General features: G+C 37.5%; 2 long non-coding RNA genes across 2 annotated transcripts; one reads left to right on the top strand and one right to left on the bottom strand.

Moving 5' to 3' along the window:
* Nucleotides 1–16,778: 16,778 nt before the first annotated feature.
* On the top strand, nucleotides 16,779–17,497 carry LOC114256941 (uncharacterized). The gene is made up of 3 exons (XR_014365702.1): nucleotides 16,779–16,867; nucleotides 16,978–17,040; nucleotides 17,167–17,497. It is a non-coding gene; the product is annotated as an uncharacterized LOC114256941 (long non-coding RNA).
* Nucleotides 17,498–17,545: 48 nt separating this feature from the next.
* On the bottom strand, nucleotides 17,546–18,803 carry LOC145823415 (uncharacterized). The gene is made up of 2 exons (XR_014365701.1): nucleotides 18,479–18,803; nucleotides 17,546–18,139 (listed from the first exon to the last, which is right to left on the bottom strand). It is a non-coding gene; the product is annotated as an uncharacterized LOC145823415 (long non-coding RNA).
* Between the last annotated feature and the right edge of the window lie 45,956 nt (nucleotides 18,804–64,759).

Genomic DNA, 64,759 nt, shown 5'->3' with positions numbered 1-64,759 from the left:
GTTAGCCAGGTGTCATCTATTCTGCCAGTGTTCTCCAGCTAAATACTGAGTTGGGCAGTGTGATAGAAAAATCACTCACACAGTTTGGCGCCGTCTGTGGGAAAGAAAGTAGAATAGATGGCCAGTAACGGACAGAAGGAAAAGATTGGGGACGACACTCCTGCTGGGAGTGGGAGACTTATTGACCTTGATATCATAGGAGACGAATGCAACGCAGAAACTCGTGACCAGAATCACGGAGTGAAAGACGTCGGCCAGACTGGCGACGCACCAAAGAAACCAAATCGAAGTGGATACTACAACGAGGACGACCTCCAGGTTTGAAAGATAGGTGCCTACGGAGGGACGAAGAGGTAAAAGAGATGGCAAACAAACTAACAGACCTACAGTCGGTCGTCAATTTCATGATGCAAAATAACGTCATGCAGCCACCGTTAACGCTGCACGACTCATCGATTCCAGCGAGAATACCCAGAAGGAAGGGCAGAAAACAATCCCCGTAGCCCCTCAGCACAACGGGAGCGAGAGATACTCTCACCGACCTTCTAGGGAGGTCGGACGAAGAGAATCAAGAAGAGAAGAATCACGGAGGACACATCGTACAAAGGAGGCAAACCCCAAAGGACATCGGCATGTTCAGGGACAGGCGCTGTGCTTCGACACAACTCATGGAGAAGGGTCGAAAAGGGCTCACCACGAGGCCGAGATTAGTATACCGAAAACACTAAAGTCGAAAGATAGCCGTGCTCCTGGGCGAAGCAAAGAAAACTTAAGAGATTACCTCAAGAGGAAGCAACAGAATGCCAAAGCCGAGGTAACCTCCCCAGATAAGCCGAGGACACCATTCTCGGTGGAATTAGACAGATTTGAGGCACCAAAGCGATTCAGTATGCCGAGGTTTCAAATATACGATGGTAAGTCAGACCCCAACTTCCACGTTGGATTATATTTGAACTCAATGGCATTGTATAGTGGGAACGAGCCATTGCTCTACAAAGTGTTCCCCTCATCCTTCGGGGAGATTGCATCAGATTGGTTCCACAAATTACCGAAGGGAAGTGTGAAGACTTGGGAAGGCTTGGCCGAGATGTTTGTGGCCAGGTTCGTGACAAACAAGCTGCAACCATTAAGGGCGGACGCATTGATGGCTCTGAAGATCAGCAAGGATGAAGGCCTTAGGGCCTATGCAAAAAGATGCTATGAGGTGTTCAATCGAATACCCGAATGTAATCAAGAGGTGGCAGTCGTATCTTTCAAGAACGCCTTGAAAGACAACTGTCCACTACGAAAATCTTTGGCAAAGACATTGCCAAAAAGTATGGAAGAGCTCATGGCAAGAATCGAGAAGTATGCCAGAGCCGAAGAAGACACGTCGGGGGCTAAGGAGATAAAACAAAAGAAAGGAAACGGCTGGCCGAAGCGAGGCCGAGGTAACAATGGATCGAGCAAACAAGAAGCAGAACTGAGGGCCACACAGACAGTGACAACTGTGTTCCGAATCCTAATTTACAAAGTCCTGGATCAAATTCGAAACCAGCCCTATTTCAGAACGCCAGAGAAGACTCTAGGAGAGTTCATGGGAAGAAACATTGGAAGGCATTGTGCCTACCACAATGAAGATGGGCATACAACTCAGGGTTGTAGAGCCCTGAAAACACATTTGGAAGACCTGGTGAGACAAGGACATTTGAGAGACCCTGTCGATGAGACCAGGACAAGGGAAGAACAGGCAAGGTTGCCTCAGGCACCAGTAGCCCCACCTCCCCCAGCACAGCAGCCACAGGCAGGAGGACCTCGAGTAATCAGCGTAATCCACTCAAAGGTCAACAAAAACGAAATCCGATGAGAGACCCAGAAGATAAAACACCTACAACATGTCTACCAGGTCGGGGATAAAAGACATCGAGCAGAAGAGTGCTAGGGACCAATGATAACCTTTACTGAAGCCGACCTAGAGATGGTCCAACATCTGCATAATGATGCCTTGGTGGTATCCCTCCAGGTTAGGGAGTGCTAAGTGAAACGCATCCTGATTGACCAAGGCAGCTCTTGTGACATTATGTACGTCTAATGTTACAAGGAGCTCGGCCTTCACCCAGATGATATGGAACAACCCAACGGCCCAATGGTTGGGTTCAATGGAACGCCGACATGGCCACTGGGAACAGTAAGCTTGGAGGTGCAGGCTAGCACCAGGAAGATCAAGACAGAATTCACCGTAATCGGCACACCCTCCCCTTACAACATCATCTTAGGAAGGCCATGGTTGCATGCAATGGGGGTAGTTCCCTCAACATTGCATCAACTATTTCGATTCCTAATAGAGCATGGGATAGAGGAAGTCAGAGGTGATCAGCTGCAAGCGAAGAATTGCTCCATGGCAGCAATGAAATCTACCTGCAGCATATGAGAGCTAGAAAAGGCAAAAATTGAAGATGAGGACGTAGAAGTCCTAGAAGATGTCGGCAAGGAACCAGCCGAAAAAAGCGAAGAGGCACTGAAGAAAATCCTCGTCCAGGATGGGGATGAAGAACGCTTCTTTCTTCTCAGCTCGGGCTTAGCCGAAGAAGAGGAAAAAGAGTTGGAAGCTTTTTTTAGAGCAAATATTGAAGTGTTTGCTTCGATACCTTACGAAATGCCTGGCATTGACCCCGAGGTCACTTGCCACAAACTGCATGTTGACAGGTCGGCCAAACCTGTAATTCAACGAGCCAAAAGACTGACGTTGATGCACGTCGAAGCAGTAGAGGAAGAAGTAGACAGACTCCTAGAGGCTAGGGCCATTAGAGAAGTTCACTACTCGACATGGCTATCCAACACTGTAGTGATGAAGAAGAAGAACGGAAAATGGAGAGTCTGTGTAGACTTCACCAGCCTCAACAAAGCATGTCCCAAAGACAGCTTTCCTCTACCTAAGATTGACCAGCTAGTGGATACCACTTTAGGGCATGGAAGAATGAGCTTCCTAGATGCCTACAGGGGGTACCACCAGATAGCCATGTAGCCCCAGACGAAGAGAAGACCGTGTTCATCACCCCAAAAGGCTCGTACTGTTACAGAGTAATGCCTTTCAGGTTGAAAAACGCAGGAGCAACTTACCAAAGGTTGGTAACCAAAATGTTCAAACACCTAGTTGGCCGAACAGTAGAAGTCTACATCGACGACATGGTCGTCAAGACCAAGGAGCTTGAGGGTCATCTCGCCGATCTAAAAACAGTCTTTGAAATCCTCAAAACATATCGGCTCCGACTCAATGCATCGAAGTGTGCATTTGAAGTTGGATCTGGTAAGTTTTTAGGGTACCTGGTACCTAGAAGAGGCATCGAGGCCAGCCCAGATCAGATCAAGGCCATCCTAGAGTTGAAGAGCCCGACGTCGGCAAAACAGGTACAGATGCTAACTGGAAGGGCCGCAGCCCTGAACAGATTCATTAGCAGAAGCTCAGATAAGTGCAAACCTTTCTTCAACTTGGTGAAGAAAGCCACAGACTTCCTATGGACCGAAGAATGTGAGGCCGCATTTGCCGACCTGAAGAAGTACTTGACCACAGCTCCAGTTCTTTCAAATCCAGAACCTGGGAAGGAGCTGTTCCTGTACTTAGCCGTTTCAGAACATGCGATAAGTGCAGTACTAATCTGAGAAAAGAAAGGGGAGCAAAGGGCTGTTTACTATGTAAGCAAAACCCTAGCCGATGTAGAAACGAGGTATCTACCCTTAGAAAAATTGGCACTAGCTTTAGTAATGGCTTCAAAGAAGTTGAACCATTACTTCCAAGCCTACAAAATTGTGATGCTAACAGAACACCCCCTAAAGTCCTTACTACAACAAGGAGACCTGACAGGAAGAATAGCCAGGTGGGCAGTCACCCTAGGCCAGTATGACCTGGAGTACAAGCCAAGGACAGCAATCAAAGGCCAGGTTCTGGCCGACTTCGTGGCCGAGTTCACCCTAGATTCCATCAAACATCGGGCTCCGTTGAACCAAGATGAACAATGTCCAGACAAGCAAGGAGAAGCTCAGTCAAAGGCGAAAAAACAAGGAAAAGAGGAAAAACTCAGACCCTGCAACATTTACATCGACGACTCCTTTCGACTGTTCGTTGATGGGAGTTCAAACCGACAGGAAGCGGGGGTAGGAGTAGTGCTTATATCTCCAGATGGACAGATAGTGGAACAGTCCATTCGTTTGGAGTTCAAAGCCTTAAACAACGAAGCAGAATACGAAGCACTCATTGCAGGGCTGAAGCTAGCAGCAACAGTGCAAGCAAATGAGGTAATAGTTTTTTGTGATTCACAACTGATAGTTAACCAGACAACAGGCGAGTTTGCAGCCCGAGATGAATGAATGTCAACCTACGCAAAGGAGGTCATCAGGCTGTCAGCCTTGTTTCAGAACTGCCGACTACTTCAGGTCAGCTGAGATGATAACAGCCACGCCAATGCGTTGGCCAACCTAGCTAATGTAGTACAACCTGGAAAAGCAAGGACAATAATGATTGACTACATGTCGGGCCCGAGCATTGAACCAGTAACCACGGAGCATGAAGCGATGTGTGTAGACATGGGACCAAGCTAGATTGATGCAATTATTGCATTCCTAAACAAAAGAAAGCTGCCAAATGACCGCAAGGAGGCACACAAGATCAGATTAAAGTCAGCAAGATTCAGTCTAACAGCAGAGGGACACCTCTACAGAAGATCCTTCACTAGACCCCTTTTGAGGTGTGTACATCCTTCACAAGTGGAAGATTTTTTATATGAAATTCATGAAGGAATTTGTGGAAGCCACGTTGGGGCAGATCACTCACCCATAGGGCCATTACCCAAGGGTATTGGTGGCCTTACATGCAGAAAGATGCAGAAGCCTATTTAAAGAAGTGTGAACAATGCCAAAGGTTTGCACCTCTGATACACCAGCCAGCAGCAGATTTGAACCCTGTATCCAGTCCTTGGCCATTTGCCCAATGGGGCATGGATCTCGTCGGGCAACTGCCCCAAGCAACTGGAAAAAGGAAGTACTTGCTGGTAGCAACAGATTACTTCACTAAATGGATAGAAGCCGAACCTCTTGCCAAGATCCGAGATATGGACGTGAAGAACTTCATTTGGAAAAACATTATCACCAGGTTTGGGATTCCAAGAGCAATTGTCGCAGACAATGGAACTCAATTTGACAGTAAGCTAATCAAGAACTTTTGTGTAAAGTTCAAGATCAAGAACTACTTTTCAACCCCAAGCTTTCCACAAAGCAATGGACAAGCAGAAGCATCTAACAAAGTAATTCTGGATGGGATAAAGAAGAGGTTGCAGGCAGCGAAAGGAAAGTGGGTAGACGAATTGCCCAATGTACTCTGGGCATATCGGACTGTGCTGAGAAGATCAACAGGGGAATCCCCCTTTGCCATGGCTTATGGCACAGAAGCAATCATTCTGCTGGAGGTCGGCATCCCTGGGATCAGAACCTAGGGGGTAGAGAATAGGACTAATGATGTACTCCTAGCCTGAGATCTAGATCTTCTAGAAGAACGAAGGGAGAAAGCTACAATTCAGCTCGCAGCATACCAGCAACAGCTTGCCAGAGCTTATAACAAGAAGGTTAACCCAAGGGAATTTCAGATTGGTGACCTTGTCTTAAGAAAAGTCGTCGGCAACAAGAAGGATCCTAGAGAGGGCAAGCTTGGCCCAAATTGGGAAGGACCCTACAGAATCATCTCGGTGCTAGGCAATGGGGCATATCGGCTTGAAGATAATGAGGGCAAAGAGTTTCCAAGGCCTTGGAACACTTGCAATTTGAAATTTTTCTATCATTAGAATCCCTTTGTTCTTTTTTTCATTTGCCGACGTAAATAAATAAAGATTCAGCTTGGTTATCTTTTCAAGATACTTGACATTGTCTCTAGAATACATGCATAATGAGAACCCAAGTGGAACTCAGGTTCACATTAGGGGGCAGAGAGAAGAAGAATATGTTTAAAACTTGTTGAAATTTGTGGACAATTTACAAGTTAAAGTTAAACCGAAATCATTGTTTAACACTTGTTGAAATTTGTAGACAATTTACAAGTTGAAATTAAACTGAAATCATTGTTTAACACTTGTTGAAATTTGTGGACAATTTACAAGTTAAAGTTAAACCGAAGACATTGTTTAACACTTGTTGAAATTTGTGGACAATTTACAAGTTGAAGTTAAACCGAAATCATTGTTTAACACTTGTTGAAATTTGTAGACAATTTACAAGTTAAAGTTAAACAGAGATCATTGTCTAACACTTGTTGAAATTTGTAGCAATTTACAAGTTAAAGTTAAACCGAAAACATTGTTTAACACTTGTTGAAATTTGTGGACAATTTACAAGTTGAAGTTAAACCGAAATCATTGTTTAACACTTGTTGAAATTTGTGGACAATTTACAAGTTAAAGTTAAACCGAGATCATTGTTTAAACACTTGTTGAAATTTGTAGCAATTTACAACTTGAAGTTTAACCGGAATCATTGTTTAACACTTGTTGAAATTTGTGGACAATTTACAAGTTAAAGTTAAACCGAGATCATTGTTTAACACTTGTTGAAATTTGTAGCAATTTACAAGTTGAAGTTAAACCGAAATCATTGTTTAACACTTGTTGAAATATGTGGACAATTTACAAGTTGAAGTTAAACCGAAATCATCGTTTAACACTTGTTAAAATTTGTAGCAATTTACAAGCTGAAGTTAAACTCAGATTATTGTTTAAACACTTGTTAAAATTTGTAGCAATTTACAAGTTGAGTTAAATCGATATGATGTTCAACACTTGTTAAAAGTTTACAAGTTAAGTTAAACCGAGCAGTTTGTCTATCCGAGGTGTATCACCCCGAGAAGATTGTACAAAGAAGGAAAAGTATGTGAAAGACATGCAGAATATTCTAAGTATAGAATCACACAAAAGCAGTCAAGAAAAGACAAAGGTACAAGCACTCAGTAAAGGAAAGTTGCATTAGCATTCAACAAAAAGAGGGCACATCGGCCATACAAAGAACTTACATTATCTCAAAAACAAAATTCGAAATACAAGAAACAAAAAGACATGAAAACTAAGATTCCTCAGCATCGGCAGTAAGCTGGGTTGGGACCTCAGAAGACTGTTGAGAAGCCACCTCTGCCGCCTTCTCCGCTGCAAGCTCAGCATCAATCTCTTGCAAGGTTTCATCAATACTCTTGTCAGCGAAGGGGACGTCGGCTGAAACCCTCTCAGGAATAACATCTTCAGGAACCTCCTCACCCTCCTCATCCTGAGTCAAGTCCAGAACTTGCTCATTCTAAGAGGGGACTTGGCCCCAGTTGCTTCCTTGGGTCTTCTCGCCAGGGTCTCGTCGTCAGATTCAGATTCGTTATCATATTGAGTTAGAGTTGGAGTTGGGGCTGGAGGGAATGGAAGAGGAATAAGGTCGGCATTTCTGAAGGGTGAGTCCTTGGGGACATTAAGCTTCTTTAGAAGAGACATCCAACCAAGGGTGAAACCCTTGTTGCATGCCTGCTTCACTTGAATTTCATAAGCCTCCGTGACGTCGGCCATACCTTGATCATATGCCTTCTCGTTGGCGTCTTTGATTTCAGCCTCTTTAGTGGCCAAGGCTTCTTGAAGCTCTTTTTCGGCTTGGGCCATCTTCTCCTCGGCCTCTTTTCTTTGGGACTCAGAAACCTTTCTCATGGCTTCGGCAGATTCAGCCTTCTCTTCGGCGTTAGTTTGGGCTTTGATTGCAGCCTCGGCTTGGTCCTCCAACTTTTTCATCCTTGATTGTAAACTCTTGTTGGCTTTTTGAAGAGCAGAGAACTCCCTGTTCATCTCGGCCAACTTCTCTCAATTTTCGATAGATTGAACAGAGAAAGAATGGGCATGCTGGATGGCCTAAAATTGAACAAAACAGAAGTTATTAGAAAATTTCTAAGTATGAGAAAGAAAGAAAAAAATGCCAGATGAAAGACACTTACTTGAACAGAACGTTGAAGCATCAGAGCGTAATTTTCATACTCACTCAACCCGGCGTTTCGGTCAAGATCGCCGTGGAGAAGCAGAGCAGTACTGAGGGCCATGCTGACATTGATGTCCTCGGCGCTATCGTTGGCCATGACTGGCTTATCTTCCAAGGTAATTTCGGGGGCCCAGGGGGCAACAGGCTTTTTACACCCCAAGGTCGTTGCAGAAGATGACCTCGGCCTTTTGGATTTGGTAGAATCGGATGGAAGCGTTTCGGCAGACCTCTTCGCAGGAACAGAGGCAGTTTTCTCGCTCGAAGCCGGTTTGGAAGTTGGCAAGGTATCCTCAGAATCAATCTGAGGCACCTTTGCCTTTGGCTGAGCCTTTTTTATTCGTTTTGGCTTTGGAGGAGGCAGGATTTGTGTTGGTTGCGCATCAACATCAGAAGGGATGCTAGCCAAGAGATCTTTTGCAACTGGTTTTGGGTGACCCATCTCGGCAGTAAAAACTGTTCGGCGTCGACGGCGGCGTTGGGATATTGAAATCAAATATGGAGCCGAGGTTGACGGTTGCTCAGCTAGATCAGAGGTTGACCCTTGGTCTGTCCGAAATGTGGATACGGTTTGTGGAGTTGTGGCAGATGGTGGAGAAAGGCTTTTCTTCTTCCTTCTAGGGACGTCGGGCAGAGCTGACTTGTATGTTAGAATAAAATTGAGAAGCAGAGGCACCGTTCGTTTATGGACTGGCAGATTCAAGAGTTTCTTCAAATCCTTGCTGGGAATGAAGGATTGGCAAAAGTTCTTTGGTGGCTTAGGAATAGCTGCAAGAAAAACAAACATTAAGAAATAGATAAAGTATGAAAGACTTTAAAAAATAAGTAGGTATGAATGCAGGGTTCTTACCATTGCCCCTCTACAAAGACTGATCGAAGGAGAGGGAAAAGATGTAGGTCTTCATCTGGGGCGAACTCCCAGTTCCCCAAAGTAATGAAATAATCATCCCCAGCTCCCTTGTTGGAGTCAGGGAGGTCGGCAACGATTTTGTTTTCAGTAGACCTTAGCTTGAGGTAGTAAACGTAGCCAGTGTCTTTTTTGAGGCCACACATAGTGTAGCAATACTGGATGTCGGCTAATGTAATCCTAGCGTTTTCTTGTTTGGCTAAGGCTATGATACCATTGATGGTTTGATAGGAATTGATGAAAAGTTACATTGCGTTTAGCTTGTAATAATGAAGTATTTCACGGAAAGGGATGTTGAGTGGGAGCCGAAGTCCACACTCAATGAAACCTACCACAGGGAAAGGCATGGAGTAATCAGTAGGCATGATGGAGTCATCATTCCCAGCCAATCTCAGATGGACATCGGCTGGGATTTCAAACTCTTGTCTAAAGAACTCTAGTTTGGATGAGGTGTTTACCCTATGTTTCCACATGCCCATGATGTCGGCTTAAATGGAGATATCGGATTTCAGGAAGAAGTATTTTTGGAAGGTTTAAAGGACCTCGGCCAAAAACCCAAAAGTACACTTTGGTAAGAGTTTGTTTCAGTTTTTCCTAAATTGTAGGTTCTACAGACAAATCCCAAACCTAAGTCTATGGAAACAAAGTTAAAGGCATGAATCTGGAAAAGACACAAAAAATAGAAATAAGAATGAGTTTCAGAATCAAGAACAGAGATGATCCATCAAGAACATAAATAATACAAGAAGTATAGGGCCAAGAACAGTAGCAAAAGTACAGGGAAGTGGTGAAACAGTGCGTACGTTCAAGATATGGGCAAGGGTAAAATCGTGGAAAAAACACATTCAGATGTATGATTCACAAGTTAAAAGTTTAAACAAATGCAGTAATGGCGGCAAGTAATAAAAAGCATCAAAGAATTGAAAACGAAAGGAACAGTAAACTCACCAAAGAAAAAAAGTCGGCGTAAGGATTGCCGAAGTCAGACGATGGTTACAGAAGTAACAGAACAGAGGAAGTTTCACCAGAAGGAGGAAAGAAGGCAGTTACAGAGCTTGAGGTCTGGAACAATGGCGTATTCAAGTGCTATAGAGAGAAAAAAGCAAAGGAATCAATGTAAAAGTAAGAAAACGAAAGAGGAAAACAAGTTTTGTCAAAAACTTGAAACGACGGCGAAAAAGGACAATTAATGCGCCTGGAACAGCGTAATGCGACAGATGGCGCATGTAAGCGCGAAACGACTAATAAGCGCGTCCGGAGTACGATCCAATAAGGATAAAACGCGTGAATGAAACGGTTGAAAAGTGATGTTTGACAGCTCATACACATAAAGGAGTTCATTGGAATTCTTGATCTTTAAGAAGACATGTCGGCCTACGATGATGATCTCGGATTAAACTGATATACTAGCATGAGGTACTGATATAGGTTCCATCACCTCAAAATGCCGAGGTAATAGAACCTAGGGGGTAGTTGTGGGGATATATTTTCTAAGTACCAACACGTGGCCAAGGTGACGTCGACGTGTCAGCCGAGGTGCCATGTGTCCTGGTTATGACGCCGAGGTTATCTCAGCAAGGCCGATGTTATCTCCGAAGATATCGAAATCCGAGATAAGTGGATAAGGAACAAGAGTCCTAGAATGAGAGGGGACTTCAGTTTGGGTAAAGATAAGACTCTTAGAGAGTTTATCCTAATCCTACTGTGAGTCCAAGATTAGCAGTAATCCTAAGTCCATTAGAGCTAGGCGTCTATTGGGACTAGGATTGTGTTGGCTATAACAGGGAGGCACCCCCATGGGTCTAAGGTACGCAATTTATATTCTGTCTAGTGAGATTAGCACTATTGATTATCTTTGAGAGATATACTGACTTGATCGTCGGAGTGCCTCCGGGTGGACGAACCACCACCGGAATCTTCTCTTTCTGTTACAGGTTAGTCAAGTGTCATCTATTCTACCAGTGTTCTCCAGCTGAATACTGAGTTAGGCAGTGTGATCGGAAAATCATTCACACAATATATATTAACAAACAACAATTAAATCATCATTTTTTTCTTTTTTTCCATTTGCTTGTTAGGAGTAGTGTGTACAATATAATGTCAAACATTATTATCTTTTTACAGGTCCAAAACACCATTAAAATTCATAAACATTAAAACCCTTTTGAAAACTTCATAAATATTATGAATATATATATACATATATGTATATATATATATTATAAATAGGGTCAAAAATAGGGTTTGTTTTGACACAAAAGTCAGTCTATAATAGGGCCTTTTGAAAAGTGTTAAAAAAATTAAAGATTTGTGTCAAAAATAAGACATTTTTAATAATAAAAAAATAAGATTTGTTCAAAAAATAAAATAATAAAAAATTTGGGATAAAATTTACTTGGTACCGACGCTTTGATTCAAGATTTCAATTGAGTAATAGATGATAGTGGTGATGAATCATGGATGAGAGTGATTTCTTACCCTTTAGTAAAAATAACTAACTAATTTATCACCCTTAGTAAAAAAAACCTACTCCTTGAAACTTTGAAGTGGAAGAGCCCAGGAGTACGAGAGAGAGAAAGAGACAGAGAGAGAGAGAGAGAGAATCAGTGAATGAAGAGAAGGCAAAAAGTGTTTCCACCATGGGACGGTAAAAAGTGTTGTCATTATGTTATATTGAGTTGGCTGCTAGGATTAAGACACGTGGATGGATAAGATGGAAGTTTATATGTGGTGCGGTTTAAATTCACCAAAACCTGGACTGAAATCGAAAATTGAAAATTTATCAAATAATACTGACCGACCAAAAAAAAAGAAACAAACAGTCTGTTTGGTGCGATTGATCGGTTTAATTTCAGCGGTTACTCATTCACCACTAGTTATAAGTCTTTGAATTTTTCAACGAGATTCCTGCCCAACCAGTTTCTCAAACAAAAACCTGAGCATCAAGATTCATTATAGGCTTATAGCCTACGAGCCTGAACGAAAGCCCAACCCGCATGGATTATATATATATGGAGAATTACAGGGGATTCTATTTACATCTAGTAAATCATTAAATACTTTTAATTTCTCAGTATATTCTGTTCAATTATTTAGGTTATGTTTGATTGAGAGATTTGAAAAGGGATTTAGAAACGACAAGAAAATAATATGTGAAATTAGGTGAAATGTAAATATATTTTATTCATATTCATTTATTTTTTTCCTTTTCCTATTCCTTTTCTCTTTTTAAATTCTTTCATAAATTCTTAATTAAACACAGCGTTAGGTTTTATGTTACTCTCAGTACATCCAATAATTTTTTTAATTTTTTTTTCAAGATACACTCAAATAAGTACAAAGTCACCATGCTTGGTTAAGGAGAGAGTTTTATGATACAATCAAATAATAAATAAATCAATAATCTTATATTACACCATTTTAAAAAATTCTTTCAAAATTTCATTACACCTATTCTTTTATTCAACGTGGACAATATTAAAGTAAGCTTATGAATGTCGGGTTTGGAAAGGTCGAAGAAAGATTGTAGTATATTTGTTTTGAAAAGGATTGGGATTGGCTTGGTTGTCACATTGACGGGTCTAGAAATGCTGGACACAAATTAAAGAGGGTGAATAGGATGAACTCGAGGAAACTTGAGCAATTAAAATTTTATATCCAACTATTATTCTGGTCCATTTGCAAAAATAAATCAATATGAAAATAATAAGAGTATTTAGGATACACGGTATAAATACACTTTTTATTTTTTTATCTTTTTTGGATTATATTACTTTTCTATTTTTTGTATATTTTTTCGTAAAAAGTCAAAACGTATACTTATTTAGATCAATTTAAACAACTCCTAGAAAAATCAAATGGATTGCTTCAAAAATTGTTTTGATTATTATTCTCATTTATTGATTTATTTTATTCAAATTTTCTTGGGTAAATTACATTTACCTCCCCTGAGGTTTCTGACAAATACAGGGACCTCCCCTGTGGTTTGAATAATTACAGTAACACCCCCTACTTTACCTGACATTGTCAAGTTTCCCCCATTCCGTCTATTTTGCCCAAACGACGTTAGTATCCAATAGATAATGACCATGTGACCCTTGCTTTTTCTTGCAAAAAGACCAAAAAGCCCTTTGTTCACAAAATCCCTAATCAATACATTCACAATACAAATCGAATTGTTCAGAGAAAGAAAAGAGAGAGGGAGGCGATCGTCGTGAACCGATCGTCGATTGTGAAGAAGACGAAAAAGCTTGAGGTTTTGAACCGATCGTCGTTGCCAGTACACAATGTAAAAGAGTTTCATCGGTGAGAAGTTGCTGTTACGGCTTCCAGGTAAGACTTCGAACTCTGTAAGCTTCAAATAGTGTTTTAAAATGTGTGTTGATGATTTTCGAATATTTTTTTCCATCTTTTTTCTTATAAATTTGTTTGTATTCTGTGTTTGATTTGATGAAATGTATGTGAAAATGGTTTACTTCGAAAATATATATTTAGAGTTTATATTTTATTTGCAAAATTTCTTACTGGAAAAAAGGAATTTGTTGAATATTACTATAATAATAGTGTAATGTAGGGATTTAATATAAATTTCTGATTTTTTTTATTTTATTTATGAGATGTATGTTTAGGGCTTTTATTTGATTTGCAATGTTTAGGGCTTTTATTTGATTTGCAATGTTGAGGGCTTTTATTTTATTTGCAAAATTTCTGATTCGAATACAGGGAATTTGTTGAAAATTTATGAATTTATGATTTTCTGGGTGTTATTCAGGAGATGTATGTTTAGAATGAATTTCTGATTTGTTGGGTTTTACTTATGATTGTTTAATATTAGTATAATTATAGTGTAATTTACGGATTTCTTCATGTTTGCATATTTTCTTCAGTTAATTGTTGAGTACTGAGTTAATTTTTACGTCATTTTTCTTCTTTTTCTTGTCAATTTGTCATTGTATGGGCTTGCTTATTTTATTTTATAATTGGTACATCATTATGATTACAGTATGGCTGCATTTCCTTATTTTGATTTAATCATCAACTACAAAGGAAAAGTGGGAAGAGTGTTTGATGTGGACCCAAATATGTATTGCTACATTGATGCCTTGAAGGATGTAACTGCAACAGTCCTGTCTCACATTTCTTGTAGTGAAGCAATAGCAATCACATTGCATTGTGATATGCCTGGTACTGACAGAAGGAGATTAGTAGAAAATGATCTTGATGTGCTAGACATGTTTTATGTGCAAGGAAGGAGTAAAACAATTAACTTGTATGTAAACATAGAATATTCTATTGGAATGAGTGATGGTGGACATAAAAGTAATGTTGGAAATGAAAATCATGGAGTAGATGCTGTAGATGTAGAGCAAGACTACCATACTGTAGATGTAGATGAAGAGTACCATCAGGACAATGTTTATGGGTTTAGTGATGAGGATAGGGATTGGAATGCAACTGCTGAGGATGAAAACCAATCAGATGCCAATGAGATTTTGAGTGATGATGATAATGAGTGCTCAAGTGATGATGCTGAACTTAGTGATTACCAATCTGGTGATGATGAAGTGCCATATTCTAGTACTGATGATGATTATGATGATGAAGCAGACTGTCTAGATGATGAAGAGATGAGGTTTCCAGGCATGAAGTATGATGGTACCTACAATGGGAAAGAGCCATATATGAATCAAGATGGAGAAGTTGTGTTGGAAGAAGGGATGATTTTTCCAGAAGTGAATACTTTTAGGGCTACATTAAGGGACTATACAGTGCAAATTGGTTTCAAGATAGTAAGAGACAAAAATGAGAAGTCTAGAGTAACAGCCCATTGTGCTGCTGAGGGCTGCCCTTGGAGAATTCATGCATCTCCACTTCCAGATGGGATCACCTACAAGATTAAAACCTTAGTACCTACTCACACATGTAGCAGGATGAACACAAACACTGAAGCTACATCAGCTTGGATTGCTAAAAAAATGGTTGAAAGTTTTAAGGACAATCCACACATGGGCTTAGATACCATGCAAATGAAACTGAATAAAATGTTTGGGATTGAGGCTTCAAGAATGCAACTGTATAGAGCCAAAAGGAGGTGCAAGGAGGAGCTGGAGGGTGATCATGGGAGCCAATATGTGTTGTTGCCAACATATGCTAGTCAAATCAACAAAACAAACCCTGGCAGCTTGGTTGTCATAAATTATGACATACCTTCTACCCCAGTCTCAGAAGATGGAGAACAACCAGACCGTACCATTCCTCAATATCCATTGTTCCAAAGAATTTTCATATCATTTGATGCAATGAAAGCAGGGTTCATTAATGGATGTAGGCCATTCATAGGGGTAGATGGGTGTCACTTGAAGGGTCCCTATGGTGGTGTTTTAATTTCAGCAGTTGCCTTGGATGGAAATAATGGCTTGTTTCCATTGGCATTGGCAATAGTAGAGGGTGAATGCAAGGACAGTTGGTCTTTTTTCTTGCACAACTTGAGAACAATCATAGAAGATGCACTACCTTCTAGACCATGGACCATCATGTCTGATCAACAAAAGGTACTTTACTGACATATTCAACAACTACTTTACTTACATAATTACAAATGATTCTCTAATTTTAAACTTGTAATGCTTAGTAATGTTTCATTGTTTTTATATGCAGGGCCTTGATAAGATTGTGAGTGACATTATACCGGAGGCAACTCATAGAAGATGTTGCATGCACCTATATAACAATTTCAGAGCCAAATTTCCGGGTTTAATTTTGAGGAAGCAATTTTGGAGAGCAGCAAGGGCTTACAATCAGATGGAGTATGATAAGGCTATGCAAGCCATTAAGGACCTGAACAATGATGCTTGCATTTGGTTGCAGAAGGTTCCAGTTGAAGGAAGGTCTAGGCATGCATTTGATGGTAGGATTAGAAGTGATCACATCACAAATAACATGACAGAGTCCTTCAACAATTGGTTAGGAAATTTGAGAACTCAGCCAATTTTAACTATGTTAGAGGGCATAAGGTGCAAGTTGATGGGTAAGTTTCAGATGAGGTACCAAAAGGCAATGCAATGGAAATCTAATGTCACATTGAATGTGAAGAAACAGCTTGAGGTCACACAGAAATGGTCAAGGACTTGCACAGTGGAGTATGCAGGAGGCAATGAGTATGAGGTGAAGGATAATGAGGGGGTTAATCACATTGTCCATATTGGGGCAATGACTTGTGTATGTAGACAGTGGGAAATATCTGGTCTTCCATGCAAGCATGCTGTGGCTGCAATTTCTCACAGTAGGTTAAACATAGAAGATTTTGTCCACCCCTACTATTCTAAGGCAACTTACTTGAGAGCCAATGGTGGAATGATACATCCCATCTTACACCATAGCATGTGGACACTTATACCTGGGGACCCTTTACAACCCCCACCACTGAAAAGATTGCCAGGAAGGCCAAGGACTTCAAGAAAGAGGGCTGCTCATGAGCCACCAGCTGGAACAAGTCAGACCAAAAGGTCTAGTACCTTGAGATGCAAATGGTGCATGCAATTTGAACACAACAAGAGAACTTGCCAAAGAGGTCCAGTCAGGGGTGAAGCATCTACTGCTGGTAGGAGCAGTGGCACATCCAGTGGTAGAGGCAGTGGCAAAACTGATGGCACATCCAGTGGTAGAGGCAGTGCCAAAACTGCTGGTAGGGGCAGTGGCAGATCTGTGAGTAGGGGCAGAGGTAGAGACAATTCAAGTGGGAGAGGTAGTTCAGCTAAGAGGGGCAATGCAAGTGGTAGAGGCAACTCAAGTGGGAGGGACAGTTCAGCTGGGAGGGACAGTTCAGCTGGGAGGGGAAATACAACTACAAGAGGAAGTTCAGCTGGGAAGGGAAATTCAAGTGGAAGAGGCAAGGGCAAGGCCAACCATGCACAAGTGAGAGGCAAGGGCAAGGCCAACCATGCACAAGTGAGTTTTTTGTATTTGTTTTGCCTTTTCATTTGTGATTTTTATTTGTTTTCTATCAATTTATGATATTGATATGCATATTTATTACCTTACTTTGGTTTTCAATTTAGGATATTCCAAGAGGGACCCCCCCAATGCCTGCTGAATGTGTGACACAGGTCACACAACATCATGTTAGTTATGAACTTACTTATGAAGTTACAATGAAATTAGCTAAGTTGTTGATATTTGTTTGTTTGTGACACAGGTCAGACAACATCAATTTATTTGTTTGTTTGTTTGTTTGACTTTTTTTGCAGATGACTTAGCTAAGTTGTTGATATTTTGGGTACAAGGATTAACATAGGTTGAAGGTATAAAATATATGTTGCTTGACTGTATAGTTAGTGAGGATCATGTTCCACTTTTTTGTATTTTTGTAGTGGACATGCAATGCTAAGAATAGCAATATGATGATGTGGCCATTTTTGTTTTTTTGTAGTGGCCATGAAGTATTTTATAACTGATGATGTAACTGAACATATCTAATAGGAATGATGTAAGTAAACTACTTGAACATATTTTACAACAATCATGATGTAATTAAACAGGTGCATATTTATGGAATGGTTTTACTTGTTGTTTAGATTATGTTTACAGGTCATTATGTTATTCAAATGAGATGTGCATATTTACATAATGCTGAAATAACTTCATCATATTTATATATGGTCCATTACAAAACATATTGCATTACAAACATAAGGTCTATTACCAAATATTACAAAACCTTACATAAGGGCCATTACAAAAGGGCCATTACAGGGCCATTACAAAACAGTATTACAGGGCCATTACAAAACAGTAGGTGAATCATTACCATTACATTTTTAGAGCAACCATTAGGGAAATCAAACACATCACAAAATTCATGATCATTATCATCTTTATAAACCCCATGTTTGCTTCAAGTACTTGCATCCTTGTTTGCATAGCCCCCATTTGGTTCATTAAATTCGTTGCAGGACTTTCTTCTTCATAGGATAAAGTGTGTCTGTTAACAGTTGTTTGAGTGTCTTCCATCATCATTTCTCCTCCAATAGATGAGTTTACTGGTTTGCACCACTCCCAGAATCCGCATTTCCCATTTGGGCATAAGTAATACAATTTGCCTCTGTTTTTTTCAGATTCAGTGACTTTAATTGTTGCTTTGCTCCCACAGTAACAGATCTTGCTTCTATATTTCATCACCCCTCCTCCATTACTTGATGATGATATATCCATCCAGTGAACCTACATTCATGAAATGTGAGAGTTTTAATGCATTTTCAGGACATATATTGATGGGACATACCTGTGTTTGTGTTTCATTTCTCAATAATGGATCATAGTTATAATGCATTTTCAGGACATATATTCATGGGACATACTTGTGTTTGTGCTTCATTTCTCAATAATGGATCATAGTTATAATGCATTTTCAGATGCAATTTTTTTTTTTTTTAAATAGTTAATGTGGCTGGGAACATATGTGTTGTGCTTGTGCTTCATTTCTCAATAATGGGCATAGTTATAATGCATTTTCATATGCAATTTTTTTTTTTTAAATAGTTATTGTGACTGGGAACATACCTGTGTTTGTGCTTGGCCCTTTCTTCTTTTTGTTGTTCTTTAGTTTTGGTTGCCTCTCTAAATTTTTCTCTTCCACTTGGATTTACTGAAGTGAAGCTGGAGAGACCATTTGCTATATATAGATGGGTTGAGGGTATTATGGGCATTTTATTGTTTACATTTGATGACATAGGCAGGGTCTGTTAGGGGTTTAAACGGCTGTCAACTTTTGGGGGAAACTTGACAATGTCAGGTAAAGTAGGGGGTGTTACTGTAATTATTCAAACCACAGGGGAGGTCCCTGTATTTGTCAGAAACCTCAGGGGAGGTAAATGTAATTTACCCAATTTTCTTCTATTTAGAAGTAACAATACAATAAGAAACGATAATGTTAATGATAATAGTGAGTTTTGGTAGGGTGGTTTGGAATTTTATAATGATAAAAATAAGAGAAAACAGTTGGGAAAAAATATAAAGAATATGTATATGTGATTAAGGTGTACCATTAAAAAAAAGTATTTTATTTTATGATTTGGGGTTGTTTGGGATGATATAAATAAGTATACCTTTTGACTTTTTATGAAATATGGGTTGGGTTTGGGTTGGGTTTGAAGTGATGTGTTAGAGAAATGATGTGACTTAAATAAGATGATGTGACTTAAATAAGATAATGACTTTTTGATTTTTTTCCAACATGTCAAACCAAGCCTATGTGTTGTCCTTATTAGTAAATTTATATTAGAGTATAATAGAAATTAAAATTTTAAAATTTTAATTAGACCTATTTAATGATTTTTGGCTGTAAATAAAATCTCCCAAAATTACAGTATAGTGGACCCAAAAAAAAATGATGAAATGCAAGTGAAAAGTCCGGTTGGTTTAGGCCTTGTTTGTCCTAACTTAAAAAAATTCAAAAGTTAAAAAGTCAAAAAGTCACTATCCTATTTAAGTCACATCATGTTATTTAAGTTATATTACATCTCTATCAGATCACTTCAAACACAACCCATACACATCTCATATTTCATAAAAAGTCAAAAAATACACTTATTTAGAACATCTCAAATAACCCCTTAGTTTTAGAATTATGATTTGAGTGTAGAATTGCATTTTGAATTTTGAATTATGATTTGAAAAGATAAATTTTATTTGGTTATGAGTTTTGAAAATAATTTTGGATTATTTATTAATTTTTTTATTTATTATTGATGTATGTATAAAATGAAAGAAAATGTAAAATGAGAGATGAAAGAGAAAAAATAATTGATTAATTGATTAATAATAAATAAATAAATAAAAAGAAGAGAAAAATTTTGAAAATAATTTTAAGTTATATTTTAAAAATATATTTAGTTAATATGTTATATTCACATCATAATCTAAAAACAAAATTAAGTTTTAAGAAATAAACTAAACACTAACTATATGTTATACTCCTCTATATATTTGGTCAAGTTTAGCAACTCAAAAATAATCTATCGTTTTAACTTTTTATTTTTTTTCATCACATCACTTTCTTACTTTTCTGTATATTTTTTTATAAAAAAATAAAAAATATACTTATTTAAATCACTTTAAATAACCTGTAAAAGAAAAATTCTATCTCGTTACAATGTAACTTCCCCTTATATATATCCCAAATTGAATTGACCTCGGAGTTTTCCCGATTTGAAGGCAATGTCAAATCTCTCATGCAATGTCTAATAAGTAATGATCACAAAGATTATGGGAATCCTCAAAACCATTGGTCTTGTTTGACGTTTGTAATATTTAAAAGTTGTTGTTTCTCAAAACCCATTGGTCTTGTTTGACGTTGGTAATATTTAAAAGTTGTTCTTTCTGTCATGCAATGTCTAATAAGTATTGATCACAAAGATTATGGGAATCCTCAAAACCCATTTGTCTTGTTTGACGTTTGTAATATTTAAAAATTGTTCTTTCATGCCATGTCTAATGAGGAGCGACGGAGTTTAAAAATTAAATTATAAATAATATTTATTAATTATAATTTTTTTTATAATCAAAGATAATAAATTTTTTAAAATTAATATTAAGTATGAAAAATTAAGTAAATTGTTACAAAAATATTTTATATAAAATTTTATAATTAATTTTGAATAAAATCAAAAAAAAAATATTACGTATAACTAGTGTATCCTGAATAATGTAAAAAAGTCAAATATTTAAGTCATAAAATAAATTATGTAATAGTAAGATAAATCAAATTTTTATAAAATTTGAGTAAAAATTTTATATAATAATGATATTACGTCATTATTGACATATGATATCGCTAACTAATAATAAAGCAGCATATGAAGGGTGAACTTCACATGTTAATATAACTAACACTCTAATAATTTTTACATATATACAGTGAGATTAATTATATTTGTATATCAATAATTATGGATATTACCTTTATATTGAGATTTTTTCACAAAATTTTCATACATAAAAATATAATTTGTTGTAATCGCTTTTATTTTCAATAAAAAAATAACTATTATTTTCATAAATTTAAAAATACTTTTAATATTTTATTCTAAATATTATTTTTATTTAAAATTTTATTTATGTACATACATAAAAAAAAAAATGAAAAATTCGGGGGCACGTGATCCCTAGTTTCCATGTTGATCCACCACTACTAATAAGTAAGAATAATACTTAGACCTCGTTTGGAAATATGCCAATTTAGTAATTTTTTGGTTATTTGACTAAAATATGAGTTAAAAAAAATTAGTATGTTTGGGATAACTTTTTGACATTTTACGAAAATATGTGCAAAAAGTAGAGAGAAAAAAGAGAATCTTTGACTTTTTTGGTATGGGTTATTGACTTTTTGACTAACTTAATAACTTTTTGACTTTTTGACTAAAAAATTCAGTTGTCAAACGAGATCTTAATAGATGATGTAATATTATTTTAGATATTTTTGAAATTTATAATATGTATGATCAGTAAAAATATTATAACGTAATATTGCCGAATAACTAATGATCACAGCCTTGATGGGAGTCCTCAAAACCCGTTTGTCCTGTTTGACGTTGACGTATTTAAAAGTTGTTGTTTGGGGTTGAGATTTTTTTTTTTTTTTTTTTAAAAAAAAGGTAAATTATGTTGGAAAATTTAAATTTGAATTTAAATTTACTCTAATGGTTGTGTCTCTTGAGATGGAATGGTGTGTCCTTTTGAAGAGTCACATAGAAGTCTATATATTCCATTTCTGTCACTTAAATTTGGATAGTAAATTGTCATTCTTCTTCACTTTGCATTTATTCTTCATATTTCTTAAGTCTAATTTTCCTATAAAGAAAGTACATGCACAGTGAAGTTCACTAGGCTTGCAATAGTTGTGCTGCTAGTGTAAGACATTGATCGTTGTATCTTGGGAGATAGACGTCCATTGAATCCTAAGCACCGGTGTGAGGACGAATCTGTCTTAAGGAAAGAGTATCACACACTCGACTCGATCAGATTTTATCCTTTTATGTACTGTAAGTTTTATCACATTATTATGTTGATATATTTCAGTTTTTGGTTTTGCCCAAAAAACATTTATATATTTTTAAATTATATTTTCCTTATAGTTTTGTACTATTTTTTCCTAACAATCTTAAAACAGATTCTTCCATGTTTATAGTTTTTGGGAAAATATAATTTTGTGTATTAGGAACTGTTGTTAAACAGATCTAAGTTCTTTGAATGCTGAAAAAAAAAAATAATAATAATAATAAATAAAAATAAAAATTTAGACTGGAATTTTTGTTTAACAACCAATCACAATTTTCAAATTATAATAATTATTTTATGGTTTCAAGAGTTGTGACTTTTGTGGCGTACTTTTGTTTTGTTATATGTAGTTTGTAATGTTCTCTAAGACAAATCTCAAGTTGATTCTTATAACCAGATCTGTTCTGATAGATTTGTTTGATTGGTTTTTGATTGTCAGTTTATACATATCTTGAGTTTATTCAATGAAAGAAACTTTTGGGGAGGTTATAAATTTCTTTGCCTTGTGAAAATTATTAGATTCTTTCTGGTCTCTTTCCCGATGTAGATTTTCATATGCTCAGGCTGTGTGAAGAAAACAAAACTAATAATGTCCATCTTCCATGTGTTCGTATTAATTAATGGCATCACTATTTTATGATGAAAATTTCATGTGACATAATGCATCATTGATCATTAGTAGAACATAATGACCAAGACCATACTTTGCAAGTCACAAAGGGAAAGTTTAAAATTAATTTTTCTATTGAAAAACTAGATCGTTTGCATGAGGTAACTCTGGTTGTTTGTTTAATATTCAATAATTTTTGTGTAATTCATGGGTAGATCATTACACAAAGTTTAAAGAGAAAAAGGTGTCTTATTGTATAATGTCAAAAACACTTTGAATAATTGAAAACAAAATTTTAAACAGGCCGTAAAATTTTCTTACTTAAAAGACACGTTTTCAACATTGTTTAGTCATGTCAGTTTTTGTTTGCATCCTTTGCATGACAAGTCTGATTTTTCTGTATTGGTGCTTGGGCCAATCATATCTTCTTTGAGTTTATTTATTTATTTTTCTCATAGGTTCATTGATTATTTAAATTTATAGTCTGTTTCTGTTAATCAATATTGTAAAAGTTGATCATGCCGTTATGTGTGTTCCATATAACTGAATGCATTGTAGATGTATAAATTGCTTTATATATTGTTGGCATGCTATCAACGTATATCAAATGATATATAATGGAATATATAGACTTCTATGTGACTCTTCAAAAAGGTTGTGACCTTTCAAAAGGATATATCATTCCATCTCAAGAGACAACCATTGGAGTAAATTTAAATTCAAATTTTCCGACAATCCCCTACATGAATGAAATTTACGGAAAGGACATGCAACAACATACAGAAAAAGAGAGAGTACATTAAGGAAATACTCTGCATCGGGATAGATAGCTTTTGGCTTTGAACCTTCCCTAGTGAAAACCTATCGGACTTACTAGCTAATCAGTGGACGTGATGCCTTGAACTGTTCAGCCGTTTGTGTAAGCGAAGATAATAGAATTCACACAGAATATCTCCAGACACAGTTTAGTTCTCACGGTTGTGCCCGTTTTGGCCTTGGTCAAGTCCTGGTGTTTCATGAGTGTTTTAGAAAATTTAGCCTTATCAATTCTCATAGAAGCGGCCCTTCATACTCATATAGGTGATCCTTATTTTGAGTCTCTTAAATACTCCTCTTTAAAGATGTCCCTCCAGGTTTTTCAAGATATAAGTGATCATTAAAAGCATACCTTACCCTAAATCCCCTACATACAACACATATTGCAGATATCACTCTTATCATAGGAATGGATAGGAGATAGACTCCTTTAGTGATTTCTGGCGAGCCACATATAATTTAGTTGTCCCTTTAAACTTAATTCTTGGGATCTCCAGTCATCTAAGTAGCGTTACCATTATGATGACTCTGGTATAATAGGTTTTACTCACATTCCCCTCGATGAACTTTCCCTCATTTGCTCTTTGGTTAAACTTTTTGTTTAGCGGCCGCTATTTTTCGTTTGACCTTCTCAATTATATATCATTAGTGGATCCATTATATTATCCTTAAAAAATATTCATAACTGAAAGCAAATGTCCTACGATATTAAGTTTTTGATTACATCGAGACTTACCGTTACTCTATGTCACTTCCATTTTCAAATTTAAATAATAAACATAGAGTTGTTCCTTTAATGAAACCATTTTTGCTTCTACTTCAACTTTATCCTATAGAAAGAATTGAGATTCTTTGTGGACCTACAATCGAAACCGTTACTTTGGTAAAATCCCCCAAGCACCCCCACATTTTAAGCCTTCCAAGGAAACTTAATTTCTCTTACTGGTGTATAATAAATACACCCCTACAATTCTGAGATAAATCAAAATATATCATTAATTGGCATGCTTGAACTAAATAACAAGATGTAAATTATTTTGTGAATATAAGTACAATACTAATTTGTCTAAAATACAATTAGACTTCATAGCTTGCTTTTACAGTACAAAAGAAGAAATGACTAATACCGGTTAGCCATGATTAATTTCTTTTTGTTTACTGCAACCCTTAATTCCAATCTCAACATGGAATATAAATATCATTGTATAAATACATTTACATCATATTTGTCTTATCCAGTATTGGTGACTACGTTGACAATTATCAAAGTGTCTTTTACCCATGAAATATTTTAATTCATATAATATTTCATTATGGATTAGTCACCACACCAATTTTTGTCATTATTCCAAAGAATAGTTAGAATTCCTCTTATGTCAAAACACATAAGTTCACATTTTTATCAACACTTTGATAAATAATTGACATCCATTTATAATACACCAGATACCAAATTGAAATTAATGACATCATAAATTGTCAACTTTACAACATATGTAGATATGGACAAGATTAACAAATCAATCATAATCATAATTTTTCAATTAATCTCTCTCCCCCACATTTGTGATAATACATAAATTAGCACAAACAATATGATTTATTTCTAGACAAGTGTTACTGTCACAAATAATAACTCATTCAAAAATATATGGGACAAAAATGGAATTATCTCTTCTAATTCAAAAGATAAACTTCCACATTAAGAACATGATTCATGGTTAAACCAAGTCTTCCAACCAAGTGAAATAAAGATTGAAGACATCCTAACTCACAAAATTCAAAGTTACTTTGAAAATAACTTTCAATTTGATTATTAAAAAATAATAATCAACACAAAAAATTACTCAATCTATTTTCAATTTCAATATAGAAAGTAAAATACCACTTGTATAATTGCAATTTATATATGAGACAACATTATAAGTCTTCATAGACTTTTAATTCAAATAGAACATCACTATATAAAAAAAAAAACTCGATGTCCATATATATAGGTTCAAAATAAACTATAAAAAGCAAACAGTCTGTCCACAGTTTAATCTTCTCTAAAATGAATGATTAAAATGTCCAATGACATATTCGAAGTTACTGTTTGTGCCCATAAGTCAAATATAAATGAAAGATTGTAACCAATCAACCAATGTCACGTCACCACCATATTACAAAAGAAGACTAAACCTACTGGTTGTAAGAAATGTCTGCATTTATTTCGAGTCTCTTAAATACTTATTTTGAAAGATATCTCTTTAAGTTTTTCAATTTAAATGGAACAACACCATTATTTAAAATAGTATGTTTAAATTTTTCAGTATTAATGATTGCTTATATAATATTTCAAAAGAAATCCATTGGTAGTAGCACCATGAAACACCAGGACTTGCTCAAGGCCAAAACGGGCACAACTGTGAGAACTAAACTGTGTCTGGAGATATTCTGTGTGAATTCTATTGCTTTGGCTTACACAAACGGCTGAACAGTTCAAGGCATCACGTCCACTGATTAACTAGTAAGTCCGATAGGCTTTCACTAGGGAAGGTTCAAAGCCAAAAGCTACCTATCCCAATGCAGAGTATTTCCTTAATGTACTCTCTCTTTATCTGCATGTTGTTGCATGTCCTTTCCGTAAATTTCATTCATGTGGGAGATTGTTGGAAAATTTGAATTTAAATTTACTCTAATGGTTGTGCCTCTTGAGATGGAATGGTGTGTCCTTTTGAAGGGTCACAACCTTTTTGAAGAGTCACATAGAAGTCTATATATTCCATTTCCTTCCCTTCAATTTGAATAGTGAATTGTCATTCTTCTTCACTTTACATTTATTTTTCATATTTTCTGAGTCTAATTTTCCTATAAAGAGAGTACATGCACAACAAAGTTCACTGGGCTTGCAATAGTAGTGATGCTAGTGTAAGACATTGATCGTGGTATCCTGTGAGATAGATGTCCATTGAATCCTAAGCACCGGTGGGAGGACGAATCTGTCTGAAGGAAAGAGTGTCACACACTCGACTCGATCAGGTTTTATCCTTTTATGTATTGTAAGTTTTATTATGTTATTATGTTGATATATTTCACTTTTTGGTTTTGTCCAAAAGACATTTATATATTTTTAAATTATATTTTCCTTATAGTTTGGTACTATTTTTTCTTAACAAATTACACCTATACTCTTTAAGTTTAAATTTAATATATATTATTTTTTGACATTTAAAAAATTATATTACTTTTTTATTATTATAATTATTTAGATAAAATTAATGTTGGTATTTAAAAAATATTGAATTCATATTTTTTCTTTTTTCTTGTTTTGTTTTATTTCTTTTGTTTTTTTTTTCTTCTTTCATTTGCATTATTTTTTTTCAATATAATTTACTCTGTTTTTCTACCAGGAGTTGTTGCATTTTATATAAGTAAGAGGTTTTGTAAAATAAGACTATTAATCACAGGAATATAAATGTAATTTCTATAACGTCAGGAGTGAGATATAATTAAACCAAACCTGAGGGGTGTCAGGGTAATTTATCCTTTTTAATTTTAATTTTTTAGTTTTTTTGAGTGATAAAAAATTAATATATTTAAGAAGTAATTTAAAAAATTAAGTAAAAAAATTGATGTACTATTTCAAAATTTTAATTGATGAAAAAATATTTTTTAATTTTTTAAACTAAAATTTGACTTTTTCTTTCTTTTTTTTTTTTTAAAAAAAAAAAGTTGCCAAACCGTTCTTATATACCCAACAACTGTGAGAAAATCAAGACCAACTATGGCCTCATTTGGGAATATGTTTTTTTTAATAATTTTTTTATATTTTGGCTAAAATATGATGTAAAAAATTAATATGTTTGAGATTATTTTTTGATTTTTTTACGAAAAGATGTGCAAAAAGTAAAAATAAAAGATAATCTTTGACTTTTTGATATATGTTGTTAGCTTTTTGATTTTTTTATTGACTTTTTGACTTTTAGACTAAAAAGCGAACGAGGCCTATATCTATAACTAGTATTATAGGGTGTTTGGGAAGATGATTAGGTTAAAATAATTTATTAAAAGATAAAATAGGTTAAAATGATCACACAAAAAAAAAAAAACAATTCATAATTGTTTTAATTTTTCTTTCCTAACCAAAAAAAAACCAACCAACTTCTCAAACATAACTTTTTTAGTAGAGTTAAAATAACTAAAAAATCAATTAAAATAGTCAACTTCCCAGACAAAGCCTATATAAACAAACTAATTGTGGTGAAATGGATTTATAAATACTCTAGTCCAAACAGACCTTCTTGATCCTCACTTTTCTATGAGTTTAATGGTGTCTCTTCTAATCTTTTCTTTTTCTCACAAGATATTGTTCTCTCCTCTTTTTGATTATGACTCTTCATTTATAATGTTTCCCATGGGCCCTCCAGGGGCCCACTTCTTCTTTTTGGGCCTCTACCGTGTCCTTGGGCTTCCATACAGCCCATGGGATATGCAGCTCTGACGGCCCTCTAACTTGGTTTTACTCGACTACAGCCCTTCCCTGATGGATCTGTCATGGGCCGACTTGTATTCGGCTGTCATTTCCATTGACTGGTTCACGCATGAGCCGACGGGTCATTTACTGGCCGATTTATGCACAACCTTTTCTACAATCGGCCAACTTACGAGTTTCCCTCAATCTCATTTATTCGGCCACCACAATTGCCCCCCGAATATTTCATTAATACATTTTTAGTCGGCGTGGTTGGTTAACATGTATCCTTTTCGGCTTATAGATTAATAGATCTCGAAAGTCAAAAATATGGCGCACACATGCCTTTTAGTACTGATACTTCATAACAGACGCGATATGAAGTCATCATTGCTTCCCACCCCTTCGTATTTGACACTTGTAGCTTGACTTTTCGCGCTCCGTTCGGAAGACGAATAAACCATACAGTATCAAACTCTCGCGGTTTTGAATCTGATCCCACAAGTGCAATGTGAAATACATAAACACCAAAGAGTCCAAATCCAGCAAATCTTTTGAAAAAATCGATTTTGGATCAAATTGCCAAAAATAGACTGCTTTGCCAGATATAGAGCCACCGCCTAAACATTTTTGGGAAACTTAGGAAACCCATGACTCGTGCCAAAGGCCACGTGTCTGTCATAACCAAGATTGTTTTGGCTTGGGAACTTAGATACGAGAAAGGAAGGTCATGAATTGAGCACCCCTGCTCGCCCGATCAAAGATCGGCCTCTACTAATCATGATGTGATTTTTATTTTCATTATATGCTCCTGTTCTGGTTATTGGGCTAACGCACTATGTGATGCACACACAAGTATAGACTAATTTGCAAAAATTGAAACAATTGATTTTATGTTTGTTTTTTAAAAGAGTTTGTGAATGTGTACCACTTGAAAAAGTGATCGCATATGTACATTACTCAAATTATTCCAATTCAAGCAATTAGCCTTCATCCACAAGCATTCAAGTAGTTATATCACTTAAGCAATTAGTCTCATGGCAAGCATGCTAGACATGGAAACAATCACACGCATACGATATGCTAAAGCACTAAAATGCTCACCTCGTACTCCAAGGCAAGCCAAAAGAAACAAAAGAGTTAGAATAATGCATGAGCCTAACTAATGTAATATGGCTAATGCAATGCATGCAATTATGCAGTTACTAGACTCGGCTAATAAAATGGTATATGAATCAATTTGATAGCATGTGGTTAAAGCACATATTCAAAGAACCTAGTTGGCCACCATACCTTCCTTAGGGTTTAGTCCTAAAGAGGTCATGGGTTTAATTCCCCTTAAGGGGTCGAATTAAGGGAGTGCAAGCACTTAGGTGCTTTGCCAATGGTAGGGAGATTTTCTCTCATAAGTGCTAATCTAACAACTAACAACTAACATTTGTCAATAAAAAAAAAAGAGCACATATTCAAAGAGGTATTTAACTAATCAATGCAAGTTAGAATGATGCGCCGAGTCTCAATGTATGCAATACAAGTGGATGCAAACATGAAGTATGCTAATGAAACATTATGTTTTTAAACTAACCATTATAAGCAGGTAAATAAAAGGGAGAAAGACGTGGAATTGGAAGACATACACATTATTACAACATTTGCACCCTCACGCAGGAGGATCCGAATAAACTAACTAGCTAAGCTAATTACTAATTACAAATCAAATGAAATAATCAACTAAACTAGCTAATTAAATATTACAACAAATTAACTAACTAATTGAACTAACTAACTAATTAATTAATTATAAATCAAAACGAACTAATTAATTACACGAATACAACATGAAAAAAGCTATTCTAATTACTCTGTCTCGGGAAATGAGGAATGCTCATGCATGCAGGGATTTCCATCCAAAAAAGGCCACTGTTCTGCTGCCAGATGCCTCTGTTGCATAGTAGAACACTTGCACTATTTTTCACCTCAAAACCAACTCTGTTTTGCTAGAAAAGTATACTGTTTGATTTTGCAAAGGTGTTGGGCAGGCTAAAAGTGGTGGCCTGCCGACCACAAATGTTGGTCTGCCGTCCACAAAAAGTGGTCTGCCGTCCACAAAAGTGGTCTGCCGGCCATTGATTTCTGGTTTTTCCTGCTGCAATAGAGAGCAAACAGAGCAAGCATAGGGGATTCTCAAGGGTTTGTTTGCACAACTTACCCCTCCTTATCATCAAACAGCTCAAATGAGTAGTAAATTTGATTCACAAACCATTAATAGATGCAATTTCATTGCATGATGGCTTATGAACCAAAGTGTGCAAGTACAATAAATACAACAAATAAAGACTCTCAAACCTCCTCCCTATCATGGATTATCAAAAGAAGTGGTTGACAATGACTCTTGAACTGTTTTCATCACTAATGAGTATGAAACGATCCAAGACTCAAGGGTTCAATTAACGTCTGATTGAACCCAAACCAAGTTATTATCTTGCATCATTTTAGTCCAAGTTTTATTATTCCATTTTAATTACCAACCATTCTTTAATTCATTAAATCTAAAGATGAAGATTAAGTCCTCTAATGGAAAGAAGTGTCGAACCAAGAGTTATTTTAGATATGAAAGAAGTGTCATTCCATTGGTAATGAACCCCCAAAAGGATTAGACCATTAAGCATAAGACCTCAATCTCATGCTTTAAACAAGCAACTAGTTTGAACCAACTTTCAAAGCAAAGCAAAAGCCAAGAAATGTGGAAGGTTGCAGAGATGATTAGAGCTGATCATAAGTAAGAAAAGTAAGAAATAAATGCTATCAATTCAAATAGGATGGTGGCTAAGGCCTAAAACACCAAACCTGTGAGGACAACTAAACTACAAGCATGCAAAACAAAGCATAAATGCGATGAATACCCAAAATAGTCCTAAAATAGTCTTAAAACATGCAAAAGAAGTGTTGGAATTAAGACAAAAATGGCTAAAATAGTAAGCTACAATATGGAGCTATGTAAGCTAGTAAACAAGACACAAGTAGGGGAGGCTAACCCCTCCAATTTTGGACTTCAAAACATGTTTTTAGCCACTAAAATAACTCTAAAATTTAGTGTTTAAAAGCTATAAAATATATATATATATATATTGTAAAGGTGGGAAACACAAGGGTAAAGGCTAGAAAAACAAGGTGGAAAGAAATGTGAAACACCCCTTCACCCTTTAAGGCCTTAAACCACAAGTTTCAGCCTAAAAATACAGAGTTTATACAGCCCAAAAATAGTGGGAAAAGAAGTAAGAAAAGAAGCAACTAAAGCAATAAAACAAGCAAAGCCTTTTACCTCTTGAAAAGAAGAACACTTTTAAGCAATAATTCAACACATACACATCCTCAAGAGCTCAAGTTAGGCTCAAAAGTACCTCATCGCAAAGATGGTAAGATTTGGTTAAGAGTGTATGGGCAAAAACTCAAGAAATTTCAAGAGAAAGAGAGAATTGTAGAGAGAGAAAATTAATTTTGATCCAATTTTTCTAACCTTCAAAAATGGAAGAGGAGGTTCCATATTTATAGAAAAATAGGCCACTCCCTCAGAAACATCCATCCATACACATGAGAGCAGATGCAAACATCAGTGCAAACAGCTAGCACAGCTGGCAGAAAATATCTGCAAAACACACTTATGGCCGGCAGGCCACACACTAGGCTGGCAAGGCACAAGGGTGGCTGGCAGCGAAAAGAGATGGCCGTTAGCCCACAAAAATGGGCTTGCGGGTCCCAAGTTTTTCAGGTTTGAAAGGCTGGGGTTTTGGTGCAAAAACAAGGCACAAAGTTTGCAAGGTTTTAAGGCTCAGAGCTGTGGCATTCCGCTGAGGATTTTCGGGCACTTGACAAGCATATACATTCATCATTGGGTGTGCAAGTGATGGTGCCCAAGTCGTAAGGGCATACAAAAATAGGGTGTTTACAATACTCATTTAATATGATTTGAAAATTGTCCCTCCGTATGTTTTGAATCTTGGCTCTTTGGCATTCTTCATACCGTCCTTCCTTCCTCAAGACTCTTGCGCTTTCAACTCCGCCTGCCATTGCTCTTTCGCGCTGACCTGTAAGTCCCTTCTCTCTTCCTTTTTTGCTCGTATTCCAGTCCCTTTGTGCTTTTATTAGTATATCTTTTATTCCGTGTTGAATGGCGACTCATTTGAAAGCTCTCCTCTCTGAGAAGTGAGTCACCGCCTTTCGTCGTCATTTTTCAATCCCAGACGACGTTCGTCTATTCCTTGTTACAAACAATGTGGTTGACATTGAGAGGTCTGATGCAAACACCATCATCTTTCCTCTCCTGTCAATTGCTGAGAGCGGAATTCGTTTCCCTCTACAGCCCTTCCTCAGGACTGTTCTGTGTTACTGGGGTCTAATTCCCTCTCAACCCAATGTGAACTTTTACCATATAATCATGGGTCTAGTAGAACTAAACCACCTACTTGGGCTCAACCTAGGAATTCCATCTATTCGGTATTGCTATTTTATGGCGAAATCAACTAGTCATCAGGGCCGTTACTTTCTCAGAGCCAAGGACATATATCAACACTTGGTAACTATGCTTGTCAGCTCTGGCAAAAGAGTTGACGATGTCATGGTCACTATCCGAGGAAATTGGAAATTCGACAAGGGAGAAGATCGCCTAAACCTAGTGCCAAAATGAAAAGGCGAGCCAGGTGGCTGAATAAAATTCCTCTGGTTAAATGATTTATTTGGCGCTAAAACTCTATGTTGACCAGTTTTGTTATGCAGGTAACGATTTAAAAAGATGCCTCACGTCGGCAGATGAAGCTGTTCTTGATTAAGTGAAAATGGTCCTTAACTACAAAGCGCGTGAAAATCTTTAAGGACAGGGACGCGCCACTCACATTCTGTTAAAATACGACCCAATCTACTCAACATTTTCGGCTGCAGACCATATCCTTGTACCGAGGGGAGAACAGCAACTTACTGCCATCATATTCCCTAACTTCAAAAGCTTAAGGGATATTATTCTTGAGGGTTCAGATGCCGAGGAGGTTGGATCGGAGGATCGTTTAGAAGAGGAGGTTTCAGACGCCGAAAAAGCTGGACTAGAGGGCCGTTTGGAAGAACAAGAACTAAACAGGGAAATTGAGTTGGCCTTTGAGCAATTAAACACAGATCAGCGTGACAACCAACTCTCTACTTCCGACCAAGTAGCTATTATTTCCCCAGAGAACAACATATTCACCGAATTAGGAGATTTGCCTAGGGCCGAGTCTGAGGAGATGGCAAAGAATCCCTTGCCTAGTTTGCCAGAAGAAGAAATACTGAAAAGATGGCGGCAAGGAGGAAAGCCAACGGTAATGTAGGGAACCAAGAAACTCCCCCTCCAGTGGTTATTCCAGAAACAGCTGGTGAACTCATTATGGCCGATTTGATTCCTGATCGGCAACAAACGGAGAACTTAGGCTCCGAATAAACTAATCATAGGGGTGAAAAATGCCCCGCCAAGACTATTGTCGAGTCATCAGAAGAACCGATTGATAAACGACAAATAATAGAGGCGATCTCACCAGATCCGGTCGAGCTATTCATTATCCAGCCAAGGATGAAGAGTACGTCGGTTCTGATCAGTGGGTTGGCCATCAAAGATCCCACCATGGCCTTAAGTGTAACATTAGCGCTTTTTTTGCCGGCAAACAAAGTCGCGTTCCGTGCTAAGCCAGACATGGTCTCAATTGCTTTGGCGGCTTAATCGGCTATATTGGTAAGTAGCATATTGAGATGGATCCATCTTTTCTTTTCATGCCGAGCAATATGCCTTTGCTTTACTATGCTTTTTAGGCAACGATAAGGATAACCGAAATCGGCCTTCATTATTACGACGTCATGGAAGAACTTGGCACGATGGAAGGCCAACTTGAGGATGAAAGATGCAAAGCCACAGACGCTATGGCCGACTTGATGGTAGCGACGATGAAGGCAGAAGCCGAAGCCAAGAGAGTAGAAAAGCAGCAGGAGAGGGCTGCTGCCGAAAAGGAAAAAGCCAAGCACGCCGATCTGCTTTGGTGGGCCGTCGAAGAAAAGGCAACTTCACAAACAGCGAGTTGAAGCTGGCCAAAGAAGAGAAAGCCAAATTGAGAGCCGACCTTGAGGAGTCGGAGAAAGCGCAAAAGCTCGTTGAGACAGATATAGCAAAAGCATTTGATGCCAGAGAGCTTGTGGCCAAAGAGCTATACGCAGATGAAGCGTTGAAGTTCGAAAATCGAAGCTTCAAGCATGGCTGGCTCAAAGCTCTAGCGGCTGTCAAAGTGACTCTTGATCAGTCAATTCCATACGACCAATTGGAAGTTGAACCCCTGGAGTCGGACCCAGAGATGTTTGAGGATATTTAGTTTTGTTTATGTTTGTTGTTTTGATGTTGTTTGCTACTTTTCTTATATTTGTAGTCGTTTTGGTAAGTTTTTTTATTTTTTTTATTTTATTTTTTTTAAGTCTATTTTCATTGATAAAATGATGCATGTTCGTGTACAATTTATGAATGAAAAATGCATGTTCATGTTCGTGTACAGTTTATGAATGAATAATGCTTGTTCATGTCTGTTTGTGGGAGGGGAAAAAAAACTAATTTCACAAAGCATTACATAATCAAAATGCTGAATACATTTTACCGCCGAATAAAAGCAAAACTTTAATGGTCAATTGGGGCAGTGGAGCAATTTGGGCAAATATATATAAGCCGAATAGATTCACATATCTGACCTTGCCCCAATTGAATGTGTAGTTCCACCGCCGAATAAACGCAAAAGTACCACGCAGCATTAGATAATGAAAATGCCTGTTTGTGGACAATAAGCACAAGGCAGAAATAACGTTAATGGTCAAGTGGGGCAGTGGAACAATTCAGCCAAATATAAGTCGAATAGATTCACATATTTGCCCTTGCCCCAATTGAACATGTATTTCCTTCGCCGAATAAAAGTAAAACTTCAATGGTCAAGTGAGGCAGTGGGGCAATTTGGCTAAATATATATAAGTTGAATAGATTCACATATCTGCCCTTGCCCCAATTGAACATGTAGTTCCACTGCCAAATAAACACAAAACTTCAATGGTCAATTGAGGCAGTGGAGCAATTCGGCCAAATATATATAAGCCGAATAGATTCACATATCTGCCTTTGTCCCAATTGAAAATGTAGTTCCATCACCTAGTAGAGGCAAGGACAGTGGCGGCCACAGACGCATCGTAAGTGCTGCACTTTGTAATTAATGAAGGGGCATCGTTAAATAGACATTGTGCAACCCATAAAAGGGGTTATCCAACAACAAAGTGAGTAGCGAACATAGTGGAATAGGCGAGAGCATTGCATAACGAACAATGTAATCGTATGCCTAGCAGGTTATTTTTCAACAGTAAAGGTGAATGAAAAAATTTGGAGGAACTTGACACGGAAATGAATCGCGAAGTTGGTAACGAAGCTACCTAAGCGAGTACTATGGTGTCAGAGGAGCAAGAGAGACAACTTTCACCCCGACGTCGAAGTAGGTCCCCAAGGATGAGTGAGATAGGGAAATCGCCCAGAGGCGGGGCGTAACAAAGAGGTAGCACCAGGGCTACGAGTGTATAGACGCCTATGCGAAATAAGCTAAGTAGACCACCACGCCCTCTAAGTTTAGCTATCTTCATTGGGAACAAACCCATGACTGAAGCAGATTCGATTATTCATGATCCGAACATGGCGGTGGATTTTACTCGACAAATATTTTCACCAGAAGTGCAATAATCTATGATCGGGCGAGGCGACTACGAATTTTTTGAGATGGTGTCCATGGGGCAATCAAAGGACTCTATTGTGCATACGAGACCTGCATGCGCTTTCGCATAGCTCAGAAAAAGATTGTACAAAAAGATAGGCGGATTCGAGATTTGGAACGTCGTGCAGAGAAGGCCGAGAATGAAGTGCGCAAAGCTAGCAAAGCCAAGGCTGCCGAGAAGCAACCCGTTGGATCGGTACAGATAAAGTGAACCAGCGGTTGATAGATCATGCTATAGTCCATCGGGACACGGCAGTCGTTTTTGCCAAAGAAGCGATACGATCCCGAGCTTATGAGAAGGGCTTTTTTGACAGACGTAAGATCGGCATCGAGAAGACCAAGGAGAAGTTGGCCGATGATGTTTTCCGATATGAGAACCGTGGTTTCAAACATGGCTAGATTAAGGCTCTTCAGGCTCGAGTATCGACTCGGCGTCACCCCTGTACCCAAACTATAAATTTCCATTCGAGGCCTATGATGCCGAAAAATGAATGATGAAGAAGATATGGACCAGGGGGAGGCCGCGGTTACTTCAGAGAGAGTTTGAGTAGAGAGGAATTGCATGGATTTGTAACAAATATCTCCGTTTATAATAAACACATTGTAATTTATTTTACTTCCTGTGGTATTTGTTTTCTAGTGCAGTATGTAATCAAAACTGTTGGCGATAATTGCAATACCACTTGATGTCATTTATATCTGTACTTTTTGAATTTTAACAATCATTATCGTTGTGTAAAAACAAACTCAAATGGCACTCCGCCGAATGCGATCTTTAGCAATGGCTGACTGCGTCATGGGGGCTCTAAAGTCGGAGGCTCGTTCGGTTGATCTTGCCGAATACGAGGGGCTCTCCGAATTTGGAGTCTTTTAGCTATGGCCAATTGTGCGCAAGCACAAAGGGCGCTCTAAATTCGGAGGCTTGTTCGGTCGATCGTGCCGAACATTAGGGGCGCTCTGACTTTGGAGTCTTTTAGCAATGGCCAATTGTGCGAAAGAACAAAAGGCACTCTGAATTCGGAGGCTTGTTCACTCGATCATGTCGAGCATGAGGGGCACTCTGAATTCGAAGTCTTGTATGGCCAATTGTGCGCAAGCACAAAGGACGTTTCGAATTCGGAGACTTGTTTGGTCGATCGTGCCGAGAATGAGGGGCACTTCTGTCATGACTCGAACTCGCCCCCCATGGATTAAGGTCATAACCAGCCAGTAATCAAGGGATTACCTGCGGCCTCAAACTAAATAAAACATATCTTGTCAGAGTTGAGGGGCCAAAACGGAAGCAAACTTACAAATTGTCCATAGAGCTGTGCTTACATGGTATAGCAAAATCGTTCCAAAAGTATTTCATAATAACTCACACATACTCATAGAGTTAATTTATATCCAGGAACTTTCAATTATGCAGTCAGCCAAACAAAACTTATATACAAAGGTGATTCAACGTTTTCGCCAACATAGCAAAAATATAACAAAAGAACAAAAGGGCGAAAACAAGTCTCATGCGTGAGACGTATGGGTTGACTTCCTCAAAACTTTGACTGTCTCTCACATACTTCACTGAGGCTTGGTTTGGATATCTTTTGGCTCACCTACAGACACATGAATGAGAGTGAGCGAAAGCCTAGTGAATAATATCAAATAAGGAAGATGCATGAATGGAATTGAAATAAATACATCAGACGGCCTTGGGCCCAATTCATGTTTCTATTTAGTGTATCAAGTGACTATAGATCCAGACGTATCAAACGGCCTTGGGCCCAATTCATTCATATTCGACAACCTTTGCCCTAACCATTGATGTCCAACGGCCTTTGGCCCAATCATTCATAGCAAACGGCCTTTGGCCCAATCATTCATATCCGATGGCCTTTGGCCCAATCATTCATAGCAAACGACTTTTGGCCCAATCAATCACGTCCGACGGCCTTTGGCCGAATCATTCATGTCCGACGACCTTTGGCCCAATCATTCATGTGGCGTAACAATTATTTGTCCATAATTTAATTAACAAACTTACGTAGCTCAAAGAGGGATAAGTAATTGGACAAATAGCACATTTCAAAATAGCCTTACTAAGATATTACTCACAGTGATCCGCTGGATGATTTGCCCTTGTGCTTGACCCTACACATTTCATAAACATAATGGATCACAAGCAATTCAATCCGTTCTAAATTCATATATTCTTCTTAGGCCTCTTTCATATCTTCTTAATCCATTCACAATGCTCAATGCATGCCTAAGAGTGTTGAGAAATGAAAGAGAACCGAAAATGAAACACAAAACAATCTTTTCAAAATTTCTGAAACAGGTATCCCCGCTCGAGCGGACCCCTTTTGTCTGCAAAAGTTCTGGTTGCCTCATTTTTGTGCTCGAGCGTGACTTCGAACGCTCGAGCTAAGAATCGAAACATGTGACTGACGCTCGAGCGTGATTCTCTCCGCTCGAGCGGACATCAATGTCTGCAAAAGTTCTAGGAACTAACATTTTACGCTCGAGCGGCGCTTTCCCCGCTCGAGCGGACATGCCAAATTCTGGAATTTCCAGAACTGTTCTTGAAGCTCAAACTTAACATTCAAAAGCCCAAAACTCAAGTTTTTGGTTCAAAAACGTGGGAACACATTATATATCATGAGGATATGAGTAATATGAGGCCATTCGTTCAAAATCATGTTTTAATTCTCAAATTAATCAACATTTCTCTTGTATGGTCAAAACCCATGTATTCAAACTTCATACAAGCTTCATATCTCTATCAATCAAGCATGCATGTTAATTTTTGACTCCAATTCCATTTCAAATGTGAAAAATCTAGAAATCCGCTAGATATTGATTTGTTATTATGTATCAATTTTAAGCAGTAAACAACAATCTCAATCAAACAATCAAGACAAATTGACACAACGATTTTACGTGGAAAAACCACAATTGGACACCTCCAGTTGTGATAAAAAAACCACGGGCAACAGCCACAAAACAATCCACTAAGAAGATATATAGGAATTACACAAGTATACTCTCAATTACCTAGCGAATCCACGCCCGAATTGAACCAACCTCTATGTGTCTCTTCCAACCCCGTCTTCACCTCGGAATTGTCTTGACGATGAGCAGTGAATCTACCAAAGCTTCAGGCTCGTATTCTTCAGAATCCACTGAAGAACAACTCTCTCTTTTGTATAAAATTAAACAAACAATCCTTTGATGTAAACTTCTAAAACCATGAGTTGAATACTCAATTAAAACATCAAAGAAAACTAGCAAAATATCCCCAAATATAAACCCTAAAACCGAAGAAGAAGATCTGGAGAAGTAATCCTAAAATCTGACAGAAACCCGTACTTATAGAAATCTGGGACTGCGAAGCTCGCTCAAGCGAAGACTCTCTCGCTCAAGCAAGGAACCAAAAACGCGTGTTTTCCATAAGTGGCTTCGCTCGAGCCAAACAACCTGCGCTCGAGCGTGAAGTCATCTCTTTTAGGTTTTTATACGGACGCAGCCTTCGCTCGAGCGAGAACTCCTTCGCTCGAGCGAGCAAGGGCGGACATGCAACTTTGAATGCAATTTTGCATTTTGCTCGATCCCCGTCATAATCAGTGAAGTGGTAATCTTGAAAGTATTAACATCACAAACTTCTCTGTAAGGCACAATTCGGGTTGGATTCGCATCTAATAAACTCATAACTTCACTGAAATAAAAGTGCGAAAACAAATACAACTGAAAGGAGTTTTGTCAAACGGGGTTGCCAAGAATAAAAACCTAACAAAATGGCACCAATAATGCTTATAATCATGAAATTCAACAAAACCATGCTTGCATGTATGCTTCAATGCTCAATTTCTCATAATTAACATGTTACATGCTAGCTTATACAAATTCATGGCAATATGCATATAGACTTCAATGTCATCATAATCAACTCAATTCATGTTCTTGATTACCACTTAATTTTGAGTTCCCAAAATTACAAACTTAAACTCATGAATTCATAACCAATTACTTACCTAGAAGCTCAAATCTTCTAAATTATGGTTAATTCTTGAGTTAATCTTCAAGATTTCAAAGCTTCTTGATCAAAGCTTCAATTGCCTTCACTCTCTCTCTCTAACCGACCCTCTCTCTCTCTCTCTAGAGTGATCCCAGCCAAAGGAGAGGGAATGAGCCACTACAACAAAAAGTGTCTTTGGAGACAAAAACTAATGACGAAAATAAATTTTGTTACGAAAGACGTACCTTTTAGTAAAGAAAATAATTTTCGTCTCCAAATGTACCATTTTTAGAGACAAAAATAAAATTTCGTCACCAATCTACATATATAATAAAAAAATTAGGTGACGAAATTATTTTTCGTCATTATTTATATTTTTTTTGTCACTAAAGATTTTTCCGCTAATTTTTTGGATGGTGCCAAAATTTTCAGACTTTTGGTGAGGAAAAAATTGGTCACCAATAATAAAATTATTAATGACGAATATATTTTCGTCGCTAATAATTTTTAATATTTTAATATTATTTAGTGAGAAAACTATTTTCGTGGCTAATAATTTTATGTTTTAGTGAGGAAACAATTTTGTCACAAAATAAATGGTTTAGTTGCTAAAGGTTATGTGTCTATAATTAGAGCTTATGTCTATAATTGGTTTGGTTACATATTTCAGAAAAGATAGCGAGAGAGAGAGACAGAAGACGAAGAGCTGAGGAGTCACTGTCCTCGTTGCCCCGTCCCCTGTTCATCCGCCGCTGCCCCACCCTTGCTCGTTCGCCGCTATCGTCGAGGAGTGGTTGAGTTTGGATTCAAGAAGCTGGTATTCATTCAACAGGTTCATCCTCCAAACTTAAAATATTAGGGTTTTTAATTCAAAAATTAGGATTTTCTATGCTTTGATTTGAGGCTTTTTACTTAATTTATTTCAAATTTAGTATTGGGTTAAAAATTAGGGTTTTGATTTGGGGATTTTTACATGATATTGAGAGCTCTCTCACCTGTCTCTTGCTGTTGAAGCTAGGGTTTTGATTGAAGGATTTCAATTGAACCAAAAAAAAAATAATAAATAAATACTAATTTGATTTGGGAATTTCAATTGAAAAAAGTGCTTTGATTTTAGGGTGGAGTTAATACTGCTATTGATGGATTCTTGGCCCTGTTTGGTACAGCTTAAAAACTGTTTATTTCAGCTTTCAGCTTAATTTAAGCTATTTTGATGTGCTTGGTTTAGCTTATAGCTTATAGCTTATAGCTTTTTGGAAGTCAGAAATCAGCTTATTCTTTGAGTGAGGCAGGAGATGCTTAATTTATAAGTCAGAAATCAGCTTATGTTCATATTTATAAGCTATAAGCTGTTTAAGCATGAGTTATAAGCACTTTTCCACAGCTCTGCCAAACAGGGCCCTTATCCAATTAGATTTTATTAATGTCATTTATATAACCATGAATTGTTTAGTTGATAGTGACAGTAGCAGATGTGATCTTGATGAGGTGGGTGATGATATTTTTGAACTCTACTTAATGAACTTATCCTGATCTTCTCTGTTTCTTTTTAATTTTTTCAAATGTTCATCCCTCTCTTTTTAATAAATTATTCAAGGATCTTTTTTTTTTTTTTTTTTTTGCTGGTGTTTATGTCTTTTCCTTGTCATTAGCAGTTGGTATCTTTACTAATTTGGCACTTAATATGTACCTATGTTTATTTTTCCATATTTGCATGCAAAGGCTACTATATTTGTTCTTATTTGTGCTTCTATATTGGAATGGATTGTACATAATTTATTATATTTGTGGACACAATCCTCTAAATTAATTTTATTTCTGTCCCATTCACATGCCCTTTTTGTAAGATGGAATTGGTTATTAGAGACACAAGATTTTGATGTTGACTTGTTTCCCAACCTTTCTTTTCCACCTATGCCACAGATGTGAGCAATTCTACCCAATAACTAATAAGCAATGAATGACCAATTATTGTTTTGTGGTTCACACCATTAACCCTCAACACTTGGAATGTACCGTTCAAAAGTAGGAATAATGTGGTGATTTGGAATTTTAGTTAATGAAGTGTTAATGGGGAATGGATGAAAAAAGTTTTTTCATTTTTTTTTTCTATAGTTCATAACACACCTGGCTGGACAATGAGTAGTTTTTCCTACTGATTGAACTTTCCTGAGTGTTACAATTATTAAGATGTCTCTGTTAATTAAGTGAGAATTTTAAGTAGCTAAATCATGTGACTTAAGTTATTTACACTTGTAATGACACTTTGTGCAAGACAACCACTGGTTTCGGAATGATCTTTATAATCTGAGGAGCCATCTTCTTAGAAGTATCTGTTGACACTGCATATTCCATTTGGTGATTGATGTTGCAAGATTACTTCGCATTTAGAAGTTCAATAAGTTTTGATTATTTAGAGTGTTACTCTAGTTTCTTTTTCCATATTATTCAGTGATTCTCATTAGTTTGCTGATGTTATTTGCTGTGTTCTTGGAATCATGATTGGTACTGCTATAATGAAGATGCAGAGAAAAGAATTGAAGTTTAAAAAGAAGCAAGTAAAACATGTAGAAGAAGTTGCTAAAATATATTTCGTCACTAAAATATATTTGGTGGTTATTTGATAGGTACGATGTTTAAACTATTTGAACACACTTAACTTGAATTACATGTTTGTTGGTTATTTGATAGGTACGATGGCATTTACTTATCAATAATAGTCTATAGCATACAGGTTTCTAGTGTTTGTCATTGGACTATATTTTGGTTGAGTTTACTCAGAAGCAATTTAACTGAAGTACATAGGTATTTGACTGATGGCTGTTCAGGTTATTAATCTGATGGGTGAGTAATCCAATTAGAGCTTATGTGTCTATAATTCATCACGGACTTGCTTGTATATATGTATTTTATTAAATGTATTAGGAGATAGTTGTTTGGTTGAAGATTATAAATAATGCTATTCATAAGTAGCTGTTGTCAGTCAATTTGTGCAGCCTAAGACTATATAGTTTCAAATTTAAATACTTGAGTTACGTGTTGAGTACTTGTTCACCGTATTTTCTGTTTTCTTTGCAAGTGATTTGTTTTCGATATCTGATGCTTTTTTCCCCCTCTTCTTGAACCAGAGCATACACAAGTTTTCCCCCTCTGCTTTGTTGTTGCATTGCTACGAGAGCTTGCAGGAGTAACTATACCACCTGAAAGAATCTATGGTCTGGGAACTAGGAGAGAACATTCTTAAGTATATATATATTGTGTGTTATTACAAATGAAAATTACTTTGGCTGGTCTTTTAAGCACCCCTCTCAAATTTTGGATAATCAACTTATTTAAACTATTCTTATTTATATTACCATACAATCAAACACTATCTGTTTTTTCTTTTTGATTTTTTATGCGTATTTGTTTTTCTATATGTTTTTGATGAGAGCAAACGGTGAGTCGGAGCTTTCTTTGAACATCGCCACACTCTAGACAACCAGTCAATCGCTCCAATTGTCTTTCTGAAAATCCGAGCATTTCGAGGTACCGATTCCATTCCGATTTCTCTTCACTATTTCTTTGATTTCAATACTCATATATACATAGTATATTCATATATATCCGTAAAATTGATTCAATCATTCTTCTCTTTTTAATAATGAATTAGAAATGCTTGCTAATCAGGTCCATAAAACTCTGATGATATGTTCAATTATTTACTATTCATACTTAATCTCCATTTCAATAGCCAAGTTATCATTGCAAGACGGGAAAAAAAGTTAAGTTGGTATTAATGTCAGATAGAAACATTGAAAATGTGTTATTTTTTTGTTCCATAAAGTCTTGTAAGAAAAAACCCTCAACAAAATAGAGGTAAATTTAATTCGTTGAAATCTGTTCCAATGCCTTCCTCCTCAATTACTCGAAATGATATTAGTGAATTCTACCAATGTAGTTTGAATTTAATTCGTTGAAATAGAGGTAAATTTAATATCTAATTAAACAGATGTATTTTATTCAACTTGAATAACATGTGTCAATAACCTATAATTAATGAGACGGCTCGAGGAACACCTCAAACACGTCAGGAGGGACCAATGTGAGTTGTGGAAACTTACGAAACTAGCACGGGACTCCCGGTTTGAAAGCTAAGTCGAAAAATGCACTTTTTCACACTTAAGCTTGAAAATAGGCCACCGGAGGCCAAAATTGTGCAACAGTCATGAGACGACCCGAGGAACACCTCAAACACGTCGGGAGGGACCAATGTGAGTTGTGAAAACTTACGGAACTAGCACGGGACTCCCGGTTTGAAAACTAAGTCCAAAATTGCACTTTTTCACACTTAAGCATCAAAATAGGCCACTAGAGGTCAAAATCGTGCAACAGCCACGAGACGGCTCGAGGAACATGTCAAACACGTCGGGAGGGACCAATGTGAGTTGTAGAAACTAACAGAACTAGCACGGGACTCCCAATTTGAAAACTAAGTCCAAAAATACACTTTTTCACACTTAAGCTTGAAAATAGGCCACCGGAGGCTAAAATCGTGCAACAGTCAAGACACGGCCTGGGAAACACATCAAACACCTCGGGAGGGACCAATGTGAGTTGTGGAAACTTACGGAACTAGCACGGGACTCCCGGTTTGGAAACTAAGTCGAAAAATGCACTTTTTCACAGTTAAGCTTGAAAATAGGTCATCGGAGGCCAAAATCGTGCAACAGCCACGAGACGGCCCAGAGAACACCTCAAACACCTCGGGAGGGACCAATGTGAGTTTTGAAAACTTACGGAACTAGCACGGGCCTCCCGGTTTGAAAACTAAGTCGAAAAATACACTTTTTCACACTTAAGCTTGAAAATAGGCCACCGGAGGCCAAAATCGTGCAACAGTCACAAGACGGCCCGGGCAACACCTCAAACACGTAGGGAGGGACCAATGCGAGTTTTGAAAACTTACGAAACTAGTACGAGACTCCCGGTTTGAAAACTAAGTCCAAAATTACACTTTTTCACATTTAAGCATCAAAATAGGCCACCGGAGGCCAAAATCGTGTAACAGCCACGAGACGGCTCGGGGAATATGTCAAACACATCAGGAGGGACCAATGTGAGTTTTGAAAACTTACGGAACTAGCACGAGACTCCCAGTTTGAAAACTAAGTCCAAAAATGCACTTTTTCACACTTAAGCTTTAAAATAGGCCACCGGAGGCTAAAATCGTGTAACATCCATGAGACGGCCCGGGAACACATCAAACACCTTGGAAGGAACCAATGTGAGTTGTGAAAACTTACGGAACTAGCACGGGACTCCTGGTTTGAAAACTAAGTCAAAAAATGTACTTTTTCACACTTAAGCTTGAAAATAGGTCATCTGAGGCCAAAATCGTGCAATAGCCACGAGACGGCTTGGAGAACACCTCAAACACCTCAAGAGGGACCAATGTGAGTTGTGAAAACTTACGGAACTAGCACGGGACTCCCGGTTTGAAAACTATGTCCAAAAATGTACTTTTTCACACTTAAGCTTGAAAATAGACCATCAGAGGCCAAAATCGTGCAACAACCACAAGACGGCCCGGGGAACACGTCAAAAACCTCGGGAGGGACCAATTTGAGTTGTGGAAACTTACGGAACTAGCACGGGACTCCCGGTTTGAAAACGAAGTCCAAAATTGCACTTTTTCACACTTAAGCTTGAAAATAGACCTTCGGGGGCCAAAATCGTGTAACAGCCACGGGACGGCCCGGGGAACACCTCAAACACGTCGGGAGGAACCAATGTAAATTGTGAAAGCTAACGGAACTTGCACCAGACTCCCGATTTGAAAACTAATTTGAAAAATGCATGTTAAATTGTATATTTTATGGATAAAATAATAATTGTCTAACTTGCATTTTTTTTTTTTTTTGTGTTTCATTTTTTTGCAGATTCGAGATTTGATATGGACATGTTTGGTAATTTGGAGGGCAAATGGTAGTTCATTTTGTGTTATTGTTCATATTACCTTACATGTATTTTGGTTCCGTTTTAAATTTTATATTTTTGTTGGTATTACAGGGCATGTTTGGTAATCCGCTCTTGATATTTTATTTTTGTTGATATTAGTAGACATGTTTTTTGTTGGATATTAGGAGATGTTTTTGGTAATCCGCATGCGGTTGATATTATGTTTTTGTAGATATTAGCAGACGTTTTTTTGTGGATATTAAGAGACATGTTTATAATCCGCATGCAGTTCATATTGTATTTTTGTGGATAGTGTTGAAATTCGATTGTGATGTTTATGAAAATGAACAGATTTTTGTATTGATTTGTAATAAATATTTTATTGAACAGGTTATTGAAATGCACAGGGAATTGTTACTGAAAAGAAAAAATTTCGGAAGAAAATAGTACTCTCATTTTCAAATTTTTTAATTTTTATAAGTGACGAAATAAAAAATGTCGCTATTAGTTTTCAAAAAACATGACGAATAATTTTGTCACTAATGATATAATACGAAACAAATAATTTCGTCACATTTGCTGAATATTTCGTCGCTAAATTGAAATATTTGGTGACAAAATTTTTTGTCATTGAATAACTTTCTTTTTTGCTCATTTTAGTGATGAATATTTTTGTCACCTTAATCCATATCATTGGTGAGGAAAACTTTCGTCACTAAAATATATTTGGTGACGAAATATTTCGTTGTCAAAAACAATTAAAATAAAATATTATTTAGTTTTGGTGATGAAATTGATGTTATAGAAGACGAAAAATTCAACATTTTGTGAGGAAACATTTCGTCGCCAAAAATGAAAAATAGGCGACGAAACTGTTTTTCGTCACCAGGTACTTTTAGCGACGACGTATAGGCCACAAACATGGTGACAAATTTTTTTCGTCGCAGATCACTTTAGTGACGAAAATTTGATGTTTGGAGACAAAATCAGTCTGTCACCAAAGGCCTTTTTTTTTGTAGTGCTCAAAACATTGCTCATAAATACAAATAGGCCACTTATATATGTTGGCCTAATCAAATTTGATTTAGGCTAAGTAATTGAGCTTAATTTAATCATTTTGAATCTAATAAATCCGTTCCGAATTAGTTTTCAATTAAATTTCACCATAGGCTCTAAAAATTATGCCATTCACAATGGCGTAGTCAATTTCGATTTCTGTGGCCGATCAGGCCTTCAATTTTCAGTTTATAACAGTAAGTTGAACAGATTTTCCTACGGTGAACAGATATAAAGCCAAAACCACATATAATCATATAAATGGCATCCAAAATCACATTAAACACATAATCACAATCATAATTAAGATTAATTAGCATACCACGGAATAGGGTTATCACATTCTTCCCTCCTTTAGGAAGTTTGGTCCTCCAAACTTATTTTACCTTCGTTGGGAAACAAATGTGGATAGCGTAGTCACATTTCATCCTCTTTTTCCCATGTAGCGTCCGTCCCATAGTGTTCTTTCTATTCCACTTTCACCATCGGGATGGACTTGCTTCTTAACTGTTTCACTTGACGATCAGTGATCTGTTCCGGCCATTCCGCGTATTCTATATTTTCATCAAGAGCTATCCGGTGATAATTAATCACATGAAACGGATCTCGAAGGTAACCCCTTAACATTGATACGTGGAATACATTGTGCATTTTTTCGAATCTCGGAGGAAAAGCGACTAGGTAAGCAAGAGGACCAAGCCTTCTAGAATTTGGAACGGCCCAATATAACGGGGCGACAATTTTCCTTTCTTCCCAAATCTTACTTGGCCCTTCATCGGCGTCACACAAATAAACACATGATCACTGGCCTCATATTCAAGAGGCCTTCTTCGAACATCTGCATAATTCTTTTGTTGACTCTAAGCTGTTTTGAGCCTTTGTTGAATAATTTTGATCTTCTCAGAAGTGTCTTGCACAATTTCAGGCCCCAGCAAGGTCTTATCCCCAACTTCTATCCAACAAATTGGTGATCTACACTTCCTACCATATAAAGCCTCATATGGTGCCATAACGATGCTGGAGTGGAAGCTGTTATTGTATGCAAGTTCTGCTAGTGGCAAATAATCTTCCTAACTCCCTTAGAAATCTAAAGCACATATCCGAAGCATATCTTCCAAGGTCTGTATTGTCCTTTCGGATTGCCTGTCGGTTTATGGATGGAACGCAGTACTGAATCTCAATTCTGTTCCCATAGCTCTTTGTAGGATTTTCCACAATCTAGACACAAACTTCAGATCTCTATTCAAGACAATGGATACCGGAACTCCATGTAAACAAACAATCTCATCAACATATATAGTAGCCAATCTATAAGCATCAAATGTAGTTTTAACGGGCAGAAAATGTGCAGATTTAGTCAGTCTATCAACTACAACCCAAATAGAGTCCATACCTCGGGAAGTTCGAAGTAGACCAACAACAAAGTCTATAGTCACATGCTCCCATTTCCATTCGGGAATAGGGAGAGGCTGAAGTAGGCCGCCTGGCTTCTAATGTTAAGCTTTAACTTGCTGACATTGAAGGCACTTGGACACATACTCTGCAATCTCTTTCTTCATTTTGGGCCACCAATAGTTTTGTTTCAAATCCCAATACATTTTGTTATTATCCGGATGCATAGCAAACACTGACTTATGGGTTTCATCCAGAATTCTCTTCTTTAACTCGGGAATGTTTGGAACACACAATCTGTCTTGGAATTTTAGCACCTCATTTACCACACTATATTCCAATCTCGGATTCATTTCAAATTCATCAACTATCTTTTTAAGGAATTCATTATCCTTCTGTTTCTGTTTAATCTCGTCAATGATTACTGGTTTGGCTGAAATGGCGGCTATCAATCTGCCTTGTTCACACAATACCACTTCTATCCCGGACTTCTCAAAATCTTGCAAGATCACCTTCTGTTCAGTAAGTAAACAAGCCAAACTCCCCATCGATTTTCTGCTCAAGGCATCAGCAACTGTATTAGCTTTCCTAGGGTGATACTGAATCTCAAGGTCATAGTCTTTTATCAACTCGAGCCATCTTCTCTGTCGCATATTTAACTCTTTCTGTGTAAAGAAGTACTTCAGACTTCTGTGATCTGTGTAGACTTCGCATTTTTTCCATACAAATAATGCCGCCAGATTTTTAAAGCAAATACGACTGCGGCCAATTCTAAATCATGTGTTTGGTAGTTCTTCTCGTGTGGCCTCAACTACCGGAAGGAGTAGGCAATCACCCTTCCATTCTGCATTAATACACAACCCAAGCTTTTATAAGATGCATCACTGAAAATCACAAAGTTTTCCGTACCTGATGGTCGTGTCAAAACCGGTGCAGTGGTCAATCTCGTTTTCAATTCATGAAAGGCAAATTCTCTTTCGTCGTTCCATTCAAACGGTTGCCCTTTGCGTGTCAGTTGGGTAAGAGGCACAACTATTTTTGAAAAGTCCTTCACAAATCTCCTGTAGTACCCAGCTAAGCCCAAGAAACTGCAAACCTCTGTTACATTTGTCGTTGTAGGCCAATTCACAATTGCCTCTACTTTCTACGGGTCCACTGAAATTCCCTTATTGTTGATAACATGCCCTAAGAAGATTACTTCATCCAACCAAAATTCACATTTCTTTAGTTTGGCAAATAATTTCTTTTCCCTAAGTGTTTGCAAAACAGTCCTCAAATATTGTTCATGTTCAAGTCTATTCTTTGAATATATCAAAATATCATCAATAAAAACTACAACAAATTCATTAAGGTAGGTCTTAAAAATTCGCTTCATTGGGTCGATAAATGCTGCAGGAGCATTAGTCACCCCAAATGGCATAACAAGAAATTCATAATGGTCATACCTTGCTCGAAACGTAGTTTTCTCAACATCTTCTGCTTTTACTTTCAACTGGTGACACCCGAACCTCAAATCAATTTTGAAAAACACTTGTGATCCTTGCAACTGGTCAAACAGGTCATCAATACGAGGCAAGGGATATTTATTCTTTATTGTTACCTTGTTCAGTTCTCGATAGTCAATACACAAGTGCAAGGTTCCATCTTTCTTTTCACAAATAACACTGGTGCACCCCATGGTGAAGTACTAGGTCGAATAAACCCTTTGTCAAGCAGGTCTTGTAACTGTTCTTTCAATTCTTTCATTTCAGTAGTAGCCATTCTGTAGGGAGTTTTAGAGATAGGCTGGGTGCCTGGCACAATTTCAATAGTAAACTCTATCTCCATGTCCACTAATTCCCCTGGTAATTCGTTTGGAAACACATCTGGAAATTCGCTAACAATAGGGATACTTTTCAACTCAACATTCACACCTTGTTCAGATAGCACACAACACAAATAACCCTGGCACCCTTTCCTGATCAATTTACATGCTTTCATTGTAGATATTAAATAAGGTGGAGACACTACCCCGTTATCCACAAACACAATTTCTTCCTGTCCCGGAGGTCTAAATACAACTCGTTTTGTTACACAATCAATGGTGGCACAATATTTAGTTAACCAATCCATGCCCAGAATTATATCAAAATGTCTAACGTCCAAGGGTAGTAAGTCTATGTACAAAGTAGCATTCCCTTTACGTATATCACAAAATCGACATATAGATGTACACAACACAGATTTCCCAGATGGAGCAGATACACACAACAAATATGGCAATGATTCTAGAGGTCTACCTAATCTAGATGAGAATGCATATGTCATGAAAGAGTGCGTTGATCCAGAGTCAATTAACACAAAAGCATCCTGATTGCATATAGAGATAATATCTAAGACAACGGTTTCGACATTCCGTGTATCGCCCGGAACAAGCACAAAAACTCTCCCTTGCCTCACGGTATCTCTGGTGATAGCAGGCCTCGCAGTAGTTCCCGGTTTTGGGATCGATCCAGTGGAGCTAGCAGCTAACTTTCCACTGTTCTGATTACAATCTCTGGCCATATGCCCCGTTTTTCCACACTTAAAACAAGCTCCCGACACACGGTAACAAACTCCGCGATGCCTTTTACTGAAAATATTGCACATTGGAGATGTATCTTGAGAAGAATTAGAAGTACTTGAGGAGCCCGTATTTTGCTTCTTCGAAAATTTCTTCTTCGAAAAGAAGCCCTGTCTTTTACTACCCTTCTAGTCAATTATTGATTTGGTCTGTCTAGCTATGTTAGTCTATGATATTATGGCCCGGTCTAGCACCCCAATACAGGTTTCCAACTTGAGGACATTCACTCTCTCTAAGATATCATCGCGAAGCCCACCTTCAAAATGCCTCGCTTTCTTGTAGTCGGTGTCGACCACATGTGGTGCAAATCTGTTAAACTTAGTGAACTTGGCCTCATACTTAGCTACTGTCATGTTGTTTTGCTTAAGTTCCATGAACTCCGACATTTTCCTGTCACGAACACATTGTGGGAAGTACTTGTCATAGAAAATTTCCAAGAATTTCGTCCAGCCAATGTCTTTTTAATGTTCACGCATTAACATCCACCATCTTCTTGCTTCATCTTCTAGCATAAAAGTGGCTAGAAGTACTTTCTGTGTCTCTGAACAAGGAAACACTTCAAATAGTTTTTTGATGTCGAGAACCCATGCTTCGGCCTTCAACGGATCTAATCTCCCATGGAACTATGGCGGTTTCATTTTCTTAAACTCTTTGGTGAAAGCTATTATTCGGTCATCGTTCTGTAAGTCTGGCACAGGAGGCACCGGAGGTGGAGGTGGAGGATGTAGTTTCTGCCACTGTTGTTGCCACTGTTATTGTTGCCTTAATGTTTTTGCCATTTCCTGAATCAGTCTTTCCATCCTATCCATTCTAACAGTAGAGGACTCCTCTATCTCATCACCTCTCGTTCTTACCATCTGATTAGACTTGCATTATTCCTTATACAAAAGTTTCACAAGTATGCTTATACTAAGGAGCATACATATTCACATAATTCGCAATGCAAGTAAATCACAAACATATAGCACATAATCATTTATCTTGAAGCATTTAAGCACATTCTCAATGTTTACAAATTCCTACTTATCATATGAATACATCCTAGATCTTAACTCGTGCTCTGATACCACTCTGTCATGACCCGAACCCGCCCTCCATAGATTAAGGTCATAAACGGCCAGTAATCAAGGGATTACCTACGGCCTCAAACTAAATAAAACATATCTTATCAGAGTTGAGGCGCCAAAACGGAAGCAAACTTACAAATTGTCCATAGAGTTGTGCTTACATGGTATAACAAAATCGTTCCAAAAGTATTTCATAATAACTCACACATACTCATAGAGTTAATTTATATCCAGGAACTTTCAATTATATAGTCATCCAAACAAAACTTATATACAAAGGTGATTCAACGTTTTCACCAACATAACAAAAATATAACAAAAGAACAAAAGGGTGAAAACAAGTCTCGTGCGTGAGACGTATGGGCTGACTTCCTTAAAACTTTGACTGTCACTCACATACTTCACTGAGGCTGGGTTTGGACATCTCTTGGCTCACCTACAGACACATGAATGAGAGTGAACGAAAGCCCAGTGAATAATATCAAATAAGGAAGATGCATGAACGAAATTGAAATAAATACATCAGACGGCCTTGGACCCAATTCATGTTTCTATTTAGTGTATCAAGTGACTACAGATCCAGACGTATCGAATAACCCCGGCCCAATTCATTCATATCCGACGGCCTTTGGCCCAACCATTCATGTCCAACGACCTTTGGCCCAATCATTCATAGTAAACGGCCTTTGGCCCAATCATTCATATCCGATGGCCTATGGCCCAATTATTCATAGAAGTGCTCGCGAAAAGAAGTATCCCTTACTTTGCAGATAAGCCAATGAAAAGAAGTATATCCGAATACCATATGCATCGCACAATTCTGGAGAGACGCCACAATCGAATTGGGTGTCGTTGTCGAACATAAGTGCTCACAGTATGCCGAACCGGGTTATAATGTTCTTCTATACAAAGCGTTTGACGTCGACGTCCCGAATGTGTGCCAATGGTTCTGCCTCGACCCATTTTGTGAGGTAATCCATTGCAACAATCAAGAACGTTTATTTCTCGGAGCCCTTGACAGTGGTTCGACGATGTCTATGCCCCACTAAGCAACAAGCCAAGGACTAGCAACGAAATTCAATTCTTTAGTGGGCAAATAAGTCAAGGGAGAAAACTTCTGGCATTGTTCACATTCTTCACGTAGTTCTCTGCATCAATTCATATGGTCGGCCAGTAATACCCCTGGGTTACGGGCTCGATGGGCCAATGAACACCCACCAGAATGGACACCGTAACTGCCTTCGTGTATTTCAGCCAAAAAATCCTCCACTCTATCTAGATGAACACATTCCAAACATGGGCCTAAAAGAGAATTTTTGTAGAGTTTTCCATGGGAATCCAAATAGTATCATAGGGCTTTGTTCCACAGCTTATGGGCTTCGCTCCACAGCTTATGGGCTTCTTTCTTATCTGTTGGAAACTGTTCTGAAGATAAGAATACGGCGATGTGATCCATCCAACTCGGCCTACAGCGACTCCGATTTTGACCCAACATTTTATTATGTTCCGAACTCGGGTTTCATGGTTCAATGTTGTTGTTCATCTCTTATTTCGCTTTGTTGTTCCTTGGGTTGGTCATTTGGATTGTAGTTGTGTGTTTGGAATAGGTTGGTTGCTTGTTTTTCCAAACCTTTGTTGCCCAGATTTTTACTCCTCTGCTCAAGTGGCCATTATTGCACTCGAGCGGGCTTTGTAAATTTCACTCCTCCGCTCGAGTGGCCATTCTTGCGGTCGAGCGAGCTTTGTAAACTCTTAGTATTTTTGCAGACCTGCAAATACTGGAAGAGTGTATTCTACGCTCGAATGGCGTTTCTTGTGCTCGAGCAGGTGGACGGTCGATCCTCCAATCTTGTGCTCGAGTGATGTCCTTCCTCTACAAAACTTTTGAAAGTATGTATTCGACGCTCGAGCGTCACTTCTTATGCTCGAGCGAAACATTGTGTCTAATGCTCGAGTGTCACTTTTCACACTCGAACGGACTGCGTGTAAAACAAATCGTAAGGATGACCTTTTTTTATCACTTTTTCACTCCTCTCTCTCTCTCTCTAAAACTCTCCAAAACGCTAGATCTTGAGTTTCTTTCTCTAAAACTCATCTTCTCTCTTCTATTTCACCTTGATCCATTGGGTTCTTGACCCTAGTGCCTTTAAGAAAAAGATAGAGCACGTCATGAGCTCTCTTTTCATCCGAAGAAAAGTGGGTTTCAGTGTCTTTGGAGTTTCAACCTTGTTTTGCTCGTCTTCTCTTCTTGAGGTAGGGATTTTCTACACTTTCATATGGTCTTTAGCTTAGTTATTTGTCGTTGTATAACAATAGTGGGATTTGGGAGTAGTTTGAACAAACCTAGGGTTTGGGTGTGAAATAAAAAGAGGGGTTTTTGATGAATGGAAATTAAATGGTTATGGAGTTTAAAAATAAGGTGGTATTGTGTCAAAATTGTTGATTTTGGTACTTGGGTGATATTTGAAATAAAAATTTAAAAAAAAAAAGAGGGGGGGGGAAGTTTTGCCCCAAAATGATTATAATATTTATTTTGTATAAATAAATGAAATTGGGGTTGTAAACATGAAATTGGACGAATATTGAAATAGATGGTGGAGTTGAGTATATAATACCTCGCACCTTTGGAAATTGTGAATAAATTATATGTCTTGAGATTGAATATTATTTAGAAATAACTGTATTGAGCTATTGGTGGAGGAATTGAAACTAATCTATTGTTGATTGTCATTGAATATGACTATGTTTAAATACATTGTATATGTATGATGTTTGGAAGGAGAAAGGGGATGTACTCCATTGTTTGGTAGAAGATAAGGGATAGACTCCATTGAAATTAAGTTGGCCAGAGTGTCAAGGGTGAAAGTCCCGAAATCTTATGTATACATCGGTGCCGATCCCGCAAACGAAATTTTCATAAAATGGAAGATTGAAGTGTTTGTGTGGTAGTTGTGTTGATTAGATAATCACTGAGTTGTAGTCTCAGTTGGATTGTTGAAAGATAATGAAATTGGCTCATGGATTGAAATAAATTGAAGGAAAATAGAATAAGATATGAACTTGGTACTTTACGATCTTATAAAAATGTGAATGTTTTGTCACAGGCATTGTATATGCACATTGTACTTATATCTTTGTTAAACCTCATATATTGTGTTAGATTATTCCTACTGGGCTTTAGCTCACTCTATTTGGGCAAAACTATTTTCAGGTGCTGGTGACATGCCTCCGCCAAGGCAATAACTTGGAGGGACATTTGGGAAGCAAGAACTTTTTAATTTTGTTTTTATTCTTTTGTATTGCCAAGGGCTTTAATTGTATTAAGCTAGGCTCATTTTTGTGTAACCAAACAATGACTTGGAAATATGTAAGCCTACAGGGCATCTGACTATATGTTTAGTTTCATTTCTCTCAACATTGTAACACATGCTATAGATTCAGGATAAGAATTGGTGAATGTATATCGCATGTGTTAACCTTTGTAAATGAACTCTGAACTCTGATGAATGAATGTATCTTATTTCTGTTATTCTTCCGCTTATGAGTTGTATTTATTGCATAATTTTGGGGGCGTTACACGGCCCCAGGTCAATGACATTGATACTAATAGATTTCGGAAGGCCGATACTTGGCTCGGGGACGAATTCCATCTCAATGGTTCGCTTAACTTCTGAATTGATGGTAGAAGCCAAACAAGTAAGAGCATCTACATGGCTATTTTGGTCACGGGAAATCTGATTCAGCTCGTGGTGGTTGAACTGTATGAGCAATGAGTTTGCCGTCTTCATATAAGCGGCCATTCAGTCATTTTTAGCTGCATACTCTCCCTTCAAGTGATTGATAACCAACTTTGAATCATAGAAAACCTATAATCGCTTGGCACCGAGGTGATGTGCGTTATGGAGGCCGATTAAAGCTTCATATTTGGCCTCATTGTTTGATGTACAGAAGCCCAGTTTGACTGCTTGCTTGATTATTGCGCCTTTGGGGGTCATGAACACTACTCCTGCCCCACTGCTACACTAGTTAGATTAACCATCGCAATACATCTGCCAAATATCCTCGACATACATTCTGCACTCTGGTTGGGGTCGGACAGCTGGCTACTCTGGTTTGAAATCGACATGACATCCCGTAAACTCGGCAACGAAGTCAGCCAAAACCTACCTTTTGATAGCCGTCCTGGGAGAGAATTAGATGTCATATTGGCCGAGTTCTAATGCCCATTTAGAGACATGCCCTGATGATTCCGCACTGCGAAGTATTGTTTGAAGAGGGTATTCCATCAGCACGTTTATTGTATGGGCTTGAAAGTAGTGCATTAATTTCCTAGCGGCCACCGCGAGGGCCAAAATCAGTTTTTCCAGCGGTAAGTACCATGTCTCGGCATCCACCATCGCCTTGCTAACATAGAAAATGGGCCTTTGCTTGCCTAACTTTTTCTTTAGCACCAAGGCGCTGACTGCCTGATCTGATACCGCAAGATACAAGAAGAATGGGTTACCTGGCGATGGAGTTGCCAAGAGTGGTATTGAAGATTTTAATCCATCTGGGGTGGTCTGGCATTCAGGAGTCCAATGAAATGCTTTTCCCTGCCGAAGTTTGTGGAAAAATGGTCTACAACGATCTGAAAAACGACTGATGAATCTGTTAAGAGCCGCGACCATCTCCATTAATTTTTGAACTTCTTTGGCCGATTGAGGTGATCTGAGTTCTATGATGGTCATAATTTGCTTCGGATTGGCCTCTATTCACGATGGCTCACTATATAGCCGAGGAATGTGCCTGATCTGATGCCGAATGCACACTTTGAGGCATGTAATTTCATTCTATACTTCCGGAGAATGTCGAAGGTTGTGGCCAAGTCAGCTACGTGAGTATGATTTTCTTTGGATTTTACCACCATGTTATAGATATATACTTCCATGGTACGACCGAGTTATTCCTTAAAAATGGTGGTAACAAGCCTTTGATAGGCTGCTCCGGCATTCTTCAGGCCGGAGGGTATGACTTTACAACAATAAGTTCCCCTCGGGGTGAGGAATGTCGTTTTTTCCTCGTCTTCTGGATGCATGCCTATTTGGTGGTAACCCTTGTACGCGTCCAAGAAGCTCATGCATTGGTGATGCACAATTACATCTACTAGTTAATCGATTTGGAAAGAGGGAAACAGTCTTTGAGACAGGCCTTATTCAAGTCCGTGAAGTCCACGCAGATGCGCCAGGATCCATTTTTTTTCTTTACAACAACGGTAATGGATAGCTATGTGGGGTAATTCACTTCGTGGATTGCTCCGGCCTCCAGAAGCTTGTCAACTTCTGTAACAACTGCCGAAGTATGCTCAGCTTCCGATCGGTGACTTTTCTGAATGACAGGTTTGGCTTTTAGGTCTACATTCAAATAGTTTTGCGCTACGCTGGGGTCCACTCCCAACATCTCATAAGGCGTCCAGGAGAATTCATCAATATTACCGAGCAGGAATAAGACCAACTCTTAGTGCTCATTGGCAGTGAGACAAGTGCCGATCATGAAGAATTTATCTGGTTCGTTTGTGATTCCAATCTGATCGAGATCCACGGTTGCCTTATCGGTGGGGGGTTTTCCAACATCCTCAAGGCTTTCTCGGTCCAAAATTTCGATTGAGATTACTTCTATCTCCCTTAGTTTTTTTGTTGAAGCAGTAAGGTAGCATTCCTTTGCTGACTTTTGAGAGCCTTGAATCTGTTCAATGCCGTGTTACGTTGGGAAGCGGAGTAGCTGATGATAAGTGTTTGGTATGGCCTACATTGCGTGTAGCCAGGTTCTCTCCATGATTTTGTTGTACGATGATGGAAGCTTAACGACCAAAAACCCCACGTCAAGCGTCCTGGTGCCTGTACACACCGCAACTGTGACCATGTCTAAAGGGTATTCAGGATTGGTGTTAAAGCCGAACAAGGGGTATTCTGCTGGCAGCAGGTCTGAATCTTTGAAGCTGAGCTTAAGAAATGTCTTGTAGTACATTATCTCCGATATGCTCCCCTGATCAATTAGAACACGTTTGACAACAAATCTGTTTACTCGTAACTCAATGACAAGGGCATTGTCGTGCGGAAGGATCACCCCCTCGAGATCTGTGTCGTCGAAGCTAATCTTGCCGGTTTGATGAGGCAGTTTGGTTGGTGTGGACAACTTGGATAGATATGTTTGTAACTGAATCGTATGGATATTGTTTGGCAACGGAAGATTGTATATCATATGAATTACACCTAGTGGAGGTGAGTCTAGGCGCAGAGCCACCGTATTTGGTAGGTTGACTTTGTGATGGAGGTATTGAACTAGTCGGCTATCCTGCACCGGCTCCTCAAGATGGCCTTTCAAGGCGTAACATCTGTCGGTTTTATGCCCATGGTCCTTGTGGTATTCACATCGTCGATCCCTTCGTCTTGTGTTAGGCGGTTCCAATCATCTTAGCCGACCATTTAAAGAATGGTAGATGCTGGACTTCGGGAAGGATCTTGCTAATTGGCTCGGTCAACTCAGTTTACTTCTTGTTAGACCGCCTAGGGCGTCTACTTTCCACTTGATATTGCTTGCTCGATCGGCATGAATGTTGTTCCCTCAATCGGCATAGATCTCGGTGACTTTCTCGTTTTGGCCTGCCTCGCGGCTCAGGGCTCCTTTCTTGTGGTGCATCACTTATCAGTTGTACCAAGGTAGGTGCCACCATTTCCATGACCTTCTGACCAGCTTTGACGTGGAGAGCATCATCCTTCATATTGCAATACTCCTCAACCTTCTTCATTAAGGCCCAGACGGTTTTGGGAGGTCGTCTAGTCAACGAGCTCCTGAGCGGACTATCGGGGTGTAAGCCCATCTCAAAGGCAGTGATGGCTATGGAATCATTGCAAGCATCGTCAACTAGGTTGAAACATTCCTAATAGCGCGCCGAATATTCACGAAGGATTTCTTCCGGCTTGATTTGCATTACATAGAGCAAGTCGGCTTGCTAAGGCTGGATTTCATTGGTGATAAATCTGGCTCGGAAGAATTTCTAGAGCTGATGGAAACTCTTGACTGAGGCCGGTTCAAGCTTATAATATCATCTGACGGCCAAGGGTCCTAAGTTGCTTGGAAACATGCGACACATGAGCGCTTCATCATTAGCGTGCAATGTCATCACTTGCTTGTAATGGCGAATGTGATCCGTAGAATCCGATTTTCCATCATACAATGTAAACATTGATGCTTTGAACTTTTTAGGCAAGACGGCCCTTGCGATTCGTCGTACAAAAGGATCATGTTTGTCATCTTCATCTGAGCCACCATCTCCTTTTCCTTGCTTATGTCGCACATATAGGCTCCCCTCAGATGAGTTGGACATGCCAGCTCACTTTTTTTTCCTGGGCTCTTGTGCTAATGAGTCGGAGGCGTTGCTGCTGTCATGTTTCCAATGCTGACGTCGTTAATTATCCTTCTTCTATTTTGGTGACCAACCCCGCTCATGATATGGTGCAGTCTACTGAGATTTGGCTAACCCCAAAGCCAGCTCTTTACGTAAACATTCGTTATTAGCCGCCATATCTTCCAAATGTTGTTCGTTTCGTTTTTCTTGGTCCATCATCGTCTACATGGTTTCCTGCATCAAGGTTGAAGGCGATGAGTGAGCTACTGGGTCGAAATTCAAAGCTCTTCATGCGGTGATATTCTCCGAACCAAGCATGGTTCTTGGTGTAAAATCATCAGCAACGAGAGGATGATCATTTGTTATGTTTGCCATGAACGCAATGGAGTATTCCCACAGACGGAGCCAATTATGGTGAAATGGATTTAGAAATACTCTAGTCCAAACAAACCTTCTTGATCCTCGCTTTTCTATGAGCTTGATGGTGTCTCTTCTGATCTTTTCTTTTCTCACAAGTTATTGTTATCCCCTCTTTTTGATTATGACTCCTTCTTTTATAATGTTTCCCATGCACCTTCCAGGGGCCAACTTCTTCCTTTTGGGCCTCTACCTCGTCCTTGGCCCTCCGTACAGCCTATGGGATATACGGCTCCGACGGCCTTCTAACTTGATTTTACTCTGCTACGACCCTTCCCTGATGAATCCGTCATGAACCGACTTGTATTCGGCCATTCTTTCCATTGACTGGTTCTTGCATGAGCTGGTGAGCCGTTTACTGGCCGATTTACGCACGGCATTTTCTACAATTGGCCAGCTTACAAGTTTCCCTCAATCTCATTTATTCAGCCACCACACTAATTTATAAATTTTTATTCATAATAATATATTAATGTTAGAAATAGAAATTTATAAATATGATATATATATATATATATGTCAGTGGTATTGTTATTCTCTAATTTTGCACCCTAATTTCATCCCTAATGATGTTGCTCACTCCCATATAAAGCGATCCCACACTTTAAAAAGAGTTCATTGATTATAATTATTTGTCACCTTATTAGAGTTTCAATTGAGAGTAATGAAATATGGGATGAAATATTTCTCCTTTTGAAATTATCATTGTCTTTTTCAAATTATTTTGATAAAAATATTACTACATAAATTAATTGCTTGTAGATTATTTCATCTTTGTAACTATTGTTGAAGTTCTGGTTTAATTTTTATGGAGATGAGTTTGAGATTTTTTATTTATTTATCTCATATTATGAGAATTGTATATAACTATTAATAGTTGTTGGGTTTGGGCTTAGGCTTGTTAACTTTCTAATTATTATTGAGTTAGTGATCTATTTTATATAATATTATTCAGGTGATTTTATTTACACCCAAATAATAATTTAGTAAGTCCACTTAAAATTTTAAAAATTTAGTTTTTATTATACCTTAATGTAAATTTACTAATAAGGACTAGGGGTATGCGCGGTACGATTCAAGCAGATTGAGAGTAAAATTAAAATCTGAATGGCAAATTGGCGGATTGCGATTTAGGAGATTTTGGACGGATTGGCAAATTGAAGAATATTCTAACTAGTTATCACGCATTTGTATAATATAAACTACTAATTTGTATAATACTTTTTAGGGCAAACTTCACTTTACCCCTTGTGTTTTGGGCCGGGTGTAGATTACTCCTCTAACATTTGAAAATTACCACATAACCTCCACATGGTTTGTGGATCAAAACACACACTAACTTCTGTTAACAAAACATGTAAATTGACTATTATACCCTTATCTTCTTACTTTTCTCGCTTTGAATTAAACCTGCAAATATTTATCAACTATATATATATTTATATACGTTAATCATACCCTCATCCTCTTGTTGATTTAGAGCTTACGTTCTCCCATGGCTGCCATTGCCAACTTTCAACCCATGATAGCTATACATATATGTGTGTGTGTGTGTGTGTGTGTGTGTATTATAATTAAATTAAAATTACTTTTATAACAGTAGAGAAAGAAAATCTCAGTGCCGGAGATCAAGCATTTTACGACAACTTTGCTACTCTGGCCTAACTTCCACGACACGAGCCTCGGCGCACTTGTTTGGTCCTGAGACCCCCACTCCCCTTCCTCTCCAGATCCAAATTCCCCGCACTCATCCTTTGGCAAGCCATTTTAGACAGATAAGAGAGAGAGAAAAAAAAGTACTGTAGAGAGCTAGAGAGAGAATAGAAACACTAATGACTTTCTCCATTTCAGCTCAAATATGAAGATCACAAATATATATGATTAAAGAAACAGAGAGAGATGTGTTTTATGTATATATATGTACACATGATCAAGAAAATATATATATATATATATAAGCAAATGTAGTTATTATATCAAAAGTCTCCAAATGTTTATTCTTAAATTATCATAATTTTGGAATAAATAAATAAATACGTTGCTCCTCTCTTCACCTCTCTTCTCACTATTCAGATATTCTCACTTTCTTCCCCAATTGTTATATAAAAGATAATAATAAAAAAATCAAATAATATCTTTCCTTACAGTTTTAGGTATAGATATGTATATAGAAACCCACATGTCTACAACTATATCAGGTAAATTTAAATTTAAAAAAAAAAAAAAGAACCCACAAATCCCACATGTAACGCTCCCAAAATAATACAATAAAGATAACTCATATGCAGAATAAATATGAGAAACAACGTACTTTCATACATCAGAGTTCACTGTTAAACAACCAGTTAAATGCCATGTAGGCTTACATCTTTTCAAGTCATTGCTTGCTTACACAAATTGAGTCTCGCTCATTACATCTTAAGCCCTTGGCTTTACAAATAACAAACATATACACATAAGGCATAAATAAGAAGCTCTTGCTTCCCCAAAGTCTATCCATGCTATTGCCTTGGAGGAAGCATCTCACCTGCACCTGAAAATGATATTCCCGTATAGGGTGAGCCAACAGCCCAATATAGATAATCTAACACAATATATGAGGTTTAGCAAATGTATAAATACTACATGCATAAACGATGCCGATACCAAAACATCCACAAGGCCTGCATATTCATATGCCACTAAGACCTAACCTCATTCCATTTTCCTTTGATTCACTTCCAGTTCATATGCGCTACCCAATTCATGAGTTAAATTCATTTTCTTTCAATAACAAAAAATGAGACTACAACTCAATGGTTTTTCCAACTATGCAAAATATACATAAACACTTCAAACCTTGCCATTTTACGGATATTTCGTCCGAAGGAATCGGCACCCATTTATATATGAAATTTCGGGTCTTTCACCTAGGACACTCTGGCCAACTTGTTTAAAATAGAGTCCATCCCCTTTCTCCTCCCAAATAAATATACATATGCAATGTATTTATAAACGTAATCACATATGGAGTACATCCCCTTTCTCCTCCCAATAAACATACATATACAATGTATTTATAAACATAGTCATATATAGAGTACATCCTCTTTCTCCTCCCAATAAACATATATATACAATGTATTTATAAACATAGTCATATATGGAGTACATCCCCTTTCTCCTCCCAATAGACATACATATACAATGTATTTATAACATGATCATATTCAATGACACCAACAATGGATTAGCATTAAATCGTCTAATCCTCATGCAATTTCTACAACAACCATAGCTATCCTCCACCAATAGCCCAATAAAATTATTTCTAAAGAGATGTTCAATCTCAAAATAAATAGTTTATTCAAAACTTCCATAGGTGAGATATTACATATCCAATATCACTATCTATAACCACAACCTTCTAATTTCACATTTTCAATGTTAATCCCAATTATTTATGCAAAATAATGATTTAATCAAATTAGGGCAAAATTTCCATTTTTTCCAAATATCAACCCAAACACCAAAATCAACTATTTTGGCACAACATGATCATATATTCAAGCCTCATACTCAATTGCCTCATATTCAACAAAACCCCTCTTTTCATTTCACACCCAAATCCTAAATTTGTCCAAACCACAACCAAATCTCATCATCTATACACAATAGAAAATAACTAAGCTAAAAACCATATTAGAGTATAGAAATTCCCTACCTCAAGTGTAGAAGACGAACAAGCAAGATCAAAATTCCAAAAATGACAAAACCAGCTCTTACTTGGATCAACACGAAACTCTTGAAGCCCTCTACCTTATTCTCAAAGACACTAGGGTTAAGAACACAATAGATTTACATGAAACCTTAGAGAGAATGTGAGTTTCTAGAGAGAGAAGCTCAAGATCTGAAAGTTTGGAGGCTTTTAGAGAGAGAGAGAAAGCAGAAAATGATCTGAAATGTCACTTTCGCGATCTGATAAAGCGCAGTCCGCTCGAGTGTCAGACACAGACTCTCGTTTGAGCGTGAAACCCTACGCTCAAGCGTGAAATACGCTCTCCTAGTATTTTTGCAAACACAATCCCCGCTCGAGCGCCCGAATGTTCACTCGAGCGCAAGAATGCCCGCTCGAACGCAAGTGCCAAATTATGGGCAACAAAGGCTTGGAAAAACAAGCAACTAACCTGTTCTAAACACACAACTACAACCCAATAACCAACATTAAGGGGAAGACAAAGGAAGCAAGACATGAACCACCAATCAAACCATACAAACCCGAGTGCGGAACACCACAAGAGACGGGTCAAAACCAGGGTCGCTATACCACAACTCTTATTCCTAACTGTTATATATTAAACAAAAAAGAAATTATAAAATAAAATCAGATAATATCTTTGTGGGTGTCTATCTAAAATCTCAATCCAAAATTTTTGAATTTTTACATTTAAAAAAAATTACAAAATGCCATACTCATTTTCTATTGGATCATACAAAAAATAAAAAAAATAAAAAAAATAAAAAAATAAAAAAATAAAAAAATAAAAAAATAAAAAATAAAAAAAGATGAAAAAGGTCAAAAATAATAAATAAACAACCAGATAAGTGTTAGCATTTATCAGATAAATGTTTGCTTCAAAAAAAAAAATAATAATTGATTTGTATTTTTAAAAAAATGTTATGTTAAAATTTTAAATTTAAAATTTCTATAATATCTTTAGCTCCTTATCTTTAACCAAAAATTAAATTTGAATTTAAACACTAAACCTCCAAAATGCATTATCTTTAAATTAGTTTCCATATATATTTGAACATCTACCAACAAAACCCAATATTGGAAACAAATGCCCAACAGCATCCATTTTTTTCCCCTCTTAACGCAGTGGTGATCATAATTTTTTTTTAAGGTATTAATATCTTATATCTCCTAACTCCAATAATTTATTTATTTTTCCTCTCTAGAGAAGATTATAATATACATAGAGCTTTACAAGCAATCCCTCGAATCATTTTTTTAATTGAAATCTATTTGAAGTCATAAAATTCCATATAATTTTTTTCATATTTATTCTATTATATATTCTAATGATAGATCTTTTCAAGCAACATGTTCAAATTCATATAAATTTGCATACGATCTATATAGTTTTATATAAAATCTACTTAGGTTGATAAACTTTTTCATGCAATTGCTCTAGATTGATAGATCTTTGCATGTAATTTGTGATAGTACTTGAAAAGATTTTTATTGAATAATTCATGCATATTACAATTATC

Source organism: Camellia sinensis, chromosome 4, assembly GCF_055761805.1.
Source record: "Camellia sinensis isolate YWXY chromosome 4, ASM5576180v1, whole genome shotgun sequence".
In the NCBI taxonomy this organism is placed as follows: domain Eukaryota; kingdom Viridiplantae; phylum Streptophyta; class Magnoliopsida; order Ericales; family Theaceae; genus Camellia; species Camellia sinensis.
Note: the sequence above shows the minus strand (reverse complement) of the source record. Positions and strands in the feature narration are given on the sequence as shown.